The 72,089-nt window shown below is 35.0% G+C and overlaps 1 protein-coding gene across 1 annotated transcript; it reads right to left on the reverse strand.

Annotated features, from left to right (window-relative positions):
- Positions 1 to 15,575: 15,575 nt before the first annotated feature.
- On the reverse strand, positions 15,576 to 27,449 carry LOC125876798 (uncharacterized). The gene is made up of 11 exons (XM_049558054.1): positions 27,243 to 27,449; positions 26,762 to 26,893; positions 26,536 to 26,690; positions 26,345 to 26,438; positions 25,631 to 25,701; positions 25,435 to 25,541; positions 19,990 to 20,111; positions 19,631 to 19,719; positions 18,876 to 18,935; positions 17,603 to 17,707; positions 15,576 to 16,187 (listed from the first exon to the last, which is right to left on the reverse strand). The coding sequence occupies exons 1-11, from the start codon at positions 27,391 to 27,393 to the stop codon at positions 16,068 to 16,070; spliced, it is 1,206 nt and encodes a 401-aa protein (XP_049414011.1). The 5' UTR covers positions 27,394 to 27,449; the 3' UTR covers positions 15,576 to 16,067.
- Positions 27,450 to 72,089: the final 44,640 nt, after the last annotated feature.

The raw sequence follows: 72,089 nt of genomic DNA on the forward strand, positions 1-72,089 counted from the left end.
AAAATTACAACTACCATACCTTATTAGTGGAGTTGCACCAAACCCTTGTCAATTAATCAAAATTAAGTTTTTTTTTTTATCTTCTATTGACTGCATTGTTACGTTGGTCTATTGTCGACTTTTATTCTGTTTCATTTTCATAGCAATTGAATCATAGCAAAACAAGTTACGTACCTATGTATACGCAGATCGATAAAGAAATCTAATGTTTAAATATTTCTTCTTCTTTTGAATGGTCCATAATTCATTTTGCTTCTCACGCATTATTATTTATTGACACAATCTTCTTCTTTTGAATGGTCCATAATTCTTTTGGCTTCTCACTCATTATTATTTATTGACACAAGAGCGTATCTAGGCAATGGCGTAAGCCATTTCTCGTCGAAAAATTACGTTATATATATATGTCAAATTCTATATTTAATGGAAATATTTTTAAAATTGGACACCCTTGATAAAAATTATACCTTTGCGTAGTGATAATGCGTGTCCATTTGAATGATATATATTTCTTAAATCTACCTCTTTGTATTAGTGAACTCATCCTCTTAAAATTCTAGATTCGCCTATGTATTGAATGCAGGGGTGGAGGCAGCATATACTTAGGGTTCATCTGAACCTCCTTCGGCTGAAAATATTACTATTTATACATGGTTAAAATTATTTTTAAGATATATATAATAGATGTCGAACTCCCTTCCACTAGTTCGTGTGTTTACTTCTCAGATTTTAAACTCCCTTGTTAAAAATCCTGATTCCGCCACTGATGGAAGGTGTGTCTGGGATGTGGGTATCACTAGTCGTCATGCATGCCTTCCTTTTCTTCTTTTTTGTCTTATTTTGTGGTAAACATTCATTTGTTGCTTTATTGGAGAATAAAATTCATTGAAATTGAAAAAGTGAAACATACGATTATCATATCTATAGGACATATTGGGTAAAGAATAGCTTGAGTACGTGGTAGAATAAAGGTGGACATGTGAAAGCAATATAAAGAATGATTAGGAAATTTATTAGGTGGAATGAAATGGTCTCGAAGATGTGTTTGAGAAAGATCGACCTTAATTACCCTCTCACGTGTTTTTTTTCCTTAAAAATGGAAGGATTTTATTTATTTATAATAATAAGGTTTTGTTATCTCCTGTATTCAGGTTAGTAAAAATTACAGAAACAGAAAAAAGATGAAATTGATAGAATGATTTTTAATCCGAGTCCACAGAAATCACTGTGTTTCCTTAAGAAATTTAATCCCCTCACTGTACCCGAGGTTGCAAATTAATTCCTCCCAAGATAAAACGGATTAACTTGTTAAAGAAGTAGCGGTACCTCAAACTTCAATAACTTCAGCGAACGCAAGAACAACAACAAGAGCACACACAGACTCAGTCGATCGACAATTTTATTTATGTAAGAAAATGTATGCAAAGAGGAAAACTTTCAGTATTTGAAAAAATGAAAAAGATCTCTTATTTATAGCCATTTGCAGCAAGGAACGCGTCTGTTCAGAAAAATCTGTTCAAACCCCTTTTTTTCAGAACATCGTGTCATTTGGGAAAAGTAACGACTTTTCGGAAGGATTACCGTTTGGGAAAAGTAACGACTTTTTGGAAGGATTACCGTTACACGTGAATTTCAAATAAATTCAGTTGCGCCAAATTAATTATGTTATTTAATTAACATTCTGAATTAATTTATAAGAGAAAGGAAATGATTTAACAAGATTGATTAAATAAATTTTGTCCAAAAATATTATCAATCAAACCATTTGCCAAATCCAAATCCGAAGCTGCGAGCGACGACGACGGCGCGAGGGGGCACCTTCTTCTTAACCCTTTAAGAACTAGAGGAAGTGTTTCCTAATATAAGGACAACAATTTCCTTTCTTCTACCAATATGGTAAAAATGATCTTTCATTTGCACTTTTGCAATGATGACTTTTCATTTTCCCTCCAAAATTGGTTCCCCCACTTTCATTGGTTCTTCTACTTTCCATTTTCTTTTTTTTTTTTTATTTCCCATTCACACCTTGCTAAACCCAACAATCCCCCACATGAATGGGGAATGACTATTGTTAAAACATATGCATGAAAAACTTGTGTGTCTCGTAAGTAAGGGTTAATCGCATCTGGATAAGTAGGTTTCCCTTTAAACTTTCCGTAGTGAACATATATCGGATATACTCTATCAATCGGTAGATTTGATATCTTTGAACCGTTGAGCTTTAGTGTATACCTAGACAACATAAGTCACACAATCAACCCTTGAACTGTTTTTGGTTCTCATTGTTTTGTTCGTTTCAACTATGAACATATCTCGGTTAATAAGTGCTTAGAGAATATGCCTTACCGAATTCTCCTTGAAGCGGCTTACACTTCACACTTAAATAGGTGGTTTCTAACTGTGTTATCCCGTAGATACACTATTTGATATACCTTGTATCAAACTTAGAAACCATTAAAAAGTCCTTATGCCTTTATCCTGGTTACTGAACATTGTCTCATCATGAGAATGGACCATCAAATATGTTTTGACAATGTTGAACCGTCATCTATGACTTTGTTTGATCTCCTTGAACCTAGATCTTGGGATCTCCAGTCTTCTAGGTAGAGTTACCTTCACGATGACTTGTTCTCGGCCATAGTCCCATTCTCGCCGATGATCTCTCAACTCCCTCTCTAGTTAGGCCTTTTGTAAGTGGATCCGACACATTATCCTTTGACTTTACATAGTTAATTGTGATAATTTCACTAGAGAGTAGTTGTCTAACAAAGTTATGTCTTCGTCTTATGTGACGAGACTTTCCGTTATACATAACACTTCTAGCTCTTCCTATTACAGCTTGAATATCGCAGTGTATGCATATATAGGCCATTGGTTTGGGCCAAAACGAAATATCTTCTAAGAAATTTCGGAGCCATTCAACTTCTTCACCTGCCTTGTCTAAGGCGATGATCTCTGACTCCATTGTAGAGCGAGCTATACATGTTTGTTTGGATGATTTCCAAGATATTGCTCCTCCACCAATAGTGAAAATATATCCACTCGTGGATTTCATTTCATTTGACCCAGTAATCCAATTTGCATCACTATATCCTTCAAGAACTGCTGGATATTTGTAGTAATGCAAAACATAGTTTTGAGTATCTTATAAGTACCCCAAAACTCTTTTCATTGCCAACCAATGATTTTGATTGGGATTACTTGTGTATCGACTCAGTTTACTTATAGCGCAAGCTATGTCTGGTCGTGTACAATTCATGACATACATCAAACTTTTCAATACTCTGGCGTAATCCAATTGAGACTGACTTTCACCTTTATTCTTAGCAAGATTGAGGTTCACATCAATTGGGGTCTTTGCCTTTTTGAAATTCAAATACTTGAACTTTTCAAGTACCTTTTGAATATAATGATATTGAGACAATGCTAGACCGTTAGGAGTTTTGTGAATCTTTATTCCCAATATCAAATCGGTTATTCCTAGATCTTTCATATCAAACTTACTAGCAAGCATACGCTTAGTAGCTTTTATATTGGCAATGTCCTTGCTCATTATCAGCATGTCATCCACATATAAGCATACAATGACTTCCTGACCCGTAGTGTCTTTAATGTAAACACATTTATGACACTCATTGATCTTAAATCCATTTGACAACATGGTTTGATCAAACTTTGCATGCCATTGTTTCGGTGCTTGTTTTAGTTCATAAAGTGACTTAACCAGTTTGCATACTTTCTTTTCTTTGTCGGGAACTACGAAGCCCTCATGTTGTTCCATGTAGATTTCTTCCTCCAACTCTCCATTTAAGAATGTGGTTTTCACATCCATTTGATGGATTTCAAGACCGTATACTGCAGTTAGGGCAATTAACATCCGAATTGATGTAATCCTAGTCACTGGCGAGTATGTGTCAAAATAATCAAGACCTTCTTTCTGTCTAAAGCCTTTGACAACAAGTCTTGCTTTATATTTGTCAATAGTTCCATCATCTTTCATCTTCTTTTTGAAGATCCATTTAGAACCCAAATGTTTGTTCCCTGGAGGAAGATCAACCAACTCCCAGGTATGATTGATTAAGATTGATTCAATCTCACTATTGACAGCCTCCTTCCAAGAGGTTGAGTCGCTAGACAACATCGCTTCCTTGAATGTTTGAGGCTCACTTTCAAGAAGGAATGTTACAAAATCATATCCAAATGAAGTAGCTGTCCTTTGACGTTTACTGCGCCTTGGACTCTCTTCATTGGTTTCATTCTCATTTGGTTCTTCTCGAGGTTGTTTAGACCCCCCACTAGATGACTCAAGTCTAGTTTTATCCGGATAGATATGTTCAAAAAATTCAGTATTATCTAATTCCATTACCGTATTATCATGAATATCCGGATGTTCGGACTTATGAACCAAAAATCGACATGCCTTACTATTTGTGGCATATCCAATGAATACACAATCCACAGTCTTAGGCCCTATTTTCACCCTCTTAGGTATAGGAACCTGGACCTTGGCAAGACACTCCCACACTTTGAAATATTTCAAGTTGGGTTTTCTACCTTTCCATTTCTCATATGGAATAACATGTGTCTTCATATGAGGCACTCTATTGAGTATTCGATTTGCTGTAAGGATAGCCTCCCCCCCACAAGTTTTGTGGTAAACTTGAACTTATAAGTAAGACATTCATCATTTCCTTTAAAGTTTGGTTTTTTCTTTCTGTAATTCCATTAGATTGTGGAGAGTAAGGAGCAGCAGTTTGATGGATTATTCCATTTTCCAAACATATTTCTGTAAATGGAGATTCATATTCTCCACCTCTATCACTTTTGATCATTTTGATCTTTCTATCCAACTGATTTTCAACTTTAGTTTTATATTGCCTAAATGCATCTATTGCTTCATCCTTACCATTTAGCAAATAGACATAACAATATCTAGTGCAATCGTCAATAAAAGTTATGAAATACTTTTTCCCATCACATGTTGGTGTTGACTTTATGTCACAAATGTCAGTGTGAATTAGTTCTAAAGGATATGAATTCCTTGCAACAGATTTATAAGGATACTTAGCATACTTAGATTCAACGCAAACTTGACATTTTGATTTATTGCACTCAAATTTAGGCAAAACATTTAAGTTAATCAGTTTTCGCAAGGTTTTGTTATTAACGTGTCCCAAACATTCATGCCATAAACATTTAGACTCAAGCAAGTAAGAAGAAGCAGAATTTTTATTCATATCAACTGCAATTACATTAAGTTTAAAAAGGCCCTCAGTGAGGTAACCTTTTCCTACATACATCTCATTCTTATTTACTACAACTTTATCAGAAACAAATACACATTTGAATCCATTCTTAGTTAGAACTGGTATAGAAACTAGGTTCTTTCGCAATTCCGGAACAGAGACCCTGTTCAAAGTCACCACCTTGCCTGATGTCAATTTTAGGAGGATCTTGCCAGTTCCTTCCACCTTTGCAACAACGAAATTTGCCATAAGGTGCTGGAGTATATGATGAAAATAATTCTTTGTTGGCACAAACATGGCATGAAGCACTAGAATCTATCCACCATTATCTTGGATTTCCAACCAAGTTGCATTCTGAAAGCATTGCACAAAGATCGTCCATCTCTCCTTTGGATTTAGCCAAATTTGCTTGATCCTTCTTCTTGTCCTTCTTGGGACCCTTACATTCAGTAGCCTTATGACCACGTTTGCCACAGTTGAAGCAACTTCCATTGAATTTCTTCTTAAGAGGATTGCTCTTTGGACCAGATACTTTCTTTCTTTTCTTTGATTTTGTGGGATCTTCTTCAACAATATTTACTCCAGATATTGCTGAATTACCACACGACCTCTTTTCTGCGGCCTTGTTGTCCTCTTCGATTGTCAGCCTTATTATGAGATCTTAAACAGTCATCTCTTTGCGTTTATGTTTCAAGTAGTTTTTGAAGTCCTCCGACAATGGAGGTAACTTCTCAATAATTGCAGCCACTTGAAAAGCATCATTCACAACCAATCCTACATTAAATATTATGTGAGTATTAAGAATAAACTTAATATTTCCAACATAGGTATTAAATAAATTTATACCTTCAACAAGGAGATCATGGATTATGACCTGCAATTCTTGAACTTGGGCGACGACAGTCTTATTGTCTATCATCTTATAGTCCAGAAACTTTGCCACAATAAACTTCTTCATTCCGGCATTCTCTATTTTGTACTTTTTTTCTAAAGCATCCCAGAGTTCTTTTGAGGTTTTCACATTACTGTACACATTGTACAGATCATCCTGCAAGCCGCTAAGAATATAATTTTTACACAAAAAATCAGAATGTGTCCATGCTTCTGTTACCAAGAATCGTTCTTCAGGCGGAGTTTCATCTGACATAACAGGAACGTTCTCATTAATGAACCTCTGCAGACTCAACGTAGTCAGATAGAAGAACATCTTTTGCTGCCATCTCTTGAAGTCGACTCCAAAAAACTTAACAGGTTTCTCAGCTGGTGCTAGGGCAACATTTGAACGATTGTGTGCAACCGATGTTGTTGCAGCACTTACTGTTCCAGCATTTACTTGACTTGAATTAGTCATTTTTCTGTAAAAAATGGTAGACAATTTAGTATGTGAAATACTACCAGTAAAGACTAAATCCTTACACAGACTGTTTCTGATCTAACAATAAAGTTTTTATGTTCTTTTAATCGTTAACCGAATGAATTTTAAAAATTCAAACAGAGTAGAAAACCATAAAGGTTTTAATCTCCAGAAACCTCAAATACAGAAACTAATAAGTTTCTTAAGATTGTTATCTCTTGTATTCAGGTTAGTAAAAATTACAGAAACAGAAAAAAGATGAAATTGATAGAATGATTTTTAATTTGAGTCCACAGAAACCACTGATTTTTAATCCGAGTCCACAGAAACCACTGTGTTTCCTTAAGAAATTTAATCCCCTCACTGTACCCGAGGTTGCAGATTAATTCCTCCCAAGATAAAACGGATTAACCTGTTAAAGAGTAGCGGTACCACAAACTTCAATAACTTCAGCGAACGCAAGAACAGCAACAAGAGCACACAGAGACTCAGTCGATCGACAATTTTATTTATATAAGAAAATGTATGCAGAGAGGAAAATTTTCAGTGTTTGAAAAAACGAAAAAGACCTCTTATTTATAGCCATTTGCAGCAAGGAACGCGTCTGTTCAGAAAAATCTGTTCAAACCCGTTTTTTCCAGAACATTGTGTCCTTTGGGAAAAGTAACGACTTTTTGGAAGGATTACCGTTTGGAAAAGTAACGACTTTTTGGAAGGATTACCGTTACCCGTGAATTTCAAATAAATTCAGTTGCGCCAAATTAATTATGTTATTTAATTAACATTCTGAATTAATTTATAAGAGAAAGGAGATGATTTAACAAGATTGATTAAATAAATTTTGTCCAAAAATATTATCAATCAATCATTTGCCAAATCCAAATCCGAAGCAGAGCGAGCGACTACGACGGCGCGAGGGGGCACCTTCTTCTTAACCCTTTAAGAACTAAAGGAAGTGTTTCCTAATAAAAGGACAACAATTTCCTTTCTTCTACCAATATGGTAAAAATGATCTTTCATTTGCACTTTTGCAATGATGACTTTTCATTTTCCCTCCAAAATTGGTTCCCCCACTTTCATTGGTTCTTCCACTTTTCATTTTTTTTTTTTTTATTTTCCATTCACACTTTGCTAAACCCAACAGGTTTATCCATATAAAAGAGGAACTAATGTAGTTTCCATAGTATCTCTTTCAAGTGTGGATGAAACAAACAAATGAGATGCTTAAAAAATATAGAGATATTTGTTATACATATTCAGATCCTTTAATTTCCTTCCTTATACTGCTAGTAGATCTGCTACTGAATTAGCCTCCCTTGATATGTGCTCCATCGATGATCCCTTCATTAGTTTTATAGTGATCTGTAATCGACATCTATATGTGAGTATTGCTATTTAGATTATTGAGTAATACCTGGGAGTCAGTTTCCATTTGCAAAAGAATAACATTTAATCTTTTGACCATGTTCAGGCTATGGAGTAGAGCTAACAATTTTGCATGGTGGGCATTTTCAACTTTAATTTTGCATGAAAAACCTACAATCCAATTTTCTAATTGATCTCTAAGTACACACCATTTGTAGTGTTTTGTTCGAATGATCCATCAATGTTTAATTTAACAACTCATTCTGGTGGGTCGATGCCAAGCCACCGAGATCATATATATGCCTAGCTATCTTTTTTGTAGGGATGTTTGCAAGATGGTAATATTCTAGGGTGGAAATTAATATTAATATAAATGGTGCTAGGGTCTCTACTAATGTTTTGATTTTTTCAAAGAATGACTGGAGTAAGGATAGCATTAGGCACCCTAGGTGGCGTATTTTGGTTGATGTACACAACTAATGCAAATAGTTATCCCGGAAGTCGAGATTGTAGTTAGTTATATTAAATTTAAACTGTGTTGCGCGTTTGGGCAATCAGAAAAAATATGGATAGTATCCTCTTCAGTGTTTGGACAGGTGCGATAGTTTTTAGTACATCAGGTAATATATATTCCTATAGAATAGCGCATAGTTTTCTTGTAAAGTATTCATACAAACATATAATTTACTATTACTTCAAATATTTCTTTAGTCCTATCAAAATACAATTATTTAAGATGTTTCTTAAAACTATAACACAATATGATATGATTAATGACACTAAAATATCCAACAAAAATAATAATAATAATGAAATCGCGTAAAACAAATATTACAAATTAACAAGTCATAATTAAAATGATCATAATTTAAAACTACTAAATCATGCTAAAATTAAATTTAATAAGTATTAGTTACATGACTAAATATTAAAGGAAATTAAAATTAGATTATGTATTTTAATTGTCTAAACCAAAGTAAAACTAAAGAACAAATATTCAATATTATTATCATTCTTAGTGTTGAATTGATTTTCTTTTTGCATTAGTATTATTTTGATTTTGATTTAAGCTTTATTATAATTACCAACATCTGTGGACTATAATCTTATTGGCCCATTCATAATTCTAAGTTTCAAACTTGAAATAATATATTAAAAGATAAAAACTATGAAAAAGTATAAGAAATATTTAAAAATTATATCAAAATAAATATTTTTATGTATAAAATAAAATTTTAAAATTATATATATATATATATATATAATGTCGGGTTGGTTTGGTCTCGGGTTGGTTTTTTTTAGTTAAAACCAAACCAACCCAAATATAGTCGGGTTTTTTTTTCAAAACCAAATCAAGTCAAACCAAACCACTAATCGGGTGTTTTTTTGGGTTGACTCAATTTGCGGTTTGATTCGGTTTTCGGTTCGATTTTGTACACCCCTAGTCAAAGACTTTGGGGTGATGTTTTGTGATCGAGAAGTCCAAATATTTTCCTATCTTATTTGTTTGGCGGATATTCATATAGGTAGAGAGGTCTTCTCTATCCTTGATGCTTACATTTGGTGAAAAATATATATTAGATTTATGAAAATTAATCTTTTGCCCTGATTGGTTCGAGAGGGTGTTAATAATGTGAATGATAGTTGAAGCATTAGTAATGTTCGGCTTTGCCATAAGAATAATATCGTCTGCAAAGAGGAGGTGGGAGATGGTGGTTCCTATCCTACCAATTTTTTTGACAAAGTATCTCTTGAGTCCATCCTAATTCAAAGAGAAAAATAAAAACGAAGGAGAAGGGAGTCAACTAACACATTCGAAGATGACCACAAGAGTGATGGATATGGATTAACCAAATGTAACACTCTGAAAATTTCTAAAGTTAAGACTCGAACCATTCTTCATTTACTTGTAGGGTCATATCGAGTGATTCATAAATTACCCATATGTGTAAAGGTAAATTTATTAGTGTGGAAATAATTTGAATATGAATTAAGGTCACTAGAATCCCCTAGCACAAAGTAGAGTTGAAAGTTTCCTTATCGATTAAGTTTTGATGTAAAATTCTACTTGGGTCAACTTCAAACAACAATATTTCTTAGAATATAAAGAGTTACATGGCCCATAACCTATCAAATTAAAGGTATTTGAATCTACTTTCCAACACCACCAATTTCGCGTCAATCCAATTTCTAAGTAAAAAGTTATGACCATTTTAGTAACTGATACAGTGCAGTGACGAATTAGCCAATGAGAAAACATTAAAAATGGTTTTTTTTTATCTTTTTACCTCCAAGAAAATCTTAAATGAATTTCTTTACTAATATAATGCTCAAAACAATCAGATTTTCATCTTTTAATCCACCATTCTCTTCTCTCTCAAACCCTAGGACAAAACTCTAAGGAAAAATCAAAGTAGAAGACTTCATTCAAGGTTCTTTTAATCCTTTTCAAGATTCTTCTTCAAGGTAAGTCTTTCTCCAAGAATTCCATTCTTTCCAACTCAAATTCCTCCATAAAATTATCTTAGTACTTGATTAATTTTCGTAAGTCTTGACTAATTTATGCTCAGTTGATTCATTTGCTTTCAATAAAATCATTAAAATGAGCAACTTTTATTTTTTAAAAATTAGTTTAAAATGAAATTGTATTTCAACAAAATTTAATGAATAAATTATTTAAATTTGTTGAGTGACTTTCTAAGTGAAATATCAATAGTTCAGTGACTTTCTAAGTGAAATATCAATAGTTGAGTGAATTTCTAAGTGAAATAGCAATAGTTGAGTGACTTTTGAGTTATAAAATAAAGTTGAGTGACTTTCTGAGTGAACAACTCAAAGTTGAGTGACTTTCTAAGTAAAGTATGCAAATTGAGTGACTTTCTAAGTAAAGTATGCAAAGTTAAGTGATCATTTGAGATATTGTCTCATTGTTTTACACTTGACTGATTGGTTTATTCTTGTTTAGGAAAAGAATATTGTGATTAGCCGCTCATCAATTGTTTTCTTTCCTTATATGATTTCATGACATCATTTTTGTGGTTTAATTTTGATAACTTGTAGTATCATTCTATTCAAAAAAAAAAAAAACATATGATAATCCTCAATGCTTGTCTATTTTGGTAAACTTTCATAGTTTTAAATGATTTATGTATTTCGTTTCTATTTTGAACCTATAGTCATGATAATTATTGTTTTGATAATTATGACAAATGGAAATTTTACTTGGACAATCTTTTCAAAGCGCTTATAATGATTTTGGCTAATAATGATATTTTAAGAATGTAATATAAGTTTGGAGTATAGTTTAAGAATGATTTTGATCAACATCTCTCTAGTTTTACTTACTCATTTTAACTAAGAAATAATTAAGTTAGCATATTTAATCACTTCACCTAGATTCATATTAATTAAATAATAATTGATTTACATTTTATTTATTTACATGTCTTAAAACAAGATTTACATGCTAATCATATAGATATTCTTTTGTTTAACAAATGCATCGACACTTTATCTATCACGTAATCCCCACATAATAAAGGAATTCAACAAGAACACATATTTGTGGACCTCAAAGGATGCTTAACATCTTCTTTTTGAGATAACTTAAACCATTTTCTGATTTCTGGTTATGTAAACTAATAATTGAGTTATCTGTAATTTAGTTTAATATGGTGCGCTAACGCATCTTAATTCGTTAGGTGGTGATTCTTCACCATTTTTATCCTAATAGAATTGTCACGTTGACACCCTCTTTCGTGAGGAAAATGAGGTGCCGCCTATTATCATCAATTTAAAATCTCGCTTACTAACACACATTTATCTATAAATTACACTGAAAAATAGTTTGTAATCCAATATAGATGAAAATTTAATATTGGATTATGATAGACAACTATAAAGAACACTATTATTGTTGTGAACGATTTCACCATCCTCCAAATAATAAAACTTTAACAATTGGCTCACTAGACATTTTGGATACAAAATGGTATATATCAACTTCAAAATATAGGAGTAGATTGAAGTATAAGAGATGGATGAATTTTAAGTTCATCAGTACACTCCTTTAATAGAGTTTCGAAGAGCTTTGAGAAAATAGAAATTTGATGAAAAAGTATCAAACAATACATTATTTTTAATTCTCCAATATAAAAATAGATCAAATCAAATACAAATATAATGAAAAAAACGTATAAAAACATGTAAAAATCAGGATTATGCCCTAATTTTAAATACTCAATTAGTGCACTATATGAGTCTATATATATTGAGTTATCTATACATATGTAGTTTTTGTTAAGTTACTTTATACTTATTAATTATTATTTCGATCACTTTTATTTATTTTTTAACCATCATTTAGATTTCGAAATCTATGGAGTATTTTTTTTCCCTTCTTTTGAGTTTTGACTCATTTGGGGGTGGGGTGGGGGGTGGGGGGATTCGATGGATTATATTATCCAATTTAGGTCCTGGACTATCTCTATTAGATTCATGAAAATTATAAATTTAGAGATGTACCTATGTATGACGCATCATCTTATGATATCAACCAATATAATTATACTACTATTCCTTTTCATTCTTTAATTTAACTAATCCTATCTACAGCTAGGTAGTCATTTTCCAATATATATTATTTACAGAAATTTTCAACTCTTGACATAATAGAGTTCCTATATTTTCAAATTAACAATAATGTGTATACGTGTGCGTGAAGAGAATGTGTCCTTCCTAATTTATTAAGCTTAATTATTAATATTAATTAAGAAGAATCAAACTGCTAAGCAATTGACCTTTTCTTTTCCAAGTTTGAAGCTCATTCCAATGTTTCAATTCATATTCTAAAATTATTACTAGCAGGGTAGACTTTTTCCTTCAAGTTTGACTTTCCATTCAAAATATTAGTCTAATGTCAACTTAATTTTCTATGGGACTTCCATTTTTCTGCCCTATTGCCAATACTATACTATATATTATTAATTACTCGAAAATAAGAAGTACTTTCACTAAATTATTCTTAATTAAATAGTACTCCCTTTGTTCCCGTTACTTATCAAATTTTGACTTGACACATCTATTAAGAAAATAATTATCAGTATAATAAGTTTATCAATTTACCCCTATTAATTGATAGGGTCCCTAACATATTTACTCACTACATTTTCAAAGACATTAACTTAATGTTAATAAATTGAGGGTATAATAGGAAAAAAATTGTTCTTCCTTAAATATTTGACAAGTAAATGGGGACGGAAGGAGTACTAATTTAATATGATTTCTTGGTTACGCAAAAGTTCACTTATCTAAATAAGATAAGGGTAAATTTGAAAATAAATAAATAATTTATTCCTTTTCTATTATAAAAATATATATTTATTTTGAAAAAAATATAAAAATTGAAAACACCATATAATTTAGACCGGAGAAAATATATTGATTTGGTATAAACATCAAGACTTTGAGAAATTTTATAGAATACATTTATTTCCTCACATTTGACAAATGTAAACTTCAAAACTAACGACTTATGACTTATCTATCTATATTTATGCATATGGGAATGAAATAATCTTAGGGTCTCTCCAAGAAAAATCGTTTCTTACTTCATTAATTAATAATGAATAATTCGAATTTAAAACGTCCTAGTTGGTGAATAAAGATATATTGAGTCGTCATTGTTCGTTAGATTTTATTAAATATAGAAGATTGAATGAATATGAATGGTCAAATGTAGCAATGACCGTTTACTTTAGTTTGTCCATGCACTTTATCATGCAAACTTATGGCATTTATGTTTTGGTAAGTACATTGCAAAAGCTATATATATTTGACCTTTGTGTAGATCCACCTAAGTTCAATACCCTTCTGGTTTGTTATCTCTAAGAGCTTAGGCGTTATTATTTTTCATAAGTAGTAAAAAATTAAAAATCACTCAAACAACATGTTATTAAAAATACACAGTAGTTCAGATTATAGTAATAAAACAATTCAAGTGATTGAAGGATTTCGAATGGATCATATGATTTCGTAACCTTTTGCTTAAATTTAGATGTGGTTGGTTGTTTCTTTTGAAAAGACAACCAAGGAGGTCACTGATAATCATATATTAAACTTTGTTTCTTCTTTTTTGGGGAGGGGGCATATATACACCTAATAAATTTGCAAAATCACTCATGCACTTACGGTCATCTATGCTTCCCTAATAAAATTGCAAGATCATGTCTTGGTATGTATGTTGAAGATACCCCCGTTTCATGGCAGACCAATGATTTATAGTCAGGAAAATTCATGAACTAGCACAATGCATCAAAGTGAGATATTGAAGTACCCTAGTATATATAAAGTGGGATCATAGTTTGTCACCAATCGCCATTGGAGTATATATATATATGAACAAGTCTGTGTCCTAGCTCGCTTTTTTCACTTTTAGCTTTATACTTACCCAATCATCCATAAGCTCAAAATTATGTAATTGAGTGAAAACATAAAGTATCAACCTAAAAATTACTTAAATGTGAGTAAAATACAACTAAAAAATGTGTAAATTCACTCAATATCAACACACACACATGCGCGCACTAACTAAACCTTTCATTGTCCTCGAATAAAAAGGTTGACAATAACTCCCTCAAAATTATGTGTTTTATGAATGATAATTGTATCTTATTTTAAAACCTAGGATCATATTGGCAAATATTTATCATTTTTCAATTCAAAAAATATAAATTTATCATTATCTAAATAAAAATTAATGATATATTATTGTGATCTTATATATATAAAAATTAATAGTAATGAATTAAAATATTTTTATTAAAAAGTTGAAATTAAAAGAAAAGAAACAGTGCTTATTACAAAAGAGCACTTTTAACCCAAAAGTAACGGCGAAAAATACTTTTGTATCAAGAGAGGACATTTTTGTGCAATTTAATATGGTTTGATGATATTTTACCGTTTTTCCAAAAGGAAATAATTACATACAACTTGAACACGCATACACTTCCACAGGATTTGAAGTAAGGCTTTTTGTGGTGCATTTTTTTTTTTAAAAAAATAACTCCCTTGCTAACTACAAGATTTAAACTTCATTAGCGTATCTCAAAGTATAGAAACCAATTTTTTTTTTGCATTTTCGCATGGATAAGCACACTCTAGCCCGTGAAATTGGGATTTAGTCATTATCTCAATATAAAGGCAGCTCGTGCCTGTGCTTATTTCATTGGAATTACCTCCAATTGCTCACCTATTCATAATCTTGTAGTTGAATTCCCCTTTCATCATGGTTGTTTTACTTTGATAATGATTTATGATACAAAAAAATGAGAAAATATTATGGACATAAGAAGAAACTAAAGTTAGCTGTTTAATGGCTGGAGATGGAAATACACTTCAAGAATTTGAAAGAACATAAATTGAACTCTGCGGGAACATTAAGGCCACTAGAGTCAGGAGGGTAAACTTGATCCTTACTCCTTAGTTCAAGTAATTCTTGGATGTTAAGTTTTGCTTATCCAATTTCCTCGAAAAACAATGGGGAAAACATAGAAAGATGTCTAACACCTTTAAATATAACTAAAAAGTTCAGTCTACGACTCACTGTTGATTAAAAACAAACATACCACAGCGCTGCTTCTATTTTATTGCAGGGGTACTCGTGTTTTCCAAAGCAAAGTAGCTCCTGAACTGTGTAAAGATAAAGATATCTGAGATTTCAAACATATCTTCCGACTGCTTCAGGGTTACCATCTCTATCTGCAGTCAGATCCATCTATATCAAAGAGGACCAAAAATGGGAAAAAAGGAATTTGAACCAACTGAATCACCCGCACCCCCCAATCCAAACACGATTCAGAATGAAACTACCAACGTCAACTAATGAGAATAGTAATTCAATGTTTCGGATTCAGAAGAATCCTCACTCAAGCTAACTAGTAATGGCAGTATTCTGAGGCTACCTTCAAGCCACTAAGGCTTGTGTCGCACCTGCGAAGACTGAAACATGTGCAGATGCTCATGAAGGCAGTAAACAGAGATGGCTGCTTCTCAAAAATATGCAGTAAATGGATAATATGATGTTTGATGTTTATTCACCAAAATCAAGATAAAATGCCTTCTCTTCTTGTCAGATCTTCCACATTTACATCCAACTTCAAGCCCATATTTGACAAGGCACTGAGCATGGCAGGAATATCATGTTGTAGTGTTGCAGCCAACTCCTGGAAATGTTACCAGCAAAGACAATATTCATAAGCATAATCATACAGTGACCTTATATCTATCTATATTGTATATATATATTATTATAAAAGACTGAACCCTACCCTTAAGAGTCCTAAATAACCTAAATCTCCCAGTCAACACTTCATACTATTTAATTTACTGTGACAATACATCATATTCAGCACAGCCTGGTGAGCTCCGTTTGCTTAGAATGTCAGGTGGTGCCTTTATGGTTTGAATTCAATGTCAGGTTGTTTTTGGTGGAGAGGAATGTTCAACTGATAGGCAAATCAATCTACTATTCCAACTGTTTTCAGAGTTGTCTAATTGAAGCACTTTAAGCAATTAAAGATTGGTCCCATACAATTACAGATAGTGCTGGTAAGCGGACAAGTTGGAACGGACATGGGGATTGAAAACGGGTAAACAAATAGTGGATAAAAATTCCAACCACCCATATTTGATATGGATAAAAAAAATTGATTGCGTGACAGATAATATGAGTACCCATGTTATCCAAGGCTACTTGAATAACGTCACCGTTGGGAGAATTCCTAGGCTCAATATCTATTGTTAAAATGGCTAAGTTGAAGTCCTGGGTTCTAATCTATCTATGAGTAGGGAGATTGTATTTGTATAAACTTCTTCCTATGCAGGTTAGATGTCTTCGAACTACACATTTGAAATTTGCAAAGATAATCAATATTCCAACCAGTAACTTTTCCTATATATATTGCTCTACTAAGAAAAGACCTAAGATACAAGCACTTCTCTTATAATCTAATGCCTGGTGTAGTGTAAAGAACATGGGTTTGAGGAGAGAACATAAAAAATACATACAATTGAACACGCACTTAGCAGCACAAGATGACACCTATGCCATGTTTTGAAGAAATCAGAACCAGTATATGGGATCAGAATAAAAAAGGAAACTCTATAGAGGCTAACTAAGATCCAAAGGGTAACCCATAAATACGAACAAATAAAACTCCCACATCCTACGTCAGCACCAAATCATTACAGAGAAACTCCCAAAAAAGGTAATAATTCTCAAAATAATATACTCCCTCCGTCCCTTTTTAGTTGTCCACTTTAGAAATGACACACAGATTAAGGCAACAATGATTAGCACAGTGAAGTTACAATTTTACCCTTATGACAATTTTTCACTTCAAAATTACAACCACTTATTTGAATTCAAGTGAAATAAATTGGAGGGAAACAACATACACTTTTACAATTTTCAAGAAGTGTAAATAAGGGTATAATAGGAAAAAATTTGTTGTCCTTTCTTGATTTGTCAAAATGGACAACTAAATAGGGACAACCAAAAAAGGAAATATGGACAAGTAAATAGGGACGGAGGGAGTACTAGTAAGTTCAAAATTATAAAAAAAAAAAAACAGCTAACCTTCCTCCTCTCATCCTTTTGTCGCTTTATCACCTCCAAAGGCCAGTCCGCAACTAGCTTTTGAAGTTCAGCCATGAATTTTTGCCTTCTCGAATCAGGTACAGTCTGCAATTAACATCAGCACTTTGAGTGTATGGCTCAAAGGATACATATACATGAAATGCAACAAGGACCAAACATTGCAAATAATAATCTATGCCATTCTTGATTACTCTTGCACAAAGGTCTAATTGCAAAGACCAGCTGAAGGGATGGAGTAAGTACATTTATCTTGTTCAGTTAAGCAAATATGGAAATGACATGTCTAACTGCTTCATTAGTTTAATAAGAGCCCGTGTAATTGGATGGAATGCACCAAAATCAGGGACCTATAAACCTTCAACAGGGAGAACAGAAGCATACAAAAACCCCTTTCTTCCCTTTGCCTCCCCCATTTTTTTTAATGACTGAGAAATCCATCTAGAACCAACCTTTTGGGCCAACCGCAACCTTTGAAACTCGGAAATGACGGGTCTGCCTCTCTACCCTTCTCAACTTAAATAGGTGTTGGACTCGAACTTGTGACTAAGACACAAGTTCCTCAACCTTAGCCAATTGAGCTAACCCTGGGAGAGGGGGGGGGGGGGCTACCCTCCCTTTCATTGAGCCAAACATTGTCTTCTTTTTTTTTAAAAAAAGGGTAAAGTTGTATAATAACAACAGTCCTTAATCACATATCATAAGATACCGCAATGTTTGGAAGATCAGAATAGCAAGGAAGATTGAATGAACTTTGAAGAAATTAATATCTGGCAATTCATATAGAATTGATATATTTGCTCTCTCTGACCATCAGGTGCATGCTATATGATTAATGTATCAGTTGGTCAATTTATGAACATTCAAGAAATCAACATTTGAAAGCTGTTGATAATTGAGATGGTCACTGATATTAAAAAGCCTATTCAAAAGTGGAGGTACATGATCAATTATCCAAAAAAAAAAAGAAGAAGTACAACATGATTATGGGGGATCACCATGAATTTTCAGTAATTTATCAAATTGCTGAAGTCAATATCGCACGCTCTCCATTGGGCAATACAATGGACAACCGTTTGAGCACTTAAGCATTAGTCCATTCTAGTTGTCTAAGAGCTAACTATATACAAAGCTCCACTTAAAATTAAAAATCCTTACTATTGCACAAGCAATACTCATGTTTTATAACACCTCTCCATAAAACAATAAAATAAAATACTCCAAAAGGTTAGAACAAGCAAAAACTGGGAGCAACCTGATTGAGTAAATGAATGACGGCAGCAGCATCTTCAGGTTTGTGGTCAATTAGGAAACCCTACAAACAAAACCAAATCTTGTTAATGTAGAGCTCAAGACCACATCTGTCCCTCTCTCCAGTGCTTGGATTAGATTTGCCGAAAGCAAAAGATGTTAAATAGTAGGTGCAGGTTCATTATGTTGCACTTCCAAGCAAATAGAAAGCAGACAGGAGTTTCATAATCATCGTCAAGAAATAGAAACCAATCAACTAGTCAATTTTCTAATCAATGTTAAAGGAGTTCCCCAATAATCTTTTACATTGATGCTGCATTTTACCATTATCCAACCCACTCTGAGGCTGTCAAAACCTACAAAGGCTCAGTGGGGAAATACTTCTCTAGCACTGTAGATCAACCATGTATTGAACTTGATAGCTGGCCCTTATATCAGCAAGTTTGTTACATAACAATTGCTGCCTACTTCAGTTGAATTTAAGAAGATGGAAAAGAGAAGGTGCTACTATTCAGATCAGAGTGATCCAGACACACATTCTTTCGGCAGGTAATGACTATGGTGTTAAATGCAAGAAACCACAAAAAGATGTGTCTATAAGTCTACCATCAAGACCTCGATATTTTTTAAACCACTTCTCCAGTAGGCTATATGCTACAAATTTTTATCCCCTTCAAGGTAATTCAGTTCTGAGCTGAAACAAGAAAAGGAGGCAGGTAAAGAAAATAAAAATAAATCAGAACTAAGAAAACGAATTACCTTAGCACATGAAAGTCCACTTCCAAGAGTATGTTCCTTCACGATTTCTGATCGTATCTTCTCAATTTTCCACAAAGCATCCACATCTCCTGCAGAGAAGCAAATGCAGTCAACATTAGTGTGCCAAAGATGCAGTGAGCTTTAGTGTTCGTATGGAAACTATTATCCATAACAACTGAAGCCACTAAGAAATTCACCCTATTACTTGGTTCTATTATGAAACTTACCATCAACCACTATCGTACTCGAGCAACAAATTAGAAGATTGCGACATAGAGTTCTATCTCTTTTGAAAAGTTCTTTTTTTGATTGGTCATCTTTAGAAAAGTTCTAAATAGGAGAAAAGAAAGAACTAGTACCTATTTTTGAGGCAAACTCCATCCAAGTGTCGAAGGAAGTCTTCCGTAGCTTCACTCCTGCCTTGACAAACCTTTTACCATACTTGCATATCAAATCCCAATTATCAGTTTGGGAGCAAATGCTGCAGTAAACCATTACAACAAGTAAAGAGGTACTTTTAGAAAGAATGAAGTTTATAAGGAAAACTTAAGCAGCAGCTTGGAGTTCAGACGTTGACATAGCAATAATAAAACTGCTATTACTTTTTTTCCCTATCATTAAAGGGAAGTTCAGTGATATCCAGCATCAAGAACATGTAGCAATTTATGTACAGGAGGTAGCATCACTACCTATGTTGCTCAGACTCTCCAAAAATGATGCCGCACCCATGTCGGATTCTTCAAAAATTAACTACCTTTTAAGGATCCAACACGCACCAACTCAGACATTATTTTAAGAGTCCGAGCAAGATAGACCACTACATGTAGTGTAATGAGATCAAAAAGTCTATCATGGCCTGTGTGTCATTTACAACTGCCATGTTTCACCAAAAATATAGAAGAGAAATGCATTTGTATTTAATGCTAATTACAGATTCAGATTGCTTTCAAAGATTCTAGCAGTTCATTCCTTCCAGATGCTCTGCATGAACCACCAGTCATGTGAAGCACTCCACCTTCAAAGGGACTTTGTTTTATTCAAATGCACTTCAAGGCCAATCAGGGATGGATGCACTAGAGTTGCTTAAGTACTGATAGCAACCTCTAACAGTGAGCCTCCCTTTTGAATCACCTTTACACAGAAGAAAATCAGTTTTGGATGTTAAAAGAATGCATCTTTGCAGCTGTAACAGCAATAAAAACACACTGCTCAGTTCCCAGTCATTGGAACCATGACCAAAATTAAAATTCCAGCCATGTCCATTCCAAAAGTCAGAGATAGTAGCATCCTAGATTTGTGGAATGCTGAAAAGAACGGGGTGCTGCTCCATTTAGGTTGAATGTCCAAGGCAAAGACCTCTCCAGAAAAAAATCCTTATTCCATTTCAGTGTGCAGAAAGGAATTGGAATGAAAGAAATCCCAATGTTCTCTAATGTCTCCAGGAGCCATAGGGGCGATGATGATACGATTGTTTGGTGGTCCATGAGTTAAGGCGCCCATATTTTACTGCAATAATTGCTCTCCATAATAATGCCTCCTCCTGACTAAACTTCCAAAGACATTTGTGCAGTAAACTGGAATTCTGAGTCAACAAATTCTTTTCTCCAAGGCCCCCTACTCTCCTATCCGTAACGACTTTCTCTCATCTTACCAAGTTGAATGCTTCTATTCCCTTGCCACAAGAAGTCCCTTCACAGTTCATACAGTCTTTTGACCACAAAAACAGGTAAGGAAAGTAGGGACATAGTATAAGTAGGCAATGAACCCAGTACGCTGTTAATTAGAACTAGCCTTCCACCAAGCGAGAGATACTTTCACTTCAAACAAAGCAACTTTTTCTCACACTTCTCCAAGATATCATCCCAAATTGCTACTGCTTTTGCTTTAACACCACGAGGAAGGCCCAACATAGCTTAAGAGCACTTTGTAAAAACTTCTAATTAAACTTATCAGCTATAGTACTTTAAATTCTTGGCCCTGTTCTTTGGGATTAAAGCAATGTAGCAAACATTGAGGCTTTTTCGAACTTGCCTTGAGTGTGAAAATGACTGAGTGCTCTGACAAGATTGAACTTGATAGAACCCCAACTTTCGTAAAATTCCATTTTGAAACCATCCGGTCCCAACGCTTTGTCTCCGTTGCAATCTTTGATCACCCCAAGATCTCTGCTTGGTCAAAGGGACTTTTCATCCACTGACTTTCCTCCTCTAAAATATATCCTCATATGTTCATGCAGGTCTCCAATGATCTGAGGCACTATTGAGGGGGCTCATAAAACCTCAAGATTTCATTGTTTATTCGCTCTTCTTTTAAAACTATTCCATAAGATTCCACCTTCTCTATGTAGTCGTAACTTTTGTGTGTGTTTGTTGGCTTATGGAAAAACTTGGTGTTTTTATCACTGTGCTCAACCCTTAATCACCTCAATTTCGGCCGCAATGTGATCTCCCAAAATTTGGCAATTTCCTCCGATTCCATGGAATGTTCAGCTTTTAGTAGCATTGCTTCATCATTAAGCTCCATGTGTTCTGTTTCTATGTCAAAAAGTTGCAGCTTCCTCACAATTTCAGACTGTTGTTAGGGATGTGATGAGGCGGGGGCGAGGTGGGTTACAGCGCTTATGGGGAGTGGAGGGGCGGATTACAACGCTTGCGGGGAGGACTGGGTTTAAATATTTTTAAAAAACATTAAGAGGGGTGGGTTTGCGGGTTGGGAATATAGACTGTAATATCCCACCATTCTTTTTATCTTTTCAAAATAATCATCAGGTGTTTGCCGGTACTGATGCAAAGGAAATCTGATGCAAAAGCTGACTTCAGACGAAGCTATCCAAACAAATGTAATTTAGACACTGTTTTACCTAATCAGACGAACCTCATGTTTTGCTTGGTTAGTGTGCAAAAGGGCCTGCTTAACACATAAAGTGCTTCAGAAGAAAGGCAGACAGATATGCTCAAGATGCTTTATGTGTGATCAATATGCAGAAGTTAATAGTCACATATTCCTTCATTGCAAAGTAGCTACAAGTCTATGGAACATGTTTTTTGGTCTTCTTGGTGTATGCTGGGTAGTTCCAAAGTCCGCTAAGGATTTGCTTTATAGCTGAAAGGAGATAGGAAGAAGGGAGTCTAATGAAGATTGGTGGGAGTTAATCCCAGCCTGCATTTGGTGGTCCCTATGGAAAGAAAGGAACGGAAGATGCTTTGTGGAGAAGAGAAACAACATCCAGAAAATTAGAATGAATTGTCTTAGTCTTTTTTGGTATAAACAAGATATGATGGGGGATATAGAACTTTTTGCTGACTTCATAGGCAATTTGTGATCTCCCATAGGATAGTTTGATATGCTCTGATGAGATTGCAAGTGACCTATGCTCATCATTTGTTAGATGATGAGCCTTTTGAGAATACACAGTTACCTTTATCTCAAAACAATTGACACCGTTAAGAAGAATTTGCACTATTAAATCACTTCAAATAATTATGTTATAGATAATTATCTAAAAATAAAATAGATAGCCTACTATAATAGGTAAGATTACAGTATATTGTAAGCAGGGGCAGACACAACTTTAAATTGATGGGTTTGACTTTTTCAAGAGACAATGATAAAAAAGAATTTTATGAATTTCATTTTTATTATCAAACTCAGTTGAAAAAAAGAAAAAAAAATTAAGTGGGCGAGGTGAAAACAGAATTTTCATCTACGCGATTCGGCGCAATTTGGAGTCTTAGTGAGTTTGGCCTGCAACTGCACTGCGCCACGCTGTTTTCCATCCCCAACTGTTGTTACTCAGCTTACAAACCTAGACTAATTCCACAAAGTACCTACTACCTCCCACTAGCATAGGTACCGGTAACTCTGTCCACTCAATGTTGTCAAAGGCGCATTTAAGCCCTGAAGCAAGGCTCAAAATATGTTGAACGCTGCACCTCGCTTAATGTGAGCTTCAATGTCATCATCAAGGTTCTTAGGCATACTTTCCCTTGCCAATGAGCCTCTTCCGAAGAGGCGACACTAAACAATTGATATTTCACTTTATCGTAAAAAATCAATTTCATTGTTCATATATTTGTCATTCATGCTTATAATTATTAGTAACATATATAATTGCATTTTTTTCTCCCATAGCACCTTTTTTCATTAAAGCTCACATTTTATTTGCACTTTGCGCTTAAAGACCCAACTGACTTCAGAGATTTTTGCTTTTGATAACACTGTGTCCACCAAGGAATGATAGATGGGAACAAATCACCAAGTGTTTTTACCACAAGTGAGATTTGAACTTGAGATGCCATGGTTCTCAACCAACCTCAATTACCACTAGACCACATTGTTGGGCGTTATCAAGATATACATGGTTTCAGTGCAACCCATGTACTACCCATGTACTGACTTGTCAATAAACACAAATGGTACCTTCTCAAAAAAAATATCTACAAAATTTCCGCAAAAAATTAGATTATACCACCACGTCATTAAATAGGAAATTACCCTTTAATTGCCCAACATACATGTTATGATCAAAACAAGTAGAAGAAAGCATCTACATGCCTGTATGTCTGTAGGATTCATCTTTCATCACTGAAGACCAAAATAAAATCACTTGAGCACACTGCTTGTCTCCAAATAAGAAATTGAATCTTCTTTGTAGAGCAATATTTACTTTAGCTATTAAAACATTATTTAGTGTGATGCATGCCCTAGCATACCAAAAGTCAGTTACTGCATGACCCTTATATAAGACCACATCTATTGATAAATCATGCTTCGGAACAATTTGTATATCTACCATCCTATCAGCACAAAACTCTAGGACGGAAGTTAGGGCCAACTCTGAAGTATGCAAAAATTGAGGACTATCCTACTTGATCTCGAAAAGCACAATTTTATTATGCTCTCATGATTTTTAATGAAGTAGAGAAGGTACTTTTGTCTCTATCACTCCATAGGTGCAATCCAACTGAAACCAAATGCAATATAATATGAAATTCCAGAATTTGCTCGACCTCAACAAAAAGGATAAAACCATGAACGTTATAGCACAGATAATGTTAATGTTAATTAACAGACCATCAGAATTTAAAAATTAAGCACCAACATCAAATAGAAATCAATCTTTTTCTGCAAAGCAGTAGACACAAACCTCTATAAGCCTAAGGTTTCCTACTTCCTCTCAGTGTGTTCAAGAGATGGTTTTTTTTAAATGATGAAGAAATCTGTCTGGAGCTAGCCCTTTGGGCCATCCGCAGCCTCCGGAACTTAAGGATGATGGGCCCGCCCCTCTACCCTTCTCCACTTAAAAGCTGGATTTAGTTCTCCTGGCCCAGAGCTCAAACTTGAGACCCTAAGACACAAAAGGAAACTTTCACAAAAAACTCACCATCCAAGAAATGATGAGGAAGAATCTTACACCCATCAAAAGTATGGGAATTACTCCAAGAGGACTGCAAAAGTAGAAGAACTTTGCAAGTTACATATGAAGTCAACTAGTACTACTATATCCCCCAACTCTTGTTTACACCAATTTGTCAAACTTTGCCAATTGAGCTAATCTCTAGGGACTTCAAGACATGATTAATTATGTGTATAGTCAGTAAAAAAATGATATTTGACAATTTCCCAGATATTATGGTCCTCATATTACACAAATATAGAAAAACTATGCTGGTAAAGAACAATGGGAGTGCCACAAAATTACATTTTCAAACAAAAAGATAGGAGCACCACAAAATTAATTAAAAAAGAGAAAAAAAGCACAAAGAGGAGGAGATATTCGGAAATGGTTTATATTGGATTTGTACCTGAAGACTATATCTGCAGTTCCAGGCTGCAGGATCAAGTCATTTTTCTTCACCAGATTCATAATTTCTACCAAGAGTTTAACATCATTATGCTGTTTAGCAAATAACTGCAGTCATACAAAACCATTTTTTTTAAAATGGCATAATCATTATACACATATAATACATCTTGAAGCCGAAGTTGAACCCAAATTACCAGTAAATGGTGCGCAGATCCAATGTTAGGAGTCAGTCCATATACACTATGCTTCCACAACACCTTCTTACCTGTATACAAGGTGAACCTTTAACATTCTCAACAAGCTTTTGGTTAACACAAATACTTGAAAATTCAGTTTAACAACCCATCAGTCCATTCATATACCAATAAAATAATCAAATACATGTAATAATTCTAGTGCTCTTTTTATCTCATTTATGGACCTACTAAGTTATTTGTCTTTTGAAAGATTTAACTTCCGCTTAAAAAAATCCATAAAGATGACCCCTGGGATAACTTACATGTCATCCCAGCAGGAATTACAATCCAAAGATGGTCAATCTTTCCCTTTGAAAGTTTTATAACCACAAAATGAACTTAAAAACTGAACATGTTTAAGTGTATTCCTACCTGAAATTTCTCACACACAAAAATATGGAGATTTTAACCAGAAGTTGACAAACTTATTGTTTATTTAGCTGGGATGAGCAAGTGTAGCAGAGCCAAAGCAACAAGATGAGATGCATTTCTGGTTTCAGTCCAAAAGACTACCTTCTTTATAGATATTAACAAGTTTGCACTACAAAAGATGGCAACTATTAAATAAGCTTAAATACAGAAGAAATAGCAAAAGAGAAGTCTCAAATAGGTTTGCCATTCTTGTGAACATAACAAAAGATTTGAGCAATAAAGATATATCTGATATCATACCCAAATCAACAGCACCAACACGTACACATGCCTTAGTAATTTCCTGGCAGAGAGCACAGTTGAAGTTTTCATGGATACGGAGATTAGAAAGTCTCTGCACTCAAACATACACCACGTGCTACTTACCATTAGATGTGCAAATCAGCAAGGACCTCATATTCATAAGTTATTAAGAAGAAAAAAAGACTAACAAATATCCGAAGTCTCTGCAATATGTCAAATAAAAGATTAGCATCTTCACGGTTCGCACAACTTTGTATTAGGGACCACAACCAGGCATTGGGCGGAGCACTTCTTTGATCCACGACAGACTTCAGTATCTTGTCATACAATTCCTTCACAGACTCTGCTGTAAAACTATGATTCAGAAAGAAATTAAATCAAACCACTCAAAACCAAACAGAAGACAACTATCACCTGTGATACTACTTTCAGCTGTCCCTGCTTCCGTAGAAAACGAAGCCCTGAGCATCACAGAGCATTTCTGACACCGACATACATTTCTCTGAAGATTGCATTCTTTTTTCATATAATTTCCATAAATCGTACCTGTTTATTCAGAATACTGATGTTAGGATACCGGTAAGTCAAATCTGTCATTTTTTAAGCTGGAAAAAACAGCAACTTTACTAGGATTCAAGTGCAAAATCAGGTTAGTTGGAAAATCTTTAAATAGCATTCTAAATTTTTATACCAATGGTGTAGATTTCCCAAAAAGATTATGGGGGTCGCCCAATTTTCCAGCAAATCACTAGATACACCAAACGCAGAAAACATAATCAAGTTGTCATTTTTCCGTGTTTTATCTTCCAGAATATATCAAATTGCAGAAGAAAAGCAGCCTTGTTTAATAGATATAGGATTAAAGGAAAAACCCAAAGTGAAGATGGAATATTACCAGAGTTAAAGTAACCACGCCATTGAGAAGAAGATTGAATATCTTCAAGGATACAAGGAGATAAAACACGCGACACTGAGTAGAGCAAAATCGGAGAGGACGAGCGTCTCAAAACCCTAGCAAGTTGGTGAGCCTTCAAAACCCCTTGCATTTTTTTCTGTAAACCCTCACAATGACTAGTCTAGAAAAACAAAGAGTGATTATATGAAACCGGACTATTTAATTTTTACCCATAATGTTTAATTGTTTGCTTCATACAGTAGATATCTATATTTAAAAGGCTTACACTCTGTTTGGATAAGTATTATCCATTATTTCATAATGTATTGTATTGTATTGTATTGTACTGTATTTTATGGTAGATATAATGTTTGGTTAGACTGTATTGTTGTTGTTGTTTAATAACATGTTTCTTGTTTGGTTTGACTGTATCGTATTGTATTGTAATTTATAAATTTACTAAAATGTCCTTAGTTATTCTAAGGTAGGAGGTTCAACTAGAATTAAATAATATAAGGTAAAGGGTAAAATAGTATTATGAATTATTATGTAAAGATATAATTGAAAAAAGAAATTAAGTAACAATGGAAACACATCAAATTGGTTGTTCCATAAAATGGGGTTTTTCATTGTTACGTAACAACGGAATTTACCAATACAATACAATACATTTTAAGTAACAATCAAAACAAATATTGTAGGTATAGTAACGATACAATACAATACAATGGGTAACAATGATCCAAACATAATAAGCAGTCTCTTAAAGTTATTCGTATATTTCATTTAGACACTTCAATTCAATCTTTACTCATTGAATCCCTACACTTCAATAAATGTGTATCTTTAAAAAAAAAATAGCTGACATGGCAATATATGTTTAACACGCGCACGAGAAGTGTGTGAAAGACATCATTTAGTTAAAAAGAAATTTTTTTTTATTTAAATTATCATCTCCTCTTCTTTTTGACTCAACTCAACCACCATTGCCATCAACTTTCCGCCACCGCAGTCGCAGTCATAACCACCATGAAAGTTAATTCTCATTCTTTCTCGAGCTACAGTCGTTCTTCTTCTCCACGTAATCTTATTTTTTACCAGATTTGTTGTCATCATATCCACATTTCTCCTTTCCATTCTTTCTCCGGTCATCTTCTTGCCCTTTTATTTTTCAAGCCATTGCTTTCTTCCCCTTCTTTCACCGCCCAACAACGACACCACCAATATCTAAATCTATTGTCGTCAAAAATAAAATCAAATCAAATTGCATCAAAAATTATTTCGACATAACTCCATTTTTTCCGACAACACTAATACGTATCTAAAATTATTTTTTTTGAAATCGTTAAAAAATTTAAATCCTAAAGAACTCGCAACATAGAAGAAGAAAAAAGTATCAACAAATCTAAATTAATATTTAAGAAAAAAGTGAGATTGGGAGAAATATCAATTACAAAACTTGTATGTCTCGTAAGTAAGGATTAACTATATCCAGATAAGTAGGTTTTCCTTTAAACTTTTTGTAGTGAACATATATCGGATATACTCGGTCAATCGGTAGATTTGATATCTTTGAACCGTCGAGCTTTGGTGCATATCTAGACAACATAAAGTCACACAATCAACCCATAAACTATTTTTGGTTATCGTTGTTTTGTTTGTTTCAGCCATGAATGTTTATAAGTGCGTAGAGAACTAACCTTACCAGATTCTCCTTGAAGTGGCTTACACTTCATACTTACTAATATATGATTTCAAAATGTGTCATTTTGTAGATACACTATTTGATATACTTTATATCAAACTTAGAAACCGTTAAAAAGTTCTAATGCATTTATCATGGTTACTGAGCATTGTCTCATAATGAGAATGAACCATAAAATAATTTTTGACAATGTTGAACCGTCATCTATGACTTTGTTTGATCTCCTTGAACCTAGATCATGGGATCTCGAGTCTTCGAGGTAGGTTATTGCCACGATGACTTGTCCTCGGCTATAGCCTCATTCATGTCGATGATCCCTTAACTCCCTCTCTAGTTAGGTCTTTTGTAAGTGGATCAGATACATTATTTTTTTGCATTACATAGTTAATTCTGATAATTCCACTAGAGAGTAATTGCCTAACAAAGTTTTGTTTTCGCCATATGTGACGAGACTTGTTGTTATTCATAACACTCCCAGCACTTCCTATTGTAGCTTGACTATCACAGTGTGTGCATATAGGGGCCATTTGTTTGGGCCAAAATAAAATATCTTCTAAGAAATTTCAGAGTCATCCAACTTCTTCACTTGCCTTGTCTAAGGCTATGAATTCAGACTCCATTGTAGAGCGAGTTATACATGTTTGTTTGGATGATTTCCAAGATATTGCTCCTCCGCCAATAGTGAAAACATATTCACTCATGGATATAGTTTCAGTTGACCAGTAATTCAATTTGCATCACTATATCTTTCAACAACTATTGGATATTGTTGTAATTCAAAGCCTAGTTTTGAGTGTCATCTAAGTACATCAAAACCCATTTCATTGTCATCCAATGATTTTGATTGGGATAACTTATGTATTGACTCAATTTACTTTTAGCGCAGGCTATGTCTAATCGTGTACAGTTTATGACGTACATCAAACTTCTCAATACTCTGGCATAATATAATTAATACTGACTTTCACCTTTATTCTTAGCAAGATCAAGGTTCACATCAATTGGTGTCTTTGCCTTTTTGAAATTCAAGTACTTGAACTTTTCGAGTACCTTTCGAATATAATGTGATTGAGACAACGCTAGACAGTGAGGATTTTTATGAATATTAATTCCCAATATCAAATTGACGACTCCTAGATCTTTCATATTAAACTTACTAGCGAGTATACGCTTAGTAGCTTTTACGTTAGCAATGTCGTTGCTCATTATCAGCATGTCATCCACATATAGGCATACAATGACCTCTTTCTTTGGAGCGTCTTTAATGTAAACACATTTTATCACATTCATTGATCTTAAATCCATTTGCCTGCATGGTTTGATTAAACTTTGCATGTCATTATTTCGGTGCTTATTTTGGTCCATAGAGTGACTTACCAAGTTTGCACATTTTCTTTCTTTACCAGGAACTACGAAGCTCTCGGGTTGTTCCATGTAAATTTCTTCCTCCAACTCTCCACTCAAGAAGGTGATTTTTACATCAATTTTATGGATTTCAAGTCCGTATACTGCAACTAGGGCAATTAGCATCCGAATTGATGAAATCCTATTCACTGGCGAGTATATGTCAAAATAATCAAGACCTTCTTTCTGTCTAAGCCTTTGATGACAAGTCTTGCTTTGTATTTGTCAATAGTTCCATCAATTTTCATTTTCCTTTTGAAAATCCACTTCGAACCCAAAGGTTTGTTTCCTGGAGAAAGATCAACCAACTCCCTGGTATGATTGCTTAAGATTGAATCAATCTCACAACTGACAGCCTCTTTCCAAATAATTGAGTCTGTCGACAACATAACTTCTTCAAATGTTTGAGGCTAATTTTCAAGAAAGAATGTTACAAAATTAGATTCAAATGAAGTAGATGTCCTTTGACGTTTACTATGCCTTGGAATATCTTCCTCAGGTATATTCTCTTTTGGTTTTCTCGGGGTCGTTTAGACCTTTCACTAGATAATTCGAATCTAGTTTTATTCGGATAAATATGTTCAAAGAATTCAGCCTTATCTGATTCCATTACCATACTGTCATGAATATCCGAATGTTCAGTCTTATGAATAAAAAATGAACATGTCTTATTGTTTGTGGCATATCCAATGAATATACAGTCCACAGTCTTAGGTCGTATTTTGACCCTCTTAGGTATAGGTACTTGGACTTTGGCTAGATACCCACGCTTTGAAATATTTCAAGTTGGATTTTCTACCTTTCCATTTCTCAAGTGGAATAAAATGTGTCTTATTGTGAGACACTTTATTGAGTATTCGATTTGCTGTAAGGATAGCTTCCCCCCACAAGTTTTGTGGTAAACCTGAACTTATAAGTAAAACATTCATCATTTCCTTTAAAGTTCAATTTTTTCCTTTCCATAATTCCATTGGATTGAGAGAGTAAGAGTAGTTTGATGAATTATTCTATTTTCCAAACATATTTCTGCAAACAATTATTCATATTCTCCATCTCTATCACTTCTAATCATTTTTTTCCTTTTATCCAACTGATTTTCAACTTCATTTTATATTTCCTGAACACTTCTATTGATTCATCATTACCATTCGGCAAGTACATTTTAGAGTATCTAGTACAATCATCAATAAATGTTATGAAATACGTTTTCCCACCACAAGATGGTGTTGACTTTATGTCACAAATGTCAATGTGAATCAACTCTAAGGGTATTAATTCCTTTCAACAGATTTATAAGGATGCTTAGCATACTTTGATTCAACACATATTTGCCATTTTGATTTATTACACTCAAAGTTAGGCAAATCATATAAGTTAATCAGTTTTCACAAGATTTTGTAATTGATATGTCTCAAACGTTCATGCCATAAACAGTTTGACTCAAGCAAGTAAGAAGTAATAGAATCTTTATTCATATCATCTGCATTTATATTGAATTTGAAGAGGCCCTCAGTGAGGTAACATTTTCCTACATACATTTCATTCTTACTCACTATAACTTTATCAGAAACAAATACACACTTGAATCTGTTCTTAGTCAGAATTGGTATAGAAACTAAGTTCTTTCGCAATTTCGGAATATACAAGACTCGGTTTAAAGTCACCATCTTGTCTGAGGTCATTTTTTAAGTAAATCTTGCCAGTTCCTTCAACCTTTGTAACGACAGAATTAGCCATGAACAACTTTTCATCTGATGGGGTTGAAACATATGATGCAAATAATTCTTTGTTGGCACACACACGACATGAGGAACCAGAGTCTATCCACTATTCTCTTGGATTTTCAACCAAGTTGTATTTTGAAAGCATTGCATAGAGATCGTTCATCTCTTCTTTGTATTTATCCAAACTTGCTTGATCCTTTTTCTTGTCCTTCTTAGGAATCCGACATTCAATAGTCCTATGACCACGTTTGTCACAATTGAAGTAGTTTCTAGTGAACTTCTTCTCAGGAGGATTGCTCTTTGGTCCAGATGTTTTCTTTCTTTTCCTTGACTGTGTGGGATCTTCTTCAACAACATTTTCTCTAGATATTGTTGAATTGCCACGTGACCTCTTTTTTGTGGCCTTGTTATCTTCTTTAATTCTCATCCTTATCATGAGATCTTCAAGATTCATCTCCTTGCGTTTGTGTTTCAAGTAGCTTTTGAAGTCCTTCCACATCGGAGGTAACTTCTCAATTATGGTTGCCACTTGAAACATATCATTCACAACCAATCCTACATTAAATATTATATGAGTATTAAAAACAAACTTAATATGTTCAATACATATATTATATAAATTTATACCTTCGACAAGGAGATCATGGATTATAACCTGTAACTCCTGAACTTGGGTGACAACAGTCTTATTGTCTATCATTTTATAGTCTAGAAACTTTGCCACAATGAACTTCTTTATTCTAACTTCCTCTATTTTGTACTTTTTCTCCAAAGCATCCCAAAGTTCTTTTGAGGTTTTCATATTACTGTACAGTACAAATCATCTTGCAGGCCACTCAGAATGTAGTTTTTGCACAGAAAATCTGAGTACTTCTATGCTTCTGTTACCAAGAATCGTTCTTCATCCGAAGTTTCATTTGACAGAATAGGAACATTCTCACTAATGAAACTCTACAGACTCAATGTAGTCAGATAGAAGAACATGTTTTGCTTCCATCTCTTGAAATTGACCCTAGAAAATTTTGCAGGTTTCTCAATCGGTGCAAGAGCAGCAGTTGAAAAATTGGGTGAAACCGATGTTGTTGCAACGCTCATTGTTTACAAAAACAAAGAATGATTATATGAAATCGGACTATTTATTTTTTACCCATAATGTTTAATTATTTGTTTATGTTGCAAACTCGCGCTTAGTGCCATAAATGTATTTAAAATGCTTAGTCATAAGCAACCTCGTAAAGTTATCAGTATATTTCATTTAGACACTTCAAATCAACCTTTTACTTGTTGAACACCTACACTTTAATAAATTTGTACCTATTAAACATTTTTTTGACATGGCAATATGTGTGTAACACACGCACGAGAAGTGCGTGAAAGACATTATTCAATTTTTAAAAAAATGATTTTTTTTTGAATTTAAATTATCATCTCCTCTTCTTTTTTACTCAACTCAACCATCATTGCCACCAATTTTCGCCACCGCAATTGCAGTCATCATCACCATTAACGCTAATTCTTATTTTTTCTCGAGCTGCAGCCGCTCTTCTTCTCCACGCAACCTTATTTTTTACCAGATTTATTGTCATCATATCCACACTTCTCCTTTTCATTATTTCTTCGATCATCTTCTTCCCATTTTATTTTTCAAGTCATTATTTTCTTCCTCTTCTTTCACCACCCAACAACGACACCACCACTATCCAAATCTATTGTCATCAAAAATCAAATCAAATTGTATCAAAAATAATTTTGACGGAACTCCATTTTCAACACTATTATGAATCAGAAATTATTTTCTTCAAAATCGTTAAAAAAAATAAATTCTAAAGAACTCACAACATAGAAGAAGAAAAATGTATCAACAAATCTAAATTAAATTTTATTTGATAGGTCATGGGCCACTTAATTCATTATGTGCTAAGAGATATTATCATCTGAAGTTAACCTAAGAGAATCTTATGTCAAAACTTTATCGGTAAAGAAGATTTCAACTCAACTTTGTGCTAAGGGATTCTAGTGACCTTAAATGATATCCCAAATCTTTCTCACACTAATGAATTGACATTAGCATCTAAAAATAATTAAGAATCACTTGGTACGACCTTATATGAAATTCAAGAATGGTTCGGGTCTTAACTTAGAAATTTTCGAGATGTTACAATATCTCCCCCTTGAGATCATTTGTCCTCAAATGATAGTTAAAGTGAGAATGGAGGAGAAAAGAGTTACTAGCACTATCTCTCTTGACTTCTGAGCTTGCCTACTAACATAGGCGGAACTGATTGATACTAATAGTTTTGAAACTGGACTAGAGCACATAAGTCATGAACAATATCAGTTAGAACATAGTCATACTCTATTTAAAATTATTTGACATGAAACAAGGATATTTGGTTATGAAGTAAGAATATAACTACTATGCTTTAAATGATAGACTGATAGCTTTCAAGTTTAGCAAAACTTGTCACTATGCTCTTTAGGAATACTACTCATCATCACCATCACTTACACAATTGAAAAAGGGATCACTAAAAAAGCTTAGAGCGAAAGATCATAAGCACGATTCATTCGAGAAATCTGATATAAGAATATGAACGACGTAACATTATGTTGCTAGTCATTGAGAGTAAATCATGAATTTACGAGACTTAGTCTACTATGATACATGAGTGCTTATATGAATGAGTTCATATCATGAGGCTGATATTCATAAATTTATGGAGTAAGATTGAGATTGTTGACACCCAATTTTAGCTCTCCACATTTTTATTTAACTAAAGTTTTAGTAATAATAATAAATATATATATATATATATATACGTTATGAAATTTTTGTAGGAATACGAAAGGATTTTTAATTATTTATTTTATTTGATAAATTTATTTCATAAATATTATTTTTATAAAAAATTAAATATATTATATAAATATTACTACTTATTTTCTCATTTTTAGATTTCACGTCAAATGAATATTTTTTCTTAAGGGTTAGCTCGATTTTTCCAATTAAATATAATTTATATTATTGCAATGAGTATTTTTCGACATTTTTCAAATTAGGAAGGCTTAATTAATTATTGAGTTACTAATTTATATTAATTTTGTTTGTTTTAAATGACTAATTTTCTCAAATAAGCTTGTTTTGCAAAATAATTATTTTTAATTTGATAAATTTTGGTTATTTAATAAAGAAGAGGTTATAATTTAAATAGATTTAATTTGAGCAAAACTTGGCAATCCAAGTCTTTTTAATTTAGCCAATCCGCGTGTGCCATGTAGGAAGCACATGAATTGTGTTTTTTCAGCTTAAATCCACCACAAAATAACATGAAATAACAGAAACAAAATTTATAACCAAAATAACACGAAATAACAGAAACAAAATTTATAACACGAAATAACATAAACAAAATTTATAACCAAAATAACACGAAATAACAGAAGCAAAATTTATAACACGAAATAACAGAAACAAAATTTATTGTAAATAACAAACCTTGAAATAACATAAACAAAATTTATTGTAACACGAAATAACAGAAACAAAATTTATAACACGAAATAACAGAAACAAAATTTATTGTAAATAACACAAAATAACAGAATATATTGTTTAAAAGATGGGATGAAAATGAATATATTGATGAAATCTTACTCAGTACTCCCTCTCTCGCTGTGTCCTATCATGTTTAGCTCGAAATTTAGCCATATTTTCCCATAGTTTTCCCTTTTTTTCTTTTTTTTATTACTACCCTGTTCATATCTCTCTTTTAACCTGTGTTCCTAATAATTTCTTCTTTAACCCCACCCCGGAGACGGCAATCGAGACGTTCTGTAATTAGCGGACTTTTTAATGCCTTGAAAACATCCTAGGAATTTACAGGTTAATCCATCGTTGTTATTAAGAAGTTAAAAGCTTAACCATATACTAAGGGTAGTTCATAACATAAACATGTTATAATACAAACATAATTTACAACATAATTTACATATGAATTATTTTTAGGGGAAAATACAGGAAAACATAAGAGACTTACATGATTAAAACGGAGAGAGGTTTCCCTTTTGGGAACCCCGACTGACCCTTACACGCTAAGATTCAAAACTTTTTACAAACATAATATTACAAGAGGGTTTTTAGATGTCTTTGGTCTGGGTAGTGGAGTAGATGTTGCGGAACATTGGCAAGGGGAATATGTTGTGTGTTTTTTCTTTCTTGCCTTCATTTAGTGTAGAGTGGTGTCTTTTTATAGAGGTTAAAGATAGCAAAAAAGAACAAATACTAGTGGCCTAAACGTGGCCGACGCACTAAGGTAAAAGTGGGATAAAAAGTAGTGGCCTAAAATTGGCCGACACTTTTGAAGATAAGATCAAATAATACATGTCGGGTACACAGTTGGAGCCCATACATGCATTATTGTCACTTATTGACACGGACTTTGATGCGTGCTTATCAGTTTTGTCCTCTTTAGAGGATAGTGATAAAGTAAGCACTCACACGACAAATGTGGGCATGCCCACATGACACACTTTTATTCCTACTTTATTTTATTGTCTTTGCCTTGGTTTGTCTTGTTCGTCTGCAGATATCCGTTCTTCTTCAGGTATCAAGGTTGTGCAGAGCTATAGAATCAAAACTCATTCCGGAATCATCATTTTCATTAGGATCTTGAGCATCTTGATAATATGAATGTTCTCTATAGTCGTCTTCTTCGGAACTTAAGGATCTGGTTATGTTATTACCAGAAGTGTCTCTCATTGAGCTTGTATTAGTTCTGTCTTTGTATGTATCTATATGTTCTGTATCTGGTACCAGTCTATCTCCACTTGGATCTGGATTTTGCGTAGTAATTACGTGTTTGTCCTGTCCTTATTGGAAAAACTTTTCTAAAGTCCTTTTTATTATGCTCTCTATTTTATCATTTTTTTTCTTTTTATGGAGCATAGTTTTCTTTGTTATTGTCTCTACCTGAGTAAATGATCTGGGTAACTTTCGTCTTGATGAAAAACCTTCATCTTCACTTTTTGGCAAAGTGACAGCCATAAACGGGTTTGAGGTGTCTTTACCGGCTACCGTTTGAACCGGACTAGCTGTATCTTTATCATCCAATACAGTGAATCTTTTTGCATTCGTTGGGGAATGCACACCCTGCTCATCCATTTTATCTTGAGATGGAAAATTCGATTCTGAAGTTTGTGTACTGATGTGAATCTTTTGAATGGAGTCTTTGTCTTTGAATAACTTTACCTGCTCCATTAGTTTAGCATTTTCTTGGAGTAAGGCTTCTACCTTTGCATTTAGTCTTTTGAAGGCTTCAGTCATTGAGGAACAGTGGTCGCAGAAGATTATTCTATCTGTGTCTTTTTGGATGTTATATTGCGGGGTCTTTTGTGGATTTTGTCTGAGGGCTAGAGAGATACAATAGTTTGGACCAAGTATCCCTCTTGCATAATCTAAAGCTTCAATGAAATCATTAAAACCTTTAAAAAGAGGAGTTTTACCTCCGTTTATAGATTCTAGTACTTATATCCATGTTTGAAAAATACCATTAGTTTTACCATGTATTACAACATAATATTTAAATTTGTTCTCTCTACTTTTGTCAGTAAAATATTGCATAATGCATTTAATGAGGCTATAAAATATTTACTATCTTTCTTATTATATGCCATCCATAAATTGTCTGCTAAACATTTCTGAGGTTTATCTAACACACACTCTGGCAGTATATATATATATATATATATATATTCGGACGACCGAGATCAAACCAAAATTTTTTCCTAAACCCAAAATAGACTCTACTACCTACGCTTCCCTTTTCCCAGATTTCAGCCGCCCACACCTCTTCCTCTTCCCCAAAACGACGTCCCAAACTCGTCTGCTTCCCAGAACGTCTCCTCCATGGCCGCCCACCCCCCTTCCTCAAACCTACACTAGTTAGCTTTCTCCAGACTCCCAGGCTCCTCTCCCATCACCTTTGCCTCAAACATCTCCTCACCGCCCCACGTGCTCCCTATCACCATGTCAGAAACGGCTCTGGGACGCCGGAAAAATGTCAATTCCGGCAGTTCCTTTCCCTATCTATCACTCACCCCTCTTAATCAATCCGAAAAAGTAAAATTTTCCAAGATTTTTCTTCTGTGTCATAATTTCTTTTCTGTTATTCCTCTGGCATTTCCAAGAATTCAAATTGCCCAAATCGGCTATAAAATCACCTCTTTTGTTCTCATGAAAGGGCACTCGAGAAGCATCCAAAAATGGGACATGAACAACATAAAAATAACCATCGATCAATGTCCAAAAACAAGTAAGAAAATCCAAAAATCAACTGAAAAATCCATGAACGAGTTATTCTCTTTTGTTCTCTATGTTTGTTTTTTTGCTTTAAGTTGAAGAGGGAGTTTGAAGTTTGAATCTTGACGTCAAAGATCTAGTTTTGCTGCCCAACACAAGGTAAAATCCTTTTCGAATCTCCATTTATTTTTAGTTGATGAATTTGTTTACTGGTAAAATAAAAATAAAAATAAGTTTAGTTTTTTTTTTAACTTAGTATCCTTCTTGCTTTTATATATGGTATTGCTCTAGTTGTTATGTTTGTTAGGCATATTTCCTAAGGTCATTGTTGGTTTGAACTTCTTGCTGAAAAATCAGGGTTTATAAATTTGGTTTTTTTGAGCATCTTACTTCATCGGTGTTCCCCCCGACTTCACATAGTTTATGTTATCACTTGTCAATCTAGCTTAATGAGATGCTCGTTTGGTTCTTCCTTGGAGTCATTTTATCTACAAGAGACTATTACTTTGCTACTTGTTAGGCCATAGAAATCCTCATTTGCTTGTATTGTTAATCAACAGAAATTTGAGTTGAAATCGGCTTAGAAAACATGATATCTGCCTATGTTACTGATTCTGAGTTCCACATATAAATTCTGTGAAATGTTTTAGCTAGCTTGATTTGTGTTGCCCTTTGCTGCTAAGTGACACCCACGTTTAGGCCGATGTTTCGCATTTTAGAAATCTCATAAGTAATCTCATTGTCCGAAAGTCAGATTGCACTTCAAGTTTGAGGAGTCTCAATTCTATTCTTTGTTTATGCCTTCTAGGGTAGCCAAGTTTTGTTTAAATAATAATTTTTTAGTGTGAACAGACCATTTTCTGGTTTTTTTTTGTTAGTTCAGTTTTCACTTGTTGCTGATTCATTTTTTCACTATAAAAATATTTTCCTCTTCTTATGCTTCATGGTGTTTGGGAGATGCCACTATAAAGGGTTATTATATATTTTTTATTTCCATTAATGGGTTTCATGTTCATTAGGAAATATATTCTATTTACATGCTCAATTGAGTTTATTTTTCTTAATGTGCATTTTCCATATTAAGTTTTAAGTATGCAAGAAAATGTGATCATGTTAGGCCTTGTTTTAAGCGGTATCATAATTATTCCTGCTAAATAATATAATTCTCGTCTCTTTTTGGGTAGTAGTCAAAATTTGCTTGAATTCCAATTTGGTTATATTCTAGTGATTCAAAGTTTCTAATATTTTCCTCATTTTATGTTTCATGTACAACCGGAGGGCTGGAGTTTCTATTTAGGAACTCATTATTGGCCTAAAATATTAGGCCAACAACAATTAGGATCATCGCAACGCTTGGAGTCTCGCAAATTAGGAGTCCAGTATTTCTTAGCCGTTCTCTTTTGGAGTCTTAATTATATTGTTTGGATATATTGGCTAATATTTACTTACAATTTTTAATATATTGTTTGTCTTTTATTTTGAAGCTTATTTTACGTGAACTAATATTATTTGTTTACGAATTTAGTTGAGACACCTTTAGAACAAATTATACAAAAGATATTTTCTTAAAAATGGATTAGCATTTTTACTTATAGCATTCTTTCAGACCTTTTAAGTTGAAAAGAGGGGGTTATAGTTTTAAAAGTTTTCCAAATGAAGTTTCAAAAGGTTAAAATAATATTCGTTTAGGTGTTTCAAAATTGGGGAAAATAAATATATGTCAACTTAGGCCTTTATCTTAAGGAATAGGAAAACTTATCATCTAGAATTCTCAATTGAAGTTTTAAAAGGTTGAAATAATATTCATTTAGGTATTTAAGTAGAAAAAAAACAAAAAACTCATGAATTGGGACCTCCAAATAAATTTAGAGATACATAAAGGCTAAAATAATTAATTTTAAAATAATTAACTTGTGGAATTATATTTTTTTAAAGAAAAAATAAGTAGGGAAGTAGGCTTATATATTTAACAAAACAAATGTGACTATAGAATAAGTCCTAATAGTTAGGCCTATTTTTTATACTCTTTACATCACCCTTTTACAAAAATGTATTGACTATTCTTACTTTTTGGATCAAACATTGTTAAAAACATTCTAATCTTTTAACATGCTATTTCAAAATTTTAGATATGCCAACATGTTCAAATACAAGGTACATACATATATATGTCATACATATAAATGTATATATTCTATATTTTCTCTACATAACATATTATTATCTACTATCTCTTTTACTAATATTATTTATTTATTTTTGTAATTTATAAATGTCTACACTTAAATATACATATTACTTTACTACATATAATCTATCGCCAATTTGTCTACACATGTAAATAAATAATAAGTGTTCATATGTTTTAAATAACTTACATGTATATACTATACTTTATAATAAACATAATTTAGATCACAAACTCTATCAAATATTTTAACATTTAGTATCATTATTATTTATTTATTTTAATTTTTTAGGATACTCTATTTTTATGTATTTTCAACCAAATTACATATCACATATTACTACATATTTACATTCGACTACTATCTTTTTTTTTTTACGTCTTAATAGAACGACATATTTTCATAAATTCAACATCTATATATTTTTTAGGATAACTTTACTATGATACATCTATATTTTCCAACATATAAAAATTAACATACTTTTAAGTACATTTATTTATTTATTTATTTTACAATATAATAAAAATACTACTATTAAATCTATTTTATAAGACATATATATGTCGTACCTTGTATTTTACTCTTTTCTTAAACTAACCAATTAACTTATCATTGATTTTTAAAGCAAATAAATAAACAAGTTTTCCTAATCATATTTCCTAAATTGAGTTTAAGGACTATCTTCGGATAGACTCTGTGGGATGCTTAATACCTTCCCCTCGAGTAACCAAAACCCTTACTCAGAATCTCACTGGTTTCGTAAATCAAAACAGAGTTTACATTTACGTATTAAAAAATGATTTTCCTAATATTTTCCTTAAAATTTAGGTGGCGACTCTAAAATAAAACAATTATTTTTTCCAAAAAAAAGTCAGAGTGTCAGCCATATTATGTTGTGAACTGTTTCAGCTAGTTCGGAATAGGGGTGCGACAAAGATCAATGGGCTAAAGACTTTGCCTCTCATTTTGGGAACTGTGCATATATGTGAGTTTGTCTGAAGCGTATGAGAATAAGTCATGAACACAATTATGACATTAGAAACATTAACATGATGTTGTAATGACTGAACTTTGAGAAATATGCTAGAGTATGAATGGATTGATATAACACTATAACTCTTTCTGAACATCTCACTATCTAATTCTTAACACTTGACTTCGTTTCTCATCTTATCATCTCCCCCTTAGGCCTGAAATCGACTATTTAAAGCTATGAATCTAATCTATCATCTCTAAACTAGTCTATATTAGTTTTACTCTAATACTTGGGACATGTTAATCTCATGTCTACAAAACTCTCCATGTGCAAATACTAAGATTTCTTCTAGGACTTCTTTTTAAGTTGCTTCTTTTAACTCTTCCTACTTCTGTAGGAGTTTTTTCTATAATCGTTACTCGCATTGGCTTATCAAGCCGCTTAATCTAACTCTTAATAGTTTGACTTCTCCTTATTGGACTACTAATACTGTCCTTGTAAGTTCATATCTACCTAATTGGAGAAAACTTGAACTATATTTAATAGGCTCGTCATTGCCTTTCACGGATCGCACAACCCTTCACAGTCCATGAAGGTGTCCATAAAAGGAAAAGAGATCTGAGTTCTAAAGATGGGCTTTTACGGATGCCTATACAGTTTGTGTATTAGTTCACGGGTCATTCAAACGCCTGTAAAAGGCCAAAATTTCTATGTTCTGGGTTCAGATTTATGGATCCATAAACGGCTTGTGAAATCTTTCATGATTCGTAAATGAGTCTGTGGAACTTTCTTCTAATTTTCCCAATCTCAAGTTCCAGTCCACAGATCCTTCACGACCCATGATTCCTTTCATGGTTCATGAATGAGTCTGTACAAGATCATTTTCTATTAATATCTACCATTCTATCTGTCCAAGGTATAATTTGGGTTTAGAACTTCTAAGGTGTTATAATTACCATTCTTGTACCACTCACATTTGTTGAAAACTAAAACCTTAACTCCTCTCACCTACATTATGTCAAATCTATTCGATAAAATCTCAAAACTAACATTATCACGCTCATGTTGTCATCATTTTATCACGACACTCATCTCAAATTCAAGTTTAATGTCTAGTACTAAACACATATATAAATATAATTGCTCACATATTATACTAACTTATGACTACTAGATAAAATTAAGAAACACTCACCCACTAATACCTCATGAGAATTAGTCAATCTTTATCTCTCAGTCTACATACTTACAGTTTACCATCACATTTTCTTTCACAACTTAAGTACTATTTACCCATTCACTATACATTATTACTTAATTAGTTCTATAATCCTCTGAATACCATGAGGTTCTCCATTCAAAATTCATAAGCCTAGCTTAGGTCTATTACCTCATGAATACTCTACTAATTTATTCAACACATATACTTGGCTTTCACTAACACAATGGCATTGACATAAACTTCCTTCTATTTAAAGTATACTCTAACTCATTCATACTAGTAACTCTTACTTTACCTTCTATCACGAAATCTATACAAACTCGTCACTTCTTAGTCTACTGATGTTTGCGTAATCAATGACAGGTCTTACAGTTCGGGTGTCTACGATCGTGCAATAGTATAGTAACCCAACCAAGGGTTGGGGTCGTGTCCCAAGGGAGTGATTTTGAGAATTAATAGAAAATTAGAATTTCATTCTAATTAGTCGTAGCTAAAGATATTAACGATTAAAAACATTGTAAATTAAAGGGAGACACAAGAGTGTCAAATATCAAATGGGGTTTTTGTCACAAATAAACTAAAATTTTCAAGATTAATCAAGAAAATCTAACAATGATAGGGGGATTCTTGGGATGTGACCGGAATACGGGTTAATCTAAAGTATTGGGTACATGCTTTTGATAGAAAATTTATAGAGTAATAGTGACTAGGCTAAGCTTTATGTAAGAATAAGTTCTCTTTCGAGCAACTTACCTCGTTTCAAATGGGTTCCTCTCGGACACTAACTTGCCGCATGAAGACCAACCTTCGCCTTACCCCACTCACTCTCTCGAGCTGAGTCATAGTCACCCATGTGTATCGTGCTTGCCCTATCTTGTTTATGGGTTTTCAGACTTGGGCTGATTTAGTTATTTAGGATATGACCGATTTTGATATAATCTTAGGCATGACTTGGTTGTCCCCCCATTATTTTGTGTTAAATTGTAATACAAAATCTGTGACTCTAGAAGTCCTCGGTAGGGAAAAATTAGAGTGGGAAGGGGTGTACAAGCCTAAGCTAGCTAAGGTCATGTCATCCATTCGGGCTAGGAAACTGGTGGGGCAGGGATGTTTGGCGTATTTGGCTCATATTCAGGATGTTGAGGTTGAGTCTCCCTCTATTGAGTCTATTCCTGTAGTGTCTGAATTTAAGGAAGTGTTTCCTACCAATTTGCCTGGTATGCCTCCGGATAGAGATATAGATTTCTGTATTGACTTGGAACCCCGTGCTCACCTCATTTCTATCCCTCTTTATCCTATGACCCCGATAGAATTTAGAGAGCTTAAGGCTCAAATATAAGAATTTCTTGATAAACGTTTCATCCATCCTAATGCTTCCCCGTGGGGTGCTCCTATCTTGTTTGTTAAGAAAAATAATGGTAGTATGAGGATGTGTATAGACTACCGGTAGTTGAATAGGGTCACAATTCAAAATAAGTATCCATTGCCTCGGATATATGATCTTTTCAACCAGTTGCAAGGTGCGTCAGTTTTCTCTAAGATTGATCTAAGGTCTGGTTATCATCAGTTAAAGATTAGGCCCGAGGATGTACCCAAGACGATATTTAGGACCTGCTATGGACATTATGAGTTTTGGTGATGTCATTTGGATTGACCAATGCGCCTGCAACTTTCATGAGTTTGATGAATGGTGTGTTCAAACCTTTTTTGGATTCGTTTGTTATTATTTTTATTGATGACATTTTGGTCTATTTAAAGAGTAAGGAAGAGTATGTCGACCATCTTCGTATTGCTCTCGGTGTTCTTGAGAGACAAAAGTTATATGACAAATTTTCCAAGTGTGAGTTCTGGTTGACTTCAGGTTCCTTTTTGGGGCATGTAGTTTCAAGGAAAGGGTAATGGTAGATCCCTAAAATATTGAAGCGGTTAAGAATTTGGTCTGACCTAGCTCTGTGACTGAAGTTAGGAGTTTTGTGGGGCTCGCTAGTTACTATCGCCAATTTGTGAAAAACTTTGCTTCTATTGCCACACATTTAACAAGGTTGACAAAAAATGAGGTGTCTTTATAATGGATTGAGAAATGTGAGGAGAGCTTTCAAAAGCTCAAGACTCTTTTGACCACAACACCTATTTTAGCACTGCCGATAGTAGGTAAAGATTTCATTGTTTATTGTGATGCTTCATATTCGTGTTTGGGTGTTGTGTTGATGCAGGATAAGAATGTTATAGCTTATGCGTCGCGGTAGTAGAAGGTGCATGAGAGGAATTACCCAACACATGATTTAGAGTTGGCAACGGTAGTGTTTGCTCTTAAGATCTGGCAACATTATCTTTATGGTGTCAAGTGTGAGATGTTAACTGATCATCGTAGTCTACAACATATATTCACTCAAAAAGATCTGAATTTGAGACAACGAAGGTAGATGGAGTTACTTAAGGAATATGATGCCACCATTCAATACCATCCGGGTAAGGTTAATGTGGTGGTAGACGCTTTGAGCCGAAAGGCGGTAAATATGGGTAGTCTAACTTGTTTGGGTGTAGCTAAGAAACCTTTGGCTAAAGAGATTCAGACCTTGGAGTCTAAGTTCATACAGTTGGGCATCTAAGAGAGAAGTGGGGTGTTAGCTAGCATTGAGGTTAGACCCATATTCATTAAGGAGATCAAGACCAAATAGTTTGAGGATGAGAATTTGAATGAGCTTAGAAATAAGACAGTGTCCAATAAGGCACAAAACATGGCTCTTGATGCGGGTGGTGTGCTTAGTTTCAAGGAAAGGATTTGTGTTACTCGATTGGATTACTTGATTAAGAAAATGTTAACAAAATCTCATGGTTCGCGGTATTCTATTTATTCGGCGGTGACCAAGATATACCGAGACTTGAAGTGACTTTATTGGTAGCCTGACATGAAAAAAGACATAGCTGAGTTTGTGACTAAGTGCGAGAACTGTCAGCAAGTAAAGTATGAGCACTAAAGGCCTGCAGGTTTGCTTAAGAGAATGCCAATTCCGGAATGGAAGTAAGAAATAATAGCTATGAATTTTGTGGTTGGTCTCCCCAAGACTTTGGGGAAGTTTGATTCTATTTTGGTAGTGCTTGACAAATTGACTAAGTCAACCCATTTTATTCTCGTCAGAGTAGATTATAATGCCCAGAAATTGGCTATGGTTTATGTGAAAGAAATAGTGAGGCCGCATGGGGTGCCCCCTTTCTATTATCTCAAACCGTGGTACGCAGTTCACATCCAAGTTTTGGAGGAAATTGCATGATAAGTTTGGCACTCAACTCAATTTTAGTACAGCTTTCCATCCACAGACGGATGGGAAGTCAGAGAGAACTATTCAAGTGTTAGAGGACATGTTGAGGGAATGTGTGATTGATTTTGGAGGACATTGGGATAAGTTCCTACTGTTGCATGAGTTCTCCTATAATAACAGTTACCACTCCAGCATTGACATGACACCATTCGAGGCACTTTATGAGAGGGGATGTAGATCACCCATATGATGGTTTGAGGCTGGAGATGTGAAACCCTTGAGTGTTGAGTTGGTGAAGCTTTTAGCATCCTAGAGTAGAAAGAAAAAGTATGCAGACCATAAGGTAATGGACATGCAGGCTGGTGAACAAGTTCTAGTAAAAGTGTCACCTATAAAGGGGGTAATGAGATTCGGTAAGAAGGGAAAACTTAGTCCTAGATACATTGGTCCATTTGAGATTCTGACTGTGTAGGGCCAATGGCATATAGATTGGCCTTACCCCCTAGCTTATCTTGAGTTCATCAAGTGTTTCATGTGTCTATGTTGAAGAAGTATCTTGGAGACAAATATTACATCATAAAGTGGGACTCAGTGTTGTTAGACTAGGACCTCCACTATAAGGAGGAATCGATTGCAATTCTTGATCGTGATATTCGGAAGCTGAGGACCAAGGAGATTAAGTCCGTGAAAGTTCAATGGAAACATAATCCAGTTGATGAAGCTACTTGGGAAATCGAGAAGGACATGCGAGACAAGTATCCCCAATTGTTCAACGAATCAGGTACTACTCTACTCTTACTTTATCCCATTTTCCTAGTTTGTCACTCGGGGATGGGTGATGGGTAAATTGGTATCTATTGTAACGACATGTTCCCATCGTTATAAAAAAGCTAAAGGGAAAATAATTGGGGTTAGAAAAACTTTTTGTAGTAACTTGGAAATTCCTAGCCTAGTCCAGATTTGGACAGAATCTGAGTCATGTGAGGTCTAGGGAAATCTAGTAATGAATGAGAGATCTATTTATAAATTTGATCACATAAGTGTATATCTAAGACTTTAAGGAGCCCGTATGGCTTTACGGAAACGAATTCGGGTGAGTAAAACACTCCTCAAACTGATCTTAGCGTGAGCATGTAGTTTTTGAACGTCTTAGTTTGAAGGTGTGTTTTGAAATGGGGACTTGGAACTCAAATTCTAAGGTTCTGTCTCCGTGTAAACCGCCAGAGAGGGATTAATCCTGCCAGGGCGGGGCTGCTGTAAGAGGTTGGGGACCGCTGTAGCGTGCCTGTCCCGAATTAAGTCAAGAAAAACCCCTAATTTCATTATTTTTCTACAAACTTCGTTCTTAAGAGTTAGAAGACAACCCTGGATGAGTTTTTGACTGTTTTCCACGACTTTTGGTGCTAAAGGTAAGGATTTTACTCCCCTAATCCATTTTTCGATCCGTAGAACTTAGATTCATGGGTAATTATCGTTGGGGGAGGGTTTTGGCCTGGAGTTAATGGTGGGAAAATGCCTTAGCTGCATATTAGGATCATAGGTTTGGCCTAGGGTTGATGATTTCGATTGTAATCTGGTTAATTAGGCCTCGTTTATTGACCACTGCATTAATTTATTGTTTTTAGACCACGAACAAGTAGAAAAAATTTGAAAAGGGAAGATTCAAGTGCCTTAGGGGGATTCAAGCTTGGTTTCGAGGTAGGTGATGATTTGATTTCATGTTTTGTGTGATGTATGTTGGTAATTTCTCATTGTAACACATGTATGTATGTGAATGAAGCATTGCTGATTAAACCTAATATAATGAGTATGAATGAACAGATGTATGCCACGATTTAACACTTGATTGTATGATTATGAGTGTGAATGTGATGGTGGTCATGTTGATGGGATTGAGTGTCACGTTCCAACACATATATTGGGGTGGGTGTCACGTTCTGATACATATATTGGATCGGGTGTCATGTTCTGGCACACTAATTGGTATCTAGTGCCATGTTTCGGTACACTAACAGGTTGGTATGGGTTCCATGAAAGGACCATTGAATTGTTATATTTACTTGTTATTGAGAATGTGGATTTGTACATTGCTCCTGAAATGATAACTGTGTATATATTCTGTACATGTCATGTTTACTATGTTGTGACTGCTTATATATGTTTCACTTACTGGAATAGCCGCGTGATCCTACCAGTACACTGTGGTTGTGTACTGATACTGCACTTGCTCGTTCTTTGTGAGTACAAGACATCTTCAGGCGACTATTGATAGACCTCAACTAGGAGATCAATGATCAAGACTGAATTTCAAGGGTGAGCCAATTCTTTCAGGCTGGCATGGAGTCCTTCCTAGTGTTTAGTCCATTTCCTTCGGATTTAGACTATTTAGTTGTTTCTTATGTTGGTTGGGGTTGCACCCCATTTTGTCTTAGACTTGTTAAATTTAGAGTACAATGACTTTCAGTTCTAGGGGTTAACTTCTACAATAATTGATTAGTTGTTTTGTTGATCTCCCGGAGTTTATGGGAACTCCTTATTTCTTTTGTCATTTAAACATGCTTCTGTATCTTTAAATGCTTAGTTTTGTTGTTAAGTTGTTTAGTTGGCTTGTAGTAATGGTTCTCCCACCGGATGGTTAGTGTGGGTGCCAATCACGACGGTCTGGGTTGTGACACACAGACTGTTTAAGGCACCACGGTATGTGAAACACTTCACGGGCCATATAACCGTCCGTGAAACTTCGTTTGTCTGACAAGGCCTTATTAAAATAAGTATAATGTTTTACTCCAAACTCGAAATGAGGAAAACTTGGTGGCATTGGAAAAAGGATTGAAATATCTTTAATTTGATAGGTTATGATCCATTGAATTCATTTTTTACTGAGAGATATAATTATTTAAAATTGACCTTAGTAGAATTCTTACGTCAAAACTTAATCAGTAAGGAATCTCTCATCAACTCAACTTTGTGCTGTGGGATTCTAGTGACCTTAATGACATCCAAAATCATTCCCACACTAAGAACAATTAAGAATCACTCGATACGACCTTATACGCAATTCAAGAATGACTTGGGTCTTAATTTAAAATTTTTGGGGTGTTACACTAATTATGCCTTGGGAATAGTTGACCGTACAACAATTTCAAACTATTACATATTACTATGTGATAATGATATGAATCTCAAAGTTACTATGCAGAACATTTAAAAATAGTGTGTCAAACAACATATTTCACTATAAATAGGCTTGTGTTACTTCATAGACATTTTTTGATGTACTGGCTTGGGATTTTAAAATAAGGGTATATAATATATATTCAAGAATTTACAAAAAAAAAAAATAGATTTTACAATTAAACCTAATATGCACTTGTCTAGGATTTTTGAGAATGAAAAGTTTGATTTTGCTTTAATTCATAGAGGTTGTCATCAAAGCTCATAGATTTGTAGCATTCTCTGGCCATTAATTTGTTTAGTGCCTGAATAGAACTATAATAGTCTAAATTTGTTGTATTAAACATATGTCATATTCTTATTATTTGATTAATAGAAACAGAAAGGGTGTTGCTTAGCAATTAATCTCACCATGATTAATTACAAATTGCTAGTAAAACATATGGATGAATTTTTATTTTAAGTACCTCTTTCAATAGAGAATTTACTTATGCTTTAGAAGTGTATAATATACATTATTTTTAATACACGTTCCTTGTGCACATTTTGAATATCTTTTTTCAAAAATGAAGAAGACATTTGAAAAGTGTCGAAAGCATACAAATAAGAGAAATCAACACGATTCTAAATCAGCTTCATTGTCACCTACAAGTCAATCGAGTTAGAAATATGTTGGTCCTCCTAAGACGAATTCATTGCCACCCATCTTTCCTCCTCAAGTGACTTCACTATCATCCGTCATTCCTCCTCAATAGACTTTATTGTCACCCATTATTCCTCTCCTGTTGACTTTGTTATCCATGACTTTTCTTTCATGTCGACTTCATTATCACATTTCTCATTTAGTATACCACCATATAGGTCTATCCAAAATAATTTCATAGCTTTTCTGGGCAATAGTTATGTCACCCCCTGAGCCTACACCCTGGGTGGGACTGGCACTCGAGAACTATTGCTGGACCCAAGTGACCCTTGGCCTGACTTACTTACTCAGCGGAAGACTTAACTCAACAAAGATAAATCTATGTAACAAACTGGAATGTTATGAAGGAACATTCAACTGGACATTGAGGCAAACTTAAGTCTCAACATAAGATAATGACACTGAAAAGACTAAAGAACTAACATATGACTGTCTATGAAGTTTCTAAAACAACTGAGATGGATGTTGGGACAAGACCCACGACACCCTAATGAACTAATAATAAAACTGAAAGTAATAAAAGTGATCCTTCGGAAAGCAAGGAAGGTCACCACAAGACTTTGAGTACTCAACTGGATCAACGATGACTGATCCTGGTTACCTGTGTCTGCATCATAATAAGATGCATGCCAAATGGCATCAGTACATTGAATGTACGAGTATACGAGGGGACTTCTAAAACAAGACATAAGCTTGAAAGGAACTGAAGAACTTACATGGCTCAACTCAACTCAACATAACTGAACTCATTTAAGTATAAATCAGTTTAAAACAAGTGCAATATATAGAAACGCTGTTTAAAAACATGATGTCAACACTGTGTGTATGCAAAGATACATATAACTCTGAATTGTAGGTAAAAATACAATAAACTGTGTATATAAGAATACAATTACTTATGTGGGAGTTTCTCTAACCGACAACCATCACTTAAGAGCTATTGTGATGATACAACGTTTTGCCTCACGCTGCCAGGGCCATCCTATACCTTGCCGAGGGTATAGAACCTGAACTACTAAGTGGATCCACTAGTCTATGCTAATAAGCACTAAAGGAATCATCTAAAAAGTATGACCCTTTGCTACCCATTATGGTTACATGGTTTAATGGGGCTGTGAGTTGTCTGAACTCTCCCCCATATCGGTGCTCAATACTACTTTCAAAATATAATACTAGCTCTTATGTTTAAAAATATACTTCTTTCTGTGGTTTAAGATAATTGCCCAAAACTTAACTCAAAGGCTATCTTGGAAATCAAAGTTTTCCTTCTTTTTTAATTGTGAAAACATTTAATCTTTTCTGAAAACTAGCTCAAAGGCTTTTTGGAAATCTCAATTTCCGTTCTTATTTAAATGTGAAAATATTTTAAACTCTTTGGGAATACATAGTCCCCATATACTTCTTTGAAGAAATGAACTTCAACCGTTACTCTTTACTCTTTACTCAACTTGAACTTTAAGTCTTAAAACAAAGTTAAAAGCATTTGCAAAAGACTTCGTGAAAGGACTCTAAGAACTTCCTAGACTTGGCTCTTAACTTTCCTTGAATTTGAATTTATGGATTCAAGGTTATGATTCATGTTTCTGGATGGTTTCTAGATGTTTAAAAGTCATTTAGAGTAGTTAGAATCAATAGGAAGTGTTAGTACACTTTAGAAGGACTTAAATGGGATAAATGACGAAAATCTGGTGGAAAACGACGATCCGGGCGCGTCCTTGGCGCGCCGCGCCAGCCCCTACTTTCTGGGGCTCCAAAATGGCGCATTGTTGGCGCGCCGCCCCGGCCTGCTTGGTGCTATGGGGGCACGTCGCGCCAGCCCCCCTTTAGGCAAACATTGATGAACTTTTGTTGTTGTTTTCTGATCTTAAATCGATTAATTGCGACTCATTTTCTCAAATTCACTTTAGAATCAGATACCCAATGCATATACACAAAATCTAACTCAAACAACACAAGGAAACAACCCTTTAATATCAAGAAACTCCTTAATCTCAACTCATATTCAAGAACGAAAGCAATTCAAGAACAACTATCAAGAACATCAAATTCTCAACCTTTTTAGGATGAAAATACGCTGAGCTAAACATGCTTGGCGCGTGGGTGAACTTACCCAACACTATGTGATCTCACATACCTCGTAGGGATCACCCCTTGACGAAATCCACAAGCGATTCCTTACGAAGATGACGAATCTTAAACTTTCTTCTCCTTTCTCCTCTTTTGTCTTTTTTCCAAGCCCTAGCGTGAACTTCAACTTTTCTAAACTGACTAAAATCTGATTTGACCCCAATTAATTGCCCAAAAATGAAATAAAATAATTGGGTAAGGAAAATACAATAACGCACTTCTAAAATCTGGATTAGACTTTTCTTATTTGAATCGCCCAACTTCAAATGAGCATATCTCACTCATACGAACTCAGAATCACGCAAACTCGGCGGCGTTGGAAAGATTATTCCAAGATATTTCCTATGATATTTGGAAACACACCTAACTCATGCTAATCTAGAAGTTATGGTAGTTTGAAGTTGACCAAAAATCCAACTTAACATACTTAACAAATTTTCCAGAATTTTATATTCTTTCCAAAAATAACTATTTCCACTTTTTAACTTCTTTCTAGTTACGGGGTGTTACGATATCTCCCCCCCCCTTGAGAACATTGTTCCTCGAATGAGCTTTCTCTTAGTAGGCTAAGGATGTAACATGCTCAAACACCCAACAAGCAATGCGAATACAATATGAAATCTCATAAGTTAAAAGGTACTAAGAAGAGAATTAGTTCCTTGGTCTAGAATTTCTCCGGTTTTAAAGAGATGTGGATATCTCTTATTCATATCTTCCTCAGCTTCCCAAGTAGCTTCCTCAACAAATTGGTTCCTCCAAAGGACTTTGATTGATGCTCTTCCTTAGTCCTCAACTAACGAACTTAGTGATCTAGAATCTGGACCAGAATCTCTTCATAAGATAAGCTATCGTTGATCCCAATATCTTCAGTTGGTATGATCAATGACGGATCACCCATACACTTCTTTAACATGGAGATGTGAAAGACCGGATGAAACGCGGCTAACTCTTGTGGTAGCTCCAACTCATAAGCTACATTACCTACTCTTTTTGATATTCTGTAAGGGCCAATACACCGGTGACTAAGCTTCCCCTTCTTACCAAATCTCATAACACCTTTCATGGGTGAAACTTTCAAGTATACCCAATCATCTACTTCAAACTCTAACTCTCTTCTCCTAACATCAGTATAGAATTTCTAACGACTCTGCGTCGTTTTCAACCTCTCTTGAATCACTTTCACCTTCTACATAACTTGATGAACTAGATCTGGTCCTATCAACCCTGCTTCACCAAGTTCAAACCATCTAATAGGATATCTGCATCTTCTCCCATAAAGAGCTTCATAAGGAGCCATTTGGATGCTAGTGGTAACTATTGTTGTAAGCAAATTCAATAAGACGTATGTGATCATCCATTTACCTTTGAAATCAATCACGCAACCTCTCAACATATCCTCTAAGGTCTGAATAGTGCACTCTGCTTTCCCATCTGTCTGAGGATGGAAGGCAGTACTTAAGTTCACCTTTGAACCCAAGCCTTTTTGGAATGGCTTACAAAACTGTGCAGTAAATTACGCACTTCTATCTGAAATAATGGAGACCAGAACTCCATGAAGTCTAACCACTTCTTGAAGATACAACTTGGCATAGTCCTCTGCTGTATGAGTGGTCCTTACTGGTAAGAAGTGGGCTGATTTTGTCATTCTATTGAAAATCACCCAAATAGAATCATGTTTCCTGCGAGACCTTGGTAAACATGTGATGAAATCCATATTAATCATCGCCCACTTCCATTCCAGAAGTTCTATATTCTTAGCCATACCGCCTGGCCTTTGGTGCTCTACTTTAACTTGTTGGCAATTCAGACGCTTAGGAACAAACTCTGCAATGCCCTTCTTCATACTACTCTACCAATAAACCGCTCTCAAATCGCGATACATCTTTGTGGAATACGGATGAATGGAATATTTGGAGCTATGAGCCTCCTTCATGATCCTCTCTTGGAGTTCATCCACTCTTGGTACACACAATCTCTCAATACACCATCTCCCCCTTGTTCAAAAGCCAATACTTATTGCTTATGAGCATTTGCCTTCAATTCAAGCAAAATTGGATCTTGGTCTTGCTTCTCTTTTACTTCTGACACTAATGATGATTCAACCCCATTCATCACCACCACTCCTCCTTCTGTGAAATCCATTAGTCGGACTCCCAAGCGTGCAAGTCTATGCACATCTTTTGCTAACTCTCTCTTTTCTTCCTCTACATGGGCGGTACTACCCATAGGCAACCTACTTAAAGCATCAGCAACAACATTAGCCTTACCTATGTGATGAAGAATAATCATGTCATAATCCTTGAATAATTCTAACCACCTCCTTTGTCTGAGATTAAGCTCTTTTCGAGTAAACACATACTGAAGGCTCTTGTGATCAGTGAATACATCAACATGAACACCATACAAGTAATGACACCATATTTTCAGAGCAAACACTACAAGAGCCAACTCTAGATCATGGGTTGGGTAGTTCTTCTCATGAATTTTCAACTGTTTGGAGGCATAAGCTATAACCTTGCCATTTGACATTAACACACAACCCAAACCAACTCTAGACGCATCGTAATAGACAACAAAGCTTTGCGTACCTTCTGGTAATGTCAAAACTGGTGCAGTAGTCAACCTCTTTTTCAATTCCTGAAAGCTTTTCTCACAAGCTTCAGACTATTAAAATTTCACCGTCTTCTGAGTTAACTTAGTCAAATGGGATGAAATAGATGAGAACCCCTCTACGAACCTTCTATAATAGCCAGCCAAACCCAAGAAACTCCTAATATCAGTTGGAGATATAGGTTTAGGCCAATTATGCATTGCCTCAATTTTCTGAGTATCAACTTTAATTCTCTCTCCAGGCACAATGTTGCCTAAAAATGCCACAGACTCAAGCTAAAACTCACATTTCAAGAATTTAACATACAGCTCTCTATCTTTTAGAGTCTGGAGAACTATTCTGAGATGACTAGCATGATCCTCTTCATTCCTCGAATAGATTAGTATGTCATCAATGAAGACGATAACAAACATATCTAAATAAGGTTTGAATACTCTATTCATAAGGTCCATGAATGCTGCAGGCGTATTGGTCAAACCAAAGGACATAACTAAGAACTCATAATGACCATAACAGGTCCTGAATGCTGTCTTTGGAATATCACATTCCCTTACCCTCAACTGATGGTAGCCTGATCTGAGGTCTATCTTAGAGAAATAAGTAGCACCCTAAAGCTGATCGAAAAGTTCATCAATTCTCGGAAGAGGATATTTGTTCTTAATGGTATCCTTGTTCAACTGGCGGTAATCTATACACATCCTAAGGGAACCATCTTTATTTCTCACAAATAAGACAGGAGCACCCCAAGCTAAGACACTTGGTCGAATAAAGACCTTATCAAAGAGATCTTTCAACTGTTCTTTAAGCTTTTTCAATTCTGCTAGTGCGATTCTATATGGTGGAATAGATATAGGACTAGTATCTAGAAAAAGGTCTATAATGAAGTCTATCTCTCTTAGGAGGGACTTCGGGAAGATTATCGAAAAAGACTTATGGAAACTCTTTTACTACTGGAACCGACTGAATAAAAGGTATCTCAACACTAGAGTCATTATCTCGGACCAAGTGATAGACACACCCCTTAGAAACTAACTTCCTTGCCTTAAGGTACGAAATGAAACGACCCTTAGGCACTGCTAAACTCTAGAACTTGACAACTCGAGTTCTACAATCAATTGAGGCATAACAGGCATGAAGCTAGTCCATACCAAGAATGACATCAAAATCTACCATGTCTAACTCAACAAAATCATCCATGGTACTCTTGTGATTGACGGTAACGGGACAATCACGATAGACTCTCTCTGCTAGAATAGACTCACCAACAAGTGTAGAAACATTGAAGGGTTCACTAAGTTGTTCAGGAATAACATCAAAATTCATCGTAATATACAGAGTTACAAAGGATAAACTCGCTCTTGGGTCTAGCAAAGTATAAACATTAGAGTTAAAGACTTGGATCATACCAGTGACAACATCTTGCGAATCCTCTTGCTCTTGGCGACTGGTGATGGCATATAGGCAGTTTGCTCCTCCGCCAGTACCTGAAGTAGCACCCCTAGGTGCAGCTCTGTCTGGTGGAGCAACTGAAGACGACTAGGCTCTATTGCCCCCATTACCGTTACCCTTCTTGTTCTTTGGACTCTCTCGCATTAAATGACCATTCTGTCCATACTTGAAGCAACCAGTGGTGCCCTCACAACATGTACTAGAGTGGTTCCTACCACACTTAGTGTAACATCTCGCAATTTGAAATAGCTAGGAAGAAACTAAGAATTTGAAATAGTCATTTTTGGAAAGAATGAAAATCTAGAAATTTACTTAAGTTAGGAAAAAGATGAGTTTTTGGTCAATTTAAACGGCCATAACTTCTAGCTTAGGATGATCTAGGAGCACTTTCAGATATGGTAGGAAATCTATTGGAATGATCTTTCCAAACGCTGCTAAGTTTGCACGATTTCGAGTTCGTATGAATGAGATACTCCCATTGGAAGTTGGGCTGTTCAAATAAGAAAATGTCCAATTTGGATTTTTGAAGTGTATTTCAGTCTTTTCCTTATCCAATTAATTAAATTTGTTTTAGTGAATAAATTAAGGTTCTAAACTGAACTTGGTCAGTTTTACGCTTTTGGAAAAGAGTTAGGGTTTTAGAGAAGAGAAAATAAGAGGAGAAAAGAGAAGGAGAAGCAAGGAAATCGTCAAGTTCGTCGAGTTTAGGTTGTGGATTTTGTCGGGGGTGATCCCTACAAGGTATGTAAGATCACATAGCGTTGGGTTAATTCGCCCACGGGCCAATCATGATTTATTTCAGCGAATTTAAGTTCTTGAAAGATTAGAAATTGAGTTCTTGAATGGGTTTGTTGAAGTTTCATTAGATTCTTGTTTCGTTGAATTCGTTGAGGAGTTGTTTGATCCTAATCTGTGATTTTAGGTTCGATTTTGAGTAGAATTTGATGTGCTTTGAACATTTAATCGATTGTAAATGTTGGGTAAAAGAAACCTCGAAGTTTAGAGGGTTTAAAGCCTAAAAACGAAGAAGAGATTTCATCGGACGAAATCCGACATCAGTGGCGCGTCGTGGAGCTGGTTCCCAGTTTTGGGAATTTTCGTTTCGCATCGCGGAGCCTTCACGGAGTCTTTTGCCTCAAAAGTCATTTTCGAAACTAAAAAATGTATGTCTTCGTGTCGCAGACCCACCTTCAGATTTTGATTTTTGGTTTTTTTCTCATGTTTAGCTATCTAAATTCATTCCTAAACATCATGAGATCTTTCCTAACACAAATCATGATCCTTGAATCCATAATTCAATTTAAGGATCAGTTAGTAGTCTAGTCAAGAGAAGTCAAGAAGTCAAGAGTTAAGTCAAGAGTTAAATTAAGAGAAGTTCATAAAGTTTTTTTTTTTAAAAAGTCTTTTACAAACGTTTTAACTTTGTTTTAAGACTTAAGTTGGGGACTATGTATTCCCAAAGGGTTTAAAATGTTTTCACATTTAAACAAGAAACCTTGATTTCCAAAAAGCCTTTGAGCTAGTTTTCAGAAAAGAGTAAATGCTTTCATAATTAAGCATGAGGGGAAACTTTGATTTCCAAGATAGCCTTTGAGCTAAGTTTTAAGCAATTATCTCAAATCACAGAAAGAAGTATGTTTTAAACATAAAAGCTAGTATCATATTTTGAGAGTAGTATTGAGCACCGATATAGGGACGAGTTTGAGTTCAGCTAACCTACGTCTCCATAAACCATGTAGCAATCATCGGTAGAAAAGGGTCATACTTTTTAGATGAATTCTTTTCGCATAGACTAGCAGATCCACTTAGTGAGTTAGGTCCTATACCCTTGGTAAGGTATAGGATGGTCCTTGGCAGCGTGAGGTAAAGTGTTGTATCATCACTATAGCTTTTAAGTGATGATTATCGGTTAGAGAAACTCCCACATCAATATTTTGTATTTTTATATAGATTAGATTATTTGTATTTTACATACATCTTAGAATTATATGTATCTTTGCATACACACAGAGTTGGCATCATGTTTTGAAACAACTTTTCTTTATATTGCACATGTTTTAAATTGCTTTATATTGAAATGAGTTCAGTTATGTTGAGTTGAGTTGAGCCAGGTAAGTTCTTCAGTTTCTTTCAGATTCTTTTTAAGCCTATGTTGTGTTTAGCATTCCAACTCGCATACTCGTACATTTCATGTACTAATGCCAGTTGGCCTGCATCGTCTTATGATGCAGACATAGGTAACTAGGATCAGCATCTAGCGCATCATTGATCCAGTGAGCAGTTCAAAGTCTGTTGGTGAGCTTCTTTGCATTCCGGAGGATCCCTTTTATTGCTTTCAGTTTATTATCAGTTCTTTAGGATGTTGTGGGGTTTGTCCCAATGTCCACCTCAGTGTTTTAGAGGCTTCATACATAGTCAATCAAATGTTAGTTCATTCATCATCATTTTGTTGTTGGCTTATGTTCAGATTTGAGTTGCCATTTTGGCTAAGTTAAATGTTTATTTTTAAAGCATTATGAGTTTAGGTTGAGATTGTTGAGTTATTCAGCATATGAATCCTTTTCTTAATGCTTAATGTCTTCTGCTAAGTAAGTAAGCCAGGCCAAGGGTTCGCTTAGAGCCAACAATGGTTTTCGAGTGCCAGTCTCACCCAAGGTGTAGGCTTGGGGTATGACAAACTTGGTATGAGAGAACAGAATTCAAGAGTCCTAGGGAGTCTATGTAGTCGTGTTTGTAGAGTCCTAGTTATCGGTGTGAAGCGCTCCACATCTATAATTAGGAGGCTACAACATTTAAGAATTCCTTCTCTTCTTTCATATTCATTTCGTGTGTTAGAGTTTATCTCTATAAAGTTTCTTTCTAACTTATGCTTACATGTAACCATTTGTGAGTTGGATTGTTTTGAGAGTGCTTTCATAGGGCATTTCTTTCCCCGTGATCTAAGAGAAACAAAGAGATGGTTGATGACATGAGGAGCAGGATGAGTTTATTCGTTATTGGGTTGACTCGTCTGTCAAGTAAAGAAAGTAAGGCAGCCATGCTAATAGGTGACATGGACATAACAAGGCTGGTGATCCATGCGTAACAAGTTGAGGAGGACAATCTGAAGGAAAAGAAAGGTTTAAACATAAGAGGGCCAAGACATGAGGGAATGAATCTGGGCAGTAACAGATTAATGCGAACCGATCTTCTTTCTAACATAAGCAGAAAGGACCTGCTCCATCATCTACTAGTGCACATGCACTAAGGAACAAATACTAGTACAATAGTCAAAATTCTCATAAATTCAGAGCTAGACCTGTGCATTCACAAGGTAGTAAGGCACAAGGGGTTACTAAGACTCTTGCATATGCTAAGTGTGGTAGGAGCCACTCAGGGATGTGTCATGATGACTCCACTAGTTGCTTCAAGTATGGATAGAATGATCATTTTATGAGAGAGTGTCCTAAGAGCAGATAGAGTAATGGTAATGGGGGCAATAAAGCCCAGTCTTCTTCAGTTTCTCCACCGGATAGAGCTGCATCTAGATGAGCTACTTCAAGGGCAGATGGAGAAGGAAACCATCTTTATGCTATCACTAGTCACTGAGAGCAAGAGGATTCGCTAGATGTTGTCACTGGAATGATCCAAGTCTTCAGTTTTGATGTTCTTACTGAGCAACTTCTTGAGCCTTCAGTGTTTCTACACCTGTTGGTGAGTCTATTCTAGTAGAAAGAGTCTATCGTTGATTGTTCCATTTTCGTCAATCACAAGAGTACCATGGCCGATTTAGTTGAGTTAGACATGGTAGATTTTGATGTCATTCTAGGTATGGACTGGCTTCATGCCTGTTATGCATCAATAGATTGTAAAACTAGAGTAGTCCAGTTTCCAGTTTCCAGTGAACCAATTATAGAGTTAAAAAACAGTTCAACAGTGCCTAAGGGTCGTTTCATTTCATACCTTAAGGCGAGAAAGTTCGTTTCTAAGGGGTGTGTCTATCACTTGGTCCGAGTTAATGACTCTAGTGTTGAGATACCTCATATTCAGCCAATTTCAGTAGTAAGAGAGTTTCCAAAAGTTTTTTCCAGATGATCTTCCCGGAGTCCCTCTTGAGAGAGAAATGGATTTTGGCGTAGACATTCTTCCCGATACTCGTCCTATCTCTATTATGCCATATAAAATGGCACCAACAGAGTTGAAAGAGATTAAAGAGCAGTTGAAAGTTCTTTTAGAGAAAGGTTTCATTCGACCAAGTATCTCACATTGAGGCGCTCTGGTCCATTTGTGAGAAAGAAAGATGGTTCCCTTAGGATGGGTATAGATTACCGTCAGTTGAACAAGGTTACCATCAAGAATGAACACCCTCTTCCAGGAACTGATGATATTTTCTACCAGCTTCAGGATGATACCTGTTTCAATAAGATAGACTTTAGATCTGGCTACCATCAATTGAAAGTAAGGGAATGTGATATTCCAAATACAACTTTTAGGACCCGTTATGGTCATTATGAGTTCCTAGTTATGTCCTTTGGTTTGACCAATGCACCTACAACATTGATGGACCTTATGAATTAAGAATTCAAACCTTATTTTGATATGTTTGTTATTGTCTTCATTGATGACATACTAATCTATAAAAGGAATGAAGAAGATCATGCTAGCCATCTCAGAATAGTTCTTCAGACTTTGAAAGATAAGGAGTTGTATGCTAAGTTCTCGAAATATGAGTTTTGGCTTGAGTCTGTGGTGTTTTTGGGCCACATAGTTTCCGGTGATGGAATTACAGTTGATACCCAAAAGATAGAAGCTGTGCAGAGTTGGCCTAGACCCACCTCTCCAACTGATATTAGGAGTTTCTTGGGTTTGGCTGGCTATTTAGAAGGTTTGTAGAGGGGTTCTCGTCTCTTTCATCCCCTTTGACCAAGTTAACTCAGAAGACAGTGAAGTTTCAATGGTTTGAAGCTTGTGAGAAAAGCTTTCAAGAATTGAAAAAGAGGTTGACTACTGCCCCAATTTTGACCTTACCAGAAGGTACTCAAGTTTTGTGGTGTATTACTATGCATCTAGAGTTTGCTTGGGTTGCGTGTTAATACATAATGGAAAAGTTATAGCTTATGCCTCCAGCCAATTGAAAGTTCATGAGGAGAATTACCCAACCCGTTATCTAGAGTTGGCTGCCATAGTATTTGCTTTGAAAATATGGCACCATTAGCTTTATGGTGTTCATGTGGATGTGTTCACTGATCACAAGAGTCTTCAGTATGTCTTTAGTCAGAAAGAGCTTAGTCTCAGACAAATGAGGTGGTTAGAATTACTCAAGGATTATGACATGAGTATTCTTCATCACCCAGGTAAGGCTAATGTTGTTGCTGATGCCTTGAGCAGGTTGTATATGGGTAGTATCGCCCATGTTGAGGAAGAAAAGAGAGATTTAGTGAAAGATGTGCATAGATTTGCACGACTAGGAGTCCGACTACTGAATTCCATGGAAAGAGGAGTAGTGGCGATGAATGGGTCTGAATCATCATTAGTGTCGGAAGTAAAAAGATAAGCAAGACCAAGATCCTATTTTTCTTGAGTTAAAGACAAATGTTCATAAGCAGAAAGTGATGTCTTTTGAACAAGGGGGGGGGATAGTGTTTTGAGGTATCAAGATGGATTGTGTGATTGATTTCAAGAGTAATTGGGAAGATCACCTACCTATTTTTGAGTTTGCTTACGACAATAGTTTCCATGCTAGAATCCAAATGGCTCCTTATGAAGCTTTTTATGGGAGAAGATGTAGATCTCTTATTGGATGGTTTGAAGTTGGTGAAGCAGGGTTAATAGGACCAGATCTAGTTCATCAAGCTATGGAGAAAGTGAAAGTTATTCAAGAGAGATTGAGAATAACGCAGAGTCGTTAGAAATCCTACAGTGATGGTAGGAGGAGGGAGTTAGATTTTGAAGTAGATGATTGAGTTTACTTAAAAGTTTCACCCATGAAGGGTGTTATGAGATTTGGTAAGAAGGGGAAGCTTAGTCCCTGGTATATTGGCCTTACAAAATATCTAAGAGGATTGTCAATGTTGCTTGTGAATTAGAGCTACCACAAGAATTAGCAGTAGTCCATCTGGTGTTCCACATCTCCATATTGGAAAAGTGTATGGGTGATCCTTTATTGATCATACCAACTGAAGATATTGTGATCAAGGATAGCTTGTCTTATGAGGAGAATCCTGTTCAGATTCTAGATCACCAAGTTCACAAGTTGAGAACAAAAGAGGTCGCATCAGTCAAAGTCCTTGGGAGGAAGTAATTTGTTGAAAAATCTACTTGGGAAACTGAGGAGGATATGAAGAAGATATATCCACATCTCTTCGAATATGGAGAAGTTCTTCTCTTCTTAATACTCTTTAAATTATAAATGAGCATGTTGTTTGTTTGCATTTACTCGTTGGGTGTTTGAACTTGATGTTACCACCCTTTGCCTAGTAAGAGTAATCTCATTCGAGGGTGAATGTTTCCAAGGGGGAGATATTGTAACATCTCGCAATTTGAAATAGCTAGGAAGAAGCTAAGAGTTTGAAATAGTCATTTTTGGAAAGAATGAAAATCTGGAAATTTACTTAAGTTAGGAAAAATATGAGTTTTTGGTCAACTTCAAACGGAAATAACTTCTAGCTTAGGATGAGTTAGGAGCACTTCTAGATATGGTAGGAAATCTCTTGGAATGATCTTTCAAACGCCGCCAAGTTTACGCGATTCTGAGTTCGTATGAATGAGATACGCCCATTGGAAGTTGGGCTGTTCAAATAAGAAAATGTCTAATCCGGATTTTTGAAGGGTATTTCAGTCTTTTCCTTATCCAATTAATTAAGTTTTAGTGTATTAATTAAGGGTCTAAACTGAACTGGGTCAGTTTTACGCTTTTGGAAAAGAGTTAGGGTCTTAGAGAAGAGGAAAGAAGAGGAGAAAAGAGAAAGAGAAGCAAGGAAATCGTCAAGTTTGTCGAGTTTAGCTTGTGGATTTAGTCAGGGGTGATACCTACAAGGTATGTGAGATTACATAGTGTTGGGTTAATTCACCCGGCCAATCATGATTTATTTCAGCGAATTTAAGTTCTTGAAAGCTTAGAAATTGAGTTCTTGAATGGGTTTGTTGAAAATTCATTAGATTCTTGTTTCGTTGAATTCGTTGAGGAGTTGTTTGATCCTAGTCTGTGATTTTAGGTTCGATTTTGAGTAGAATCTGATGTACTTTGAACATTTAATCGATTGTAAATGTTGGGTAAAAGAAACCTCGGAGTTTAGAGGGTTTAGAGCCGAAAAACGAAGAAGAGATTTCATCGGACGAAATCCGACATCAGTGGCGCGTCGCGGAGCTGGTTCCCAGTTTTGGGAATTTTTGTTTCGCATCGCGGAGCCTTCATGGAGTCTTCTGCCTCAAAAGTCATTTTCGAAACTAAAAATTATATATGTCTCCGCGTCACGGACCCACCCTCAGATATTGATTTTTGGTTTTTTTCTCATGTTTAGCTATCTAAATTCATTCCTAAACATCATGAGATCTTTCCTATCACAAATCACGATCCTTGAATCCATAATTCAATTGAAGGATCAGTTAGGAGTCAAGTCAAGAGAAGTAAGAAGTCAAGAGTTAAGTTAAGAGAAGTTCATAAAGTTTCTTTTTTTAAAGAGTCTTTTACAAACGTTTTAACTTTGTTCTAAGACTTAAGTTTTGAGTTGAGTAAAGAGTAAAGAGTAAAGTTCATTTCTTCAAAAGTATATGGGGACTATGTATTCCCAAAGGGTTTAAAATGTTTTCATATTTAAACAAGAAAGGAAAACCTTGATTTCCAAAGAGGCTTTGAGCTCGTTTTCAGAAAAGAGTAAATGCTTTCATAATTAAGCAAGATGGGAAACTTTGATTTCCAAGATAGCTTTTAAGCTAAGTTTTGAGCAATTATCTCAAATCACAGAAAAAAGTATGTTTTAAACATAAAGAGCTAGTATCATATTTTGGGAGTAGTATTAAGCACCAATATGGGGACGAGCTTAAGTTCAGATAACTCCCGTCTCTATAAACCATGTAGCAATCATCGGTAGAAAAGGGTCATACTTTTTAGATGAATTCTTTTCGCATAGACTAGCAGATCCACTTAGTGAGTTAGGTCCTATACCCTTGGTAAGGTATAGGATGGTCCTTGGCAGCGTGAGGTAAAGTGTTGTATCATCACTATAGCTTTTAAGTGATGGTTGTCGGTTAGAGAAACTCCCACAACAATATTTTGTATTTTTATATAGATCAGATTATTTGTATTTTACATACATCTTAGAGTTATATGTATCTTTGCATACACACAGAGTTGGCATCATGTTTTGAAACAACTTTTCTTTATATTGCACATGTTTTAAATTGCTTTATATTGAAATGAGTTCAATTATGTTGAGTTGAGTTGAGCCAGGTAAGTTCTTCAGTTTCTTTCAGATTCTTTTCAAGCCTATGTTGTGTTTAGCATTCCAACTCGCATACTCATACATTCCATGTACTGATGCCAGTTGGCCTGCATCATTTTATGATGCGCACGCAGGTAACTAGGATCAACATCCAGCGCATCGTTGATCCAGTGAGCAGTTCAGAGTCTGTTGGTGAGCCTCTTTGCATTCCGGAGGATCCCTTTTATTGCTTTCAATTTATTATCAGTTCTTTAGGATGTTGTGGGGTTTGTCCCAACATCCATCTCTGTTGTTTTAGAGGCTTCATAGATAGTCAGTTAGATGCTAGTTCATTCGTCATCATTTTGTTATTGGCTTATGTTCAGATTTGAGTTGCCATTTTGGTTAAGTTAAATGTTTATTTTTAAAACATTATGAGTTCAGTTTGAGATAGTTGAGTTATTCGACATATGAATCCTTTTCTTGATGTTTAAAGTCTTCCTGTAGGTAAGTAAGCGAGGCGAAGGGTTCGCTTGGGGCCATCAATAGTTCTCGAGTGCCAGTCTCACCTAGGGTGTAGGCTCGAGGCGTGACCCTTAGCGCATGCAGGAGACTTACTACCCCATTGCGCCATACTACCTTGAGAATAGGTAGGTTTGACTCTTAAATTCTGACTATTGTACTCACTTTTGTTCTTAAGTGCAGGTGCACTAGCAGATGATGGAGTAGTTCCCTTCTGTTTCTGTTGGAAGGATGACCGGTTGGCATTGTTTTTCTGCTGCCCGGACTCATTCCATGTCTTATCTCTCTTATTCTTAAACTCATCTATATCCCTCAGCTTCTCTTCCTCAACCTGCTGCACGTAGATCATCAACCTTGAGATATCCATGCCACCTATTAGCATTGTAACCCTACCTTCCTTACACAACAGACGAGACAACTCAACAACAAGCTCATTCTACTCCTCATGTCCGCAACCATCTCCGGATCATAACGGGACAGTTGGGTAAACTTCAACCCATACTCATGAACGCTCCAAGAATCTTGCTTAAGTGTGAGAAACTCTCGTACCTTAGTCTCTTTTAGTTCTTAGGGAAAGAAACACCCCAAGAAGGCCTCCTCAAAAAAAGCCCAACTCGCAAGTGGTGCATCCTCAGCTTAATTCTTCTTCCATTGATCGAACTAAATCCTAGCAACACCCTTTATTTGGTATGCAACTAGTTCCACCCTTTCAGTATCAGCAACGTGCATGACATCAAATACCTTTTGCAGTTCCACAATAAAGTTCTCTGGATCCTCAGTAGTGCTTGAACCAGTGAAACTCGGAGGGTTCATCTTTAAAAATTTGCGGATCCTCGAAGTGTCAGCCTCTTCTTGTCGAGCCCCTCTGTGTTGCCCAACCTGATTAGTCACAACTTGACTTAGAATCCTTATCGCTTCCCTGAACTCAGCATTAGTAACTTCTCCTTGGGGTTGCACTTCAGGTGCATTAGATACCCCTTACTCCTCAACATTACGCCTAGTAGGACGACCTCTGACAGCTCTTCGTGGAGGCATGATTATCTGAAAACACGAGTGAGCACGAATTAGAAGGAAACTTTTCAGAGATCAAACTCTATCGCACGAAATGAAAAATTTTCCTAAGTGTTGCATCCTCTTAATTATAGATGTGGCGCGCTTCACACCAATAATTAAGACTCTACACACATGACTTCATAGACTCCCTAGGACTCTTAAACTCTGTTCTCTGATACCAAGTTTGTCACGCCCGAGCCTACACCCTGGGCGGGACTGGTACTCTAAAACCATTATTGACTCTAAACGAACCCTTGGCCTGACTTACTTACTTAGTGGAAGACTTAACTCAACAAATATAAATCTATGTAACAAACTGGAATGTTATGAAGGAACACTCAACTGGCCATTAAGGCAAACTCAAGTCTCAACATAAGATAATGACAATGAAAAGACTAACGAACAAACATCTGACTGTCTATGAAGCCTCTAAAACAACTGAGATGGATGTCGGGACAAGACCCACGACACCCTAATGAACTAATAATAAAATTGAAAGCAATAAAAAGGATCCTCCAGAAAGCAAGAAGGCTCACCACAAGACTTTAAGTTCTCCACTGGATCAACGATGCACTAGATGTTGATCCTGGTTACTTCTGTCTGCATCATAATAAGATGCAGGCAAAATGGCATCAGTAAATTGAATGTACGAGTATGCGAGGGGAATTCTAAAACAAGGCATAAGCTTGAAAGGAACTGAAGAACTTACCTGGCTCAACTCAACTCAATATAACTGAACTCATTTCAATATAAATATGTTTAAAACAAGTGCAATATAAAGAAAAGTTGTTTAAAAATATGATGTCAACTCTGTGTGTATGCAAAGATACATATAACTCTGAAATGTATGTAAAAAGATAATAAACTGTGTATATAAGAATACAATTACTTATGTGGGAGTTTCTCTAACCGAAAACCATCACTTAAGAGCTATTGTGATGATACAACGTTTTGCTTCACGCTGCTAGGGACGTCCTATACCTTGCCGAGGGTATAGAACCTGAAATACTAAGTGGATCCACTAGTCTATGCTAAAACACACTAAAGGAATCATCTAAAAAGTATGACCCTTTTCTACCCATGATGGCTACATGGTTTATGGGGGCTATGAGTTGTTTGAACTCTCTCCCATATCGGTGCTCAATACTACTCCCAAAATATAATACTAGCTCTTATGTTTAAAAACATACTTCTTTTTGTGGTTTGAGATAATTGCTCAAAACTTAGCTCAAATGTTATCTTGGAAATCAAAGTTTCACTTCTTGCTTAATTGTGAAAGCATTTACTCTTTTATGAAAACTAGCTCAAAGGGTCTTTGAAAATCTCAGTTTCTGTTCTTATTTAAATGTGAAAACATTTTAAACTCTTTTGGAATACATAGTCCCCATATACTTCTTTGAAGAAATGAACTTCAATCTTTACTTTTTACTCTTTACTCAACTTGAGCTTTATGTCTTAAAACAAAGTTAAAAGCATTTGCAAAAGACTTCTTGAAAGAACTCTAAGAACTTCCTAGACTTGGCTCTTAACTTTCCTTGAATTTGAATTTATGGATTCAAGGTTATGATTCACGTTTCTAGACGATTTCTAGATGTTGAGAAGTCATTTAGAGTAGTTAGAATCAATAGGAGGTGTTAGTACACTTTAGAAGGACTTAAACAGGCTAAACGATGAAAAACTGGTGGAAAACAATGATCCGGGCGCGTCCCTAGAGCGCCGCGCCATCCCCAACTTAGTGGGGCTCCAAAATGGCGCATTGCTAGCGCGCATCCCCAGCCTGCCTAGCGCTACGGGGGAGCGTTGTGCTAGCCTCCCTTCAGGCAAAAATTGACGAACTTTTGGTCTCGTTTTCTGATCTTAAATCGATTAATTCCGACTTCTTTCCTCAAATTCACTTTAGAATCAGATACCCAAGGCATATACACAAAATCTAACTCAAACAACTCAAGGAAATAACACTTTAATATCAAGAAATTCCTTAATCTCAAACGAAAGCAATTCAAGAACAACTATCAAGAACATCAAATTCTCAACCTTTTTAGGATGAAAATACGATGAACTAAACATGCTTGGCGCATGGGTGAACTAACCCAATGCTATGTGATCTCACATACCTCGTAGGGATCACCCCTTGACGAAATCCACAAGTGATTCCTTAAGAAGACGACGAATCTTGAACGTTCTTCTCCTTTCTCCTCTTTTCTCTTTTCTCCAAGCCCTAGCGTGAACTTCAACTTTTCTAAACTGACTAAAATTTGATTTGACCCCAATTAATTACCCGAAAACGAAATAAAATAATTGGGTAAGGAAAAGACAATAATGCCCTTCTAAAATTCGGATTAGACTTTCCTTATTTGAACAACCCAACTTCAACTGGGCATATCTCAATCATACGAACTCGGAATTGTGAAAACTCGGTGGCGTTGGAAAGATTATTCCAAGATATTTCCTACGATATCTGGAAACACACCTAAATCATCCTAAGCTAGAAATTATGGTTGTTTGAAGTTGACCAAAAATCCAACTTAACATACTTAACAATTTTTTTAGATTTTTATATTCTTTCCAAAAATGACTATTTTCACTTTTTAACTTGTTTATAGTTCTTTCTAGTTACGGGGTGTTACAAGTTAAGTCTTCATGATAATATTATGCCCACATCTCATTTAAATTCTTCTTCGAATTTTCATATGAGTGTAAATGATAGCTCCTCGTCTCTATTTTCTTCATCAACTCAAGTTGTATCTCCAACATTATTGGCACCTAGTATGTTTAGGTCAAATATTGGAGTCCATATACTAGCATCATCTTCTATTAGTAGTACTACTGCATCAACTTGTTTAAAGACTCAAAATATTGGAGAATCAAGAGAATATGTTTTTTTCATAGGTTGATTATCACCCCTAATGAGGATGTGTAAGTTATCTTGATATTATTTTTAATTTGGTGAATGCATTCTAATATAAATTAAGTTTAATGCAGGGTTGCGCCATCATATGCCAACTTGCATATGGTTTCAGAATCTATCATCCATTCTTCAATGATGCTTTGGATAGATGAGAAAAGTTTCCGTACAATATCAGGGAACAAATATGAAATAAATTGGGGAAACTAAGCAAATACCCCATAAAAGCAAAATAATTATAAACATATACCACTTTATATTCATACCCCACTAAATAATTACACTATATTCTCCCAACTAATTTCACTTAACTGATACTAAATCAGTATCATATATCGTATTGGTATCATTAAAATTGATAATTTCACTTAATTGATGTTAAATCAGTATCTCTCTCTCTCTCTCTCTATATATATATATATACACACACACACTCTTATAGTATTGACTAATGAGTAATTTCTAAACAAGAAATCTTAATGATACCATAACAATATACATATACTCTTATGGTATTATTGACTAATGAGCAATTTCTAAACAAGAAACCTTAATGATACAAATACAGTACGTATATACTGATTTAGTATCAGTTAAGCAAAATTATCAGCCTTAATGATACCAATACAATATATGATACTGATTTAATATCAGTTAAGTAAAAATTATCAACCTTAATGAATGGGGATATGAGGTGTAATTTTTTTTTTGAGAGAATGGATATTTCTTGAATTACTTTGGATTTGAGCATGACCATGTAATTATTTTGAGTTTTATGGCCCATTTATATAGTTTTTCCAAATAAATTTAGGGTATAAATAAAATTTATTTTTTATTTTAATTATCAAATATATTTTTTTAATCTAATGATGTTATTTATCGTGCAGACAAAGTGTGCATGGCAGTCATATTATGAAAATAAAATAAATGTCATTTTTGAGAAGAAAGCTCGTATACAAGTTTTAGATACATTGTTGAAGTTTGAAAAAATAATGAAAAGCTAGATTGGCTACGAGAAAAAATATGGTTTAATTTTTTGAAGAAATGGAACACTCCTAGATTAAAGTAGAAGAGTGAGTGAGCAAACGCAGCTCGGGCCTCCGTAAAGGGTTCCTCTTTACAAACCGGAGGTTCTATGAATTTCGCAGCCCACCAACAGAAAAAATGATAATTTTTTTTATGGATTTTCCTTACTTTTAACTAAATGAGATTGAACTTTATATAAATTTTATTTATTAATTTTGCAGACAAAGTTAAAAGGTAAAGAGGTGTCTACTGTTGAGGTATTTGAGGAGACACATAAGAAAAGATAAAAATAGTAGGGAGAATGGATAGAGTCATGTGCAGAGAAGAATTTTGTAAGTTATAACACTTCAATATTATTTCATTTAACACTAACTTAGAATCTTAGATTTCCATGACAATAGATCAGAAAAGACCAACTGCAATTTACCTCATCTCTGAAAACTAAAGATGGGGTGAGGGGTGTGGACAACTGATCTATTAGTTTATTTTAGCTTTAGTAGACATCTGATCTGCCTTGATTTCTATTATGTATATTAGCTACATAAATCAAATTCTCCAAATTCATATCACATGTTGCTTTCTCTGCTTGAAATAATGCATGAGCAAACTGGATATTAAATTAGGTCTTAGGCCTAATTCACACCCCAAAAGCTAGCTCAAAGGGAAGAGGATTGTCCAAGCCTTATAAGGAGTCCACCCATCTCATTAACCACCGATGTGGGCTTTTGTCATTCTTTAGCACCCCACCTCACGCCCAGTGCTTAACATCTGGTGCGTGGGCAATTTTTGATTTTGGGGTCCCCAACATCGGGTGAGACGGGCCCTGCTCTGATACCATGTTAAATTAGGTCTTAGGCCTAACTCACACCCCAAAATCTAGCTCAAAGGGAGGAGGATTGCCCAAGCCTTATAAGGAGTCCACCCATCTCATTAACCACCGATGTGGGACTTTTGTCATTCATTAACATATGCACCCTTTTACTTAACTTGAGACATTGCCTGAATCTAAATGAAGTGCATATTAATTACGCTATAGTTTCCTAGGGGATTATTTATGCTTTAATTTTCTAGTCTTGAATTATATTTTACTTATAGAAAATATGCTAGATTACTAGTGTTGTTTGGATTGAAGTTGTTCTTCAAAAATTTGGAATAATGTGTATGAAGAAGTGCAAATAAATTAATAGTGATATAACAATTAATGAAACAACCTGATTTCAATTTTCGATCAACTACTATAAAATTGCTTTGTAGAATTCTCACTAGCTTCAGAACACATAGCAAATTTGGACAAAACTTTGTATATTTTGGTGGGGTGAATGAAGTTACTCAAGCGATTATTCTAACCATTCTAGATTTTGCTAAAGGAGAAATGTCATTTAAGTACTTTGAGGTTCCTTTGAGTGCTAATTACAAAAAGATTGTCTATCATCCAATGTCAATATCTGATCAACAAGATGCTAGGAAAGATAATATGTTGACCACAAAATTCTTATTAGTATTAGTAAATTCATTTGTTTATTTCTCCTAAGTATGTTTTTGTTGTGTTTATTTGATTTAATTCTCATGGTGGAAGCAATTGAAATATAGGTGGTAATATTTCATAATAGCAAGTGCAATTGTTCATCCGTAGGTCTCAAGTTACTTTTTGGCTTCTCTTTGCCAAAACATGTTCTGCTTCAATATCATTTTAGGAGAATATAGAAGGCTGGAATCAAGGGTATGCATATATGTTAGTTTTTAAGGCCTGAAATCCCTCTACCTCCTAATCCGACTCTCTCCCCCCATTTCTCCCACCATCTTCTACCCCCTTTTTTGTCACTATTTTTATTTTGCTTCATTGAGGGGAAATATGGGTTTCTTTATCATTTTCCTTCTTTTAGATGGTCGCCTCGTCTTACTTAAATGCGTATTATGTCTAAAAGAAATGAGTCTATTAGTTATTTATACATTTATTTTAGGTTGGACTTCAAAGAGGCTTGGACGAATAATGTCAAACATAACCTACTTTTGAAGTTAGTTCCACAATTCAACTATCATTTGATGACATTACTTCAATATGGACAAATGTGAAAAGAGATATAAAGAAATGTAGAG

This window comes from Solanum stenotomum, chromosome 9 (assembly GCF_019186545.1).
Source record: "Solanum stenotomum isolate F172 chromosome 9, ASM1918654v1, whole genome shotgun sequence".
Lineage (NCBI taxonomy): Eukaryota > Viridiplantae > Streptophyta > Magnoliopsida > Solanales > Solanaceae > Solanum > Solanum stenotomum.

What these genes read in the sequence shown, in the direction of transcription:
- LOC125876798 (XM_049558054.1), bottom strand. Translation starts at nt 27,393, where the DNA reads ATGCAAGGGGTTTTGAAGGCTCACCAACTTGCTAGGGTTTTGAGACGC. An exon ending in TGTTGGTGCTGTTGATTTGG is followed by an intron (nt 25,702 to 26,344) that starts GTATGATATCAG and finishes CCTTGTATACAG; the next exon opens with GTAAGAAGGTGTTGTGGAAG. An exon ending in GGAGTTTGCCTCAAAAATAG is followed by an intron (nt 19,720 to 19,989) that starts GTACTAGTTCTT and finishes GCTTCTCTGCAG; the next exon opens with GAGATGTGGATGCTTTGTGG.